This window comes from Mauremys reevesii, linkage group 15 (assembly GCF_016161935.1).
Source record: "Mauremys reevesii isolate NIE-2019 linkage group 15, ASM1616193v1, whole genome shotgun sequence".
NCBI classification, from domain to species: domain Eukaryota; kingdom Metazoa; phylum Chordata; order Testudines; family Geoemydidae; genus Mauremys; species Mauremys reevesii.
In genome coordinates, this window is record NC_052637.1 from 16,100,685 (window position 1) to 16,171,069 (window position 70,385).

The 70,385-nt window shown below is 48.9% G+C and overlaps 3 protein-coding genes across 12 annotated transcripts in view; 1 reads left to right on the forward strand and 2 right to left on the reverse strand.

Annotated features, from left to right (window-relative positions):
• The first annotated feature begins 9,160 nt into the window (after positions 1 to 9,160).
• LOC120383023 (zinc finger and SCAN domain-containing protein 2-like) lies at positions 9,161 to 24,538 on the forward strand. Of its 9 annotated transcripts, none has more exons than XM_039500638.1 (5): positions 9,161 to 9,239; positions 9,803 to 9,925; positions 11,716 to 11,755; positions 21,784 to 21,902; positions 22,367 to 24,538. In XM_039500638.1, exons 4-5 carry the CDS (start codon positions 21,824 to 21,826, stop codon positions 23,515 to 23,517), a joined length of 1,230 nt encoding a protein of 409 aa, XP_039356572.1. In that variant the 5' UTR covers positions 9,161 to 9,239; positions 9,803 to 9,925; positions 11,716 to 11,755; positions 21,784 to 21,823; the 3' UTR covers positions 23,518 to 24,538. The 9 variants fall into 9 exon arrangements, with proteins under 9 accessions (XP_039356572.1, XP_039356571.1, XP_039356570.1 ...); XM_039500637.1 differs by lacking the exon at positions 9,161 to 9,239 and adding an exon at positions 9,343 to 9,381; XM_039500636.1 differs by lacking the exon at positions 9,161 to 9,239 and having other exon boundaries at positions 9,441 to 9,925.
• Positions 24,539 to 26,282: 1,744 nt separating this feature from the next.
• Positions 26,283 to 57,207, reverse strand: LOC120383113 (zinc finger protein 436-like). The gene is made up of 8 exons (XM_039500738.1): positions 56,777 to 57,207; positions 54,748 to 54,950; positions 52,226 to 52,352; positions 47,202 to 47,315; positions 45,368 to 46,010; positions 32,678 to 32,943; positions 29,766 to 29,879; positions 26,283 to 29,397 (listed from the first exon to the last, which is right to left on the reverse strand). The coding sequence occupies exons 2-8, from the start codon at positions 54,790 to 54,792 to the stop codon at positions 28,751 to 28,753; spliced, it is 1,956 nt and encodes a 651-aa protein (XP_039356672.1). The 5' UTR covers positions 54,793 to 54,950; positions 56,777 to 57,207; the 3' UTR covers positions 26,283 to 28,750.
• A 3,506-nt stretch (positions 57,208 to 60,713) lies between these two features.
• LOC120383017 (E3 ubiquitin-protein ligase TRIM39-like) overlaps positions 60,714 to 70,385 on the reverse strand; it is a 15,666-nt gene continuing 5,994 nt past the window's right edge. For both annotated transcript variants that reach the window (XM_039500620.1, XM_039500618.1), the window contains exons 3-7: positions 69,902 to 69,997; positions 66,786 to 67,016; positions 64,170 to 64,192; positions 63,976 to 64,082; positions 60,714 to 63,041 (exon numbers count right to left, since the gene is read on the reverse strand). In XM_039500620.1, coding sequence (XP_039356554.1) covers positions 62,518 to 63,041; positions 63,976 to 64,082; positions 64,170 to 64,192; positions 66,786 to 67,016; positions 69,902 to 69,997 — 981 coding nt within the window. In that variant the 3' untranslated portion in view covers positions 60,714 to 62,517. The remainder of the gene's footprint in view (positions 63,042 to 63,975; positions 64,083 to 64,169; positions 64,193 to 66,785; positions 67,017 to 69,901; positions 69,998 to 70,385) is intronic.

Here is a 70,385-nt window from a genome sequence, read left to right on the forward strand (position 1 = left end):
CCCTGCTCAACACCTGGGGGAGCCTGGGAACCAGGGCTGAGCATGTCACTGGGTGGTGGGGCACCCAGGGGTTAGGCATTGCAACACCTAAGTACCTTTGCAGAGCTGGCCTGCTATCACCTGCTTGAGCTCAGCTTGTAGATGGAAGAGCTTGAAGAAACCAAGATGCTGGAGAAGGAGGGGCTTCTCCATCAGGGATCCCAGCATTTGCTGTCACCCACGAGTCCTTCATTTTCCTGACAGGACTCCCAACTGGATTGGGTGAGTATTGAGAAAACACCATTCAGAAAGGCTGAGCTCAGTTGTGCCATACATGGGAAACCTAGAGAAACCTTTGTGGGCAGTGGGAATCCCACCTGACGCCCAGCAGCATTAGCTTCTGAATGTCATTGAACGCTGTTCCCCAGCTTGGTTAGTCTCTTAGCATCTCATTTATATTGGTCCCCCACTTAGAGTTGCTAAATAACCTGTCTCATTCCAAGTTATTTTCACAGTGCTCTGCGTTGTTCTTAAGAACTTTTGTTGTGGTTTGGTTTTGGTTTTTTGTACCTTCTCATTTAAAATGTGCCAGTCACCAAAGAGACACATATAAAAGCTAATACCCACCCAGTGCAATGCTGGGCAAAAGAGAGAATGTGATCTCTGGAGGTGTAAACAAGGGAATCTCAAGGAGGAGTAGGAAGGTTTTATTACCTTTCTATTTGGCACTAATGCAACTGCTGCTGGAATACCGCGTCCAGTTCTGATAGCCACAATTCAAGAAGAATGTTGATAAAATGAAGGGGGTTCAGCGAAAAGCCACAAGATTAAGTAAAGGGTTATTTATTATCAAAGGTGTAACAAGATCCAGTGGCTGGAAGTTGAAGCTAGACAAATTCAGACTGGAAATGAGACACACATTTTTAACAGTGAGGGTGATCAACTTTTGGAACAATTTACCAAGGTTTGTGATGGATTCTCCATCACTTGAAATGTTTAAATCAAGATTGGTTGTTTTTCTAAAAGATCTGTTTTAGTTCAAACAGGAATTAATTCAGGAAAGGTTTCTGGCCTGTGTTAGGCAGGTCAGTCTAGATGATCACAGTGGTCCCTTCTGGCCTTGGAAACTATTAATCAAGGTTTTTCTATTTCCTGAAGGTTGTTTGGTCAGATACTCTGATTTTTATTTTTATTTTTTTTGCTTTGTCTGGATATAGCACCAGCAAATTTGGATTTTAGTCTTACAAATTGTCATTTGTCCCATAATAATTTCTTTTCATAAATTTTTTCCCTCTCATTTAGTCCTTATAATTTTTCAGTTCAAAATGCAATGTTCTGAACTGGCTTCTGGACAATACTTTATTTGTGTTTTTCTTGCCTTGAATAAGGAGGAATAAAATGAACTGAGTTCCTCAGAGTTCAGAGCTCTTTATCTAGGGAGAACCTGAGTAAACATATTTCTTTAATGGGGAAGATGAGGCCACCAGCAAAGTCTCTTTATAAGGGTTTATAGGTTACACTTTACAAAGCCACTGAGTGTGTATAATAATTCCCATTTTTGCCCCTTCTCTAAAATAAATAAAAATAGTCAGATTGGCCTGAAATTTGGTAAATCAAGTGGGTCTTCCCCACAATGCCCCATGTTGTTCCACTTGCTCAGGGCTTTCCCGCTGAGGATTTTCCTCTGTGTTCTCACTCATTGTCTCATCTAGCCTTCTGGGTTTGAGAGAGAATCCAGACAGGAGTCGTTTCCTCTGCCGGGGGAAAGGGAACCTCAGAAAGGTGGGGGGAGGGAGGAAGAAAACACAATAACTAATGGGAGATTAAAAAAATCCGGAATTGAATCAACATCTTTGTCTCAACTCTTTCCCCAGAGGAGAGAGAGAAGGGGACCAATTTCTGCCACCAGATCCCACCTGAACTCCCCGATATCTATCAGGGTGGGTGGGAAGCCATGAGTGATATCTGCCAAGAGGATATGACACCTGCTGGCCACAGTCCTGACCTTGGTAAATGAGGCAAACCTAGAGGAGCTCATGGGTTTTCTTGGGAGGAGGATCCCAGCTATTTCCTTCATACGTTGATGGTTTCTAACTCATTTTAGATTCCTCATGTGTCTGTGTGGTGATTATGTTGGGTTTAAGAATTTGAAAACCTATTCCTAGGGAAAGTTAACAGGTGAGATGAGAGTGAATTACATATCTGAGGAATATTCCAAGCATCGACTTCCATGATTTTGACCCAACCCCCTTCCATTGGGGTGTGTGTGTGTGAAATTCCAACAGATGCAAACATGGTTATGGAGAGTCAAATGTCTGTGTTGAACCCCCACTCTCCCATAGGGAATTGGTGGACACAGCCTTGGTGTTAAGACTTTGGCCTGTTTCTACATCTCCAAGCCAAGAGATCCAAGTTATCTTCTCAGAGATCCTTCCAGTCCCATAAGCAAGAGAGGGCAGTAAAAACTATTGGCTGTGTGACTGATATAAAGTTGTAAGTTTGGTTGTGTGGAATATTGGGCTGCATTCCAGTGAGAGAAGGGGCTGTAAGAACAGGACAGCCTACATTTCACATGCAGGGGGGTGGGTGTCAATATTCTCAGTTCGAAACTAGCTGGAGGAGTCAGGAGGGCATTAAACTCACAACACACAAGGAGGGTGCTAAGGAGGCAAATGCAGGACAAACTCAAACTCAGTGTGTCACAACAAATTGAATCGATGTGGCAAGAATATGAAGGGAAGAACTCTTGCAGTTGCTTATATATTGATGGTACGAGTCTGGATAACCAGCAAGAATTGAAAATTCTCACTGATGAGAATAAATTTGATATAATTGGCATTACAAAGATCTGGTGGGAGGATTCACAAGACCAGAATGTTAAAATCCAATGGCAGCTCAATAACAGAGGGATAATCACACAAACTCCCAGGCAAGATCCCTGTGGTGCGTGAAGAGAAGTTAATTTAGGTTTTGTTAACGCACAGAAGTTGTACCGCCTTATCTCTTCCAGCATAGTTAAAGAGACAGAATGCCCTATGTGTGGATACAGCTATAGGCAGCTATAAATACGCTGTACTAGTATAGCTTATTTCCCTTCCTTTATGGGACTAGCTATACCAGCATAAGCAACTTTATACTGGCATAACTGCAGCCTTGTCTACACACAGAAGCTCTGCCTATATATATATATATATATATATATATATTTTTAACCAAAAACCCCACAAACTTTTAGTGTGTGTTCTCACTGAGTAGCTGGCACCGGTTCATGATGCCTACTCAAGGAATTGTGGGTCAAATGTGTGGGAAGGGGAATAAACTATACTGGTATAAACACCTGTATATTGGTATGACTGTGTCCATACTGGGGTGGCTGTAGTGGTATAACTGTTCTGGTTGACATCACACACATCCCTAACCCACATACTTATACTGATGCAAAATCTGTGTGGACCAGCCCTTAGACAAGGAAGGACAGTGGGCTTAGAGCAGAGGTGATCAGCAACATCCGGCCCATTGGCAACAGAAAGGACTTTTCTCCCCAAAACCTCATCAACTTGTGCTGATCCAAACTCTCCAGTCAACCAGGCCACATTTCCGCTCCTCTCGCCCCATCTCCCCTCTGCATGCTACAGTGTGACTCCGGTCATTGTAATATCAGAACAGCTCTTGGGCAGGGGTCTCTCGAGGCCAATATGAGGGCAGGAACTCATCTGCACAGCAGCCTCTCGCACCCCAAGGGGCTTCACATTACACAGCACATGTCTGGCCCTGCCCTCTCTGGATTCCAATGCAGACGGTTTCCTGGCTCAGGCCTGCCAAGCAGCATAGGCCCTGTGGTTGCTATGCACTCAGGCAAACCCTCCTCCTAGGCAATTCTCAAAGGGGTGGATTCTGGGCACCCACCAGCAGCTTCTCTCTTTGGGTCTGCTCATTGGCTTCTTCTCTCTCTCTTTATAGCTAGGCTCTCGCAGTGCCACCTGAAATAAGCAGGGGTGTGCGGTTTTTACAAGCCGTTACTAGCAGCCTCACAGCTGCCAGATTTCACAGCCCAATCCTGCTTCATTGACACCCAAGGCAGAATTTTTTGTCTTTTAAAGCTACACTGAGGCAGACTGGAGAGCGGGCAGGGGTAGATTGTACACAGGAAAACAGGGACTACTCGAAGGAGTGGAGATGCAGCCCACAACTCCAGTTCCAAACATACCCAGCCCTCCCCAACCAACATTCCTTCTAACAGTTAACACCTAGAATCAGAAAATTTGGCACTAGCCATGGGGTGCCCAGTAACACAGGCGCTGACTTTTGGTTTTGCCAGTGGGTGCTCCTCTCCGCCCCCTCCATCCCGTGTGGGGCCTCAGGGTAAAGAGGCCAATTGGGGCGGGATTTCAGGGGGAAGAGGCTGAGCAGGGGCGGGGCCACAGTCCAGACACCGGGGCCCATAAAAGACTAATCTGGCCCTGCGGGTGCTGAACACCCCCTATTTTTTTTCAGTGGGTGCTTGAGCCCCAGATCACCCACATAGTCGGCACCTATACACAATAGTCTCTGAAGTCCAGGACCTCCATGGTAGCATTCTCTGAAATGCTTCCAGTTCCACGCACAGGGCCAGACACGCAGAACTGCAGGGTCTCAATGCATGGATGAGACAATGGTGTAGGGAGGAGCAGGCCCGGCTTTAAGCCGATTCCCCGGAATCGGACCCTGCGCCTAAGAGGGCCCCACACCTAAGAGGGCCCTGCTCCAGGGTTCTTCGGTGGCATTTTGGCAGCGGGGGTCCTTCAGTGCTGCGGAAGACCCAGAGTGGACCCCACACCACCGAAGTGCCATTGAAGCCCCAGACCGCCACCGGGTATTAGAATTGGGCCCCATGGGTCATAAAGCCAGCCCTGGGGAGGAGTGGTTTAGATTTATTAGAAACTGGGAAAACTTTTGGGAAAGGGGGACCCTATACAGGAAGGATGGGCTCCACCTAAACCAAAATGGAGCCAGATTGTTGGTGCTTAAAATTAAAAAGGTCATAGAGCAGTTTTTAAACTAAGGGCTGGGGGAAAGCCGACAGGTGCAGAGGAGCACATGGTTTGGACATTCCTTAGGGGAGTATCTATAAGTGGAGATTCCCTATGTCCTAATAAGGAGAAGAGGATGGAAGATAATAAAATACAGGTAGGATCTGATGAGAAACAGTCAACAGAAAAAAAGTCCCATTCTATTACATCATGTAATGGCAGGCAGCTAAAAAGTAACAAGTTTTTAAAGTGCTTATATACCAATGCTAGAAGTCTAAATAATAAGATGGGTGAACTAGAATGAGGATATTGATATAAGAGGCATCACAGAAACTTGGTGGAATGAAGATAATCAATGGGACACAGTAATATCAGGGTACAAAATATATCGGAAGGACAGAACAGGTTGTGCTGGTGGGGGAGTAGAAGAAAGCGTAGCATCAAATGAAGTAAAAATCTTAAATTAATCAAACTGTACCATAGAGTCTCTATGGATAGTAATTCCATGCTTGAATAATAAGAATATAGCAGTAGGAATATATTACAGACCACCTGACCAGAATGGTGATAGTGACTATGAAATGCTCAAGGAGATTAGAGAGGCTATAAAATAAAAAAACTCAGTAATAATGTGGGATTTCAACTATCCCCATATTGACTGGATACATGTCACCTCAGGATGGGATGCAAAGATAAAGTTTATTGACACCTTAAATGACTGCTTCTTGGAGCAGCTAGTCCTGGAACCCACCAGAGGAGAGGCAAAACTTGATTTAGTCCTAAGTGGAGCACAGGATCAGGTCCAAGAGATGAATATAGCTGGACTGCTTGGTAATAGTGACCATAATATAATTAAATTTAACACCCCTGTGGCGGAGAAAACACCACAGTGGCCCAACATTGTAGCATTTAATGTCAGAAAGGGGGACTACACAAAAATGAGGAGGTTAATTAAACAGAAATTAAAAGGTACAGCACCAAAAGTAAAATCCCTGCAAGCTGCATGGAAACTTTTTAAAGACACCATAACAGAGGCTCAACTTAAATGTATACCCCAAATTAAAAAAAACATAGTAAAAGAACCAAAAAAGAGCCACCGTGGCTAAACAACAAAGTAAAAGAACCAGTGAGAGGCAAAAGGCATCCTTTAAGAAGTGGAAGTTAAATACTAATAAGGAAAATAGAAAGGAGCATAAACTCTGGCAAATGAAGTGTAAAAATATAATTAGGAAGGCCAAAAAAGAATTTGAAGAACAGCTAGCCAAAGACTTAAAAAGTGATTGCAAATTTTTTTTGAAGTACATCTAAGGTGACCAGACAGCAAATGTGAAAAATCGGGACAGGGGGTGGAGGGTAATAGGAGCCTATATAAGAAAAAGACCCAAAAATCGTGACTGTCCCTATAAAATCGGGACATCGGGTCACCCTAAGTACATCAGAAGCAGGAAGCCGGCTAAACAACCAGTGGGGCCACTGCATGATCGAGATGCTAAAGGAGCACTCAAGGACGATAAGGCCATTGCAGAGAAACTAAATGAATTATTTGCATCAGTCTTCAGAGCTGAGGATGTGAGGGAGATTCCCAAACCTGAGCCATTATTTTTAGGTAACAAACCTGAGGAACTGTCACAGATTGAGGTGTCATTAGAGGAGGTTCTGGAACAAACTGATAAACTAAACAGTAAGTCACCAGGACCAGATGGTATTCACCAAAGAATTCTGAAGGAACTCAAATGTGAAATTGCAGGACTACTAACTGTTGTCTGTAACCTATCATTTAAATCAGCTTCTGGAGGATAGCTAATGTGACATCAATTTTTTAAAAGGGCTCCAGAGGTGACCCCAGCAATTACAGGCCAGTAAGCCTGACTTCAGTACCAGGCAAACTGGCTGAAAATATAGTAAAGAACAAAATTGTCAGACATGTAGATGAACATAATTTTTTGAGGAATAGTCAACGTGGTTTTTGTAAAGGGAAATCATGCCTCACCAATCTACTAGAATTCTTTGAGGATGTCAACAAGCATGTGGACAAGGGGGATCCAGTGGATATAGTATATTTAGATTTTCACCAAAGGCTCTTAAGCAAACTAAGCTGGCATGGGATAACAGGGAAGGTTCTCGCATGAACTGGTAACTGGTTAGAAGACAGGAAACAAAGGGTAGGAAAAAATGGCCAGTTTTCAGAATGGAGAGAAGTAAATAGTGGAGTCCCCCAGGGGTCTGTACTGGGCCCAGTTCTATTTAACATATTCATAAATGATCTGGGAAAAGGGGTAAACAATGAGGTGGCAAAATATGCAGATGATACAAAATTATTCAATACAATTAAGTCTGGGGCAGACTGCGAAGAGCTACAAAAAAATCTCTAAAACTGGGTGACTGGGCAACAAAATGGAAGATCAGCAAAGAGTCCTGTTGCACCTTATAGACTAACATTCAGTGCTGATAAATGCAAAGTAATGCACATTGAAAAACATAATCCCAACTATATATGTAAAATGATGGGGTCTAAATTAGGTGTTACCACTGAAGAAAGAGATCTTAGAGTCATTGTGGATAGTTCTCTGAAAACATCCACTCAATGTGCAGTGGCAGTCAAAAAAACAGAATGTTGGGAATCATTAAGAAACGGATAGATAATAAGACAGAAAATATCATATTGTCTCTATATAAAGCCATGGTACGCCCACATCTTGAATACTGCACGCAGATGTAGTCACCCATCCCCAAAAAGATATAGTGGACTTGGAAAAGGTTCAGAAAAGGGCAACAAGAATGATTAGGGATATGGAACGGCTGCCATATGAGGAGAGATTAATAAGACTGGGACTTTTCAGCTTGGAAAAAAGACGACTAAGGGGGGATATGATAGAGATCTATAAAATCATGACTGGTGTAGAGAAAGTAAATAAGAATGTGTTATTTACTCCTTCTCATAACACATGAACTAAGGGCCATCAAATGAAATTAATAGGAAGCAGGTTTAAAACAAACAAAAGGAAGTATTTTTTCACACAATGCACAGTCAATCTGTGGAACTCCTTGCCAGATGATGTTGTGAAGGCCAAGTCTATAACGGGATTCAGAAAAGAACTAGATAAATTCATGGAGGATAGGTCCATCAATGACTATTAGCCAGGATGGGCAGGGATGGTGTCCCTAGCCTCTGTTTGCCAGAAGCTGGGAATGGGCAACGGGGGATGGATCACTTGGTGACTAACTGTTCTGTTCATTCCCTCTGGGGCACCTGGCATTGGCCACTGTTGGAAGACAGGATACTGGGCTACATGGACCTTTGGTCTGACTCAGTCTGGCCATTCTTATGAATTAATCCTAGAACCACAACAGAGGCAAACTTTACAGCTGAGATCACCAAACCTGGAATAATGGGTTAACAAGGGTGATACCCAGGACCGGCTCCAGGCACCAACTAAAGAAGCAGGTGCTTGGGGCAGCCAATACCAAGGGGCAGCACGTCCGGGTCTTTGGCGGCAATTTGGCGGCGGGTCCCTCAGTCCCTCTCGGAGCGAAGGACCTGCTGCCGAATTGCCGCCAAAGAGTGGAGCGGCGCGATCACGCTGCCGCGGCACATACCCCCTTTTTTTTTTTCCACTTGGGGAGGCAGAAAACCTGGAGCCGTCCCTGGTGATGATTGCCTGTTCTGTTCATTCCCTTTGGGGCCACTGCAGGAAGTCCACACCCTATTTTGACAATCACTGACATGGTTCACCCCACCCTCCCTCTCCCAGGATTTCCCTGTCTGGCAGTGCATCCCCCCCCCCTTTCTAAATCCCACCCCTGCACTCTGTGCCCAATTTTCTTTCTCTCCTTTCCCCTCCCTTCACCTGTTTGACCCTGCTCCTGGCTGTTTGGGCGCAGATTAGCTCCGGTTTACAGCAGAGAGCACATCTGGGGATGGCAAGTGAGGGCAGCGGTTTCAGTAGATGTAACTGAGCTCAGCTCAGCTCCCTCCAGCCTGCTCAGTGACAGCAAAGGAGCAATTTCGGATTCTGACCCTTGCACCTGCCCCACAGCCCAGGCCCCTGCAATGCCCCAGGGCGGATGTGCACGTCCCGCATGCTCCAGGCTGGGTTCCCAGCCGCTGGGCCATGACTCCTGCCAATACAAAGGACTCCTTGGCCTGGGGGTGGGGGATGCTGCGGTGGGACATGGAGGGGGCGGCTCCACTCCTGGCGGGGATTGGCTGGTGCCCCCTGCACCCCCTGGCAGGGGAGTTTGTGACACCCGGTGAATGGAGCTCTCTGATCCCAGGCTGGAGAGCAGGAGTGGGATAGGGACGGGGAGGGGGCTGGGATCTGGGACGCCTGGGTTCTGTTGCCAGGTTGCAGAGTGAGGAAATCCCCGCTCCCGGGGAGTTGTTGCAGCGCGGGTTGGTATCCAGGGGCACAGGAAGGGGCTGGAGCAGCAGAGAGTTTGCAGCTCAAGGAGGGGAGGGGGGAATAAAGAACAAAGGGATCATATAAACTATGCAGGTCCAATCTGCCCCTGCGAGCCCGGATTGTGCCGCTGCTGCGCCCTAGCGCGGTCTGTGCCCGGGAGAGACTTGCACTAAACCCCGGTCCCCAGCCCCTGGCTCCAACCCCTGAGCTGGAGACTGCAGGTAATTGAGAGAGACCTGGGAGAAAGTGCTGGCTGGGGCTGGGCAGGAAAGTGACTCTGCACAAAGGGTCCCGGGAGTCTCAGCTCTTGCAGCCCCTGGGAAATAATCTGTTCCCTTTGTTATCAATGCACCCGTGGGACGGGGTCTGAGCTGCACTGGCAACAATGAAGCGGCTGCTCTTTCGCTCCAGGATGCAGACTGGAGGTTCAGGTGAGAAGAGAAGCTGCAGGGGGCCAAGAACAGTTCCCAGAGGTGTTGCGAGGAAGGAAGAGAGGAAAAACGAGACAGAGGTGGAGGCGTTGAGGTGTGAAAGGTGATAGATTGAACAGTCTTTGTGCACTTAGGGAACTAACAGAAAGAGGGGAGCGGTGGGGTTCATTCATCATTTAAAAGTCTAGCCCCCTTGCAAACCTGGAGACAAGTCGTGGGGTTCCCTCAGACTCTGCAGTGATGGGGTGAACATCCCCAGTATTAAAGTGTTTGCTCCAGGAGTTTGACAGGTGTAAAAGGAGTAGGGCTGTGTGTGCTTCTATGAACATTTCCAAAGAAACTCTTCTCCCTGTGATAATGTGACAGGCACCTCCTGAAATGATCCATGCGTATTCCTTAGGGGTCCTCAATATTTTTGCTAATCTGAGCAAACTGATTTTAATAGGCAGCAGGTTTAAAATAAACAAAAAGGAAGTATTTCTTCACACAATGCACAGTCAACCTGTGGAACTCCTTGCCAGAGGATGTTGTGAAGGCCAAGACTATATAACAGGGTTCAAAAAAGAACTAGATACGTTCATGGAGGTTAGGTCCATCAACGGCTATTAGTCAGGATGGGCAGGGATGCAAAATCATGCTTTCAAGTGTCATGCTTTCTGTTTGCCAGAAGCTGGGAATGGGTAACAGGGGATGGATTTGATAATCACAGGTAATCAATGTGGCACTTGGCATTAGCCACTGTTGGAAGGCTCAGGAAATCAGGCTGCCTGCCCCAGGCGGCGCGCGCGCGCGCCGCCGCGCGTCCGGTCTCTTCCCCCTCCTCTCCTCGCTCGCTGCTGTCTCCTGCCGCGGCGCCTGCGGCAGGTCACGAGCCGGGACCAGCCGACGGCGCGCGGCCGCCCGCGCTGGGAGGAGGAGCGGGGAGAGGAGCGGGGGACCGCGCCAGTCGCGCCCATGCGGCGTCGGTCGTCGCTCCCCCCGGCTGACCGACCCGCGCAGCGGCGCCGGCGAGCTCAACCGAGCCAAATGCCGCCCGGGCGAAACGGCCAGCGCGCGCTGCGGCGCACTGGTGTCTAGAGCCGCCCCTGGTTGGAAGACAGGATACTGGGATAGATGAACCATTGGTTTGACCCAGTATGGCCATGATTATTCCATATGAAGGGTTCTAGCCACATGCAGGGTCAGGCCATGCTGAACATCAAGCTATTTTTAGAATATTTGTGCTTCAAAAAAGTCCATTAAAACAGTTGTTTATATTTTTATACAATCACATAACTTTATAATGGCATTAATAAAAAAATTTCAGAGTAGAAAAGGCCTTTCAAATTTAATACAAAAATGGATACATATTAAGCTGTTATGTTAGCGCTTTTCCCTTCCTCAACAGCAATTTATTTATTAGTCTGATTGGGTCAAATTAGTGCTTCAGTGATTTAAGATCTTAAATCCCATTGAAAGTCAATAGGACTTGACTCCTGAGTAATTTACGTGCTTTAAAATTTTGTATTCCTTAATTTAGAGGTTTATCAGAGATCAAATTCTTTGACCCAGACAGGTGCAACAGGGGATGGATCACTTGAGGATTTAACTGTTCTGTTCATTCCCTCTGGGGCACTTGGCATTGGCCACTGTCAGAAAACAGACTATAGGGCTAGATGGACCTTTGGTCTGACGCAGTATGGCCGTTCTTGTGTTATGTTCTTATAACCAAATCCTACTTCCTAATCTGGACAGCTGCTGAACTGTAGTTTAGATAAACCTGTGAGTCTATGCACTGTGAATTTTTAAATGTGACCTGCAACAAGGGAAAAATATGTTTTTTAGCTAACTATTTATGTATGAATAAGAAAAAAACTGGAAAGATTTTAATTTTATTTATTTTCTTTTGTACAGAAGAAATTCCCATCTGATGTTCTCCAAGATGCTTTCAAAGGTGATGTTCAGAGAGGAAAATATGCATTTGCACACATTTTCAGAAGTGGCCACTGACTTTAAATGCCTGAGTTTTGGGGTGTCTGACTTGTGACACCACAGGCCTGATTCTCAGGGAGTGTTGAATTGCCACGGATTTCATTAGGAGTTGTAGCAGCTCAGTATTTCTGAAATGAGGCTGGGTACCCATAAATTAAGGAAAGCAGAGTCAGTAGCCTCTAGGAAAACTTGGCCCACTGTTCTCCCCAAGTGCACAGAATTCAATATTTCAACACAATCCCCTTGGCTATCTCCCTAACAAACTTAATGGACCCGCAAGTGAATGCAAGTCTTTTATCAGAAAATAAACCGGACTCAAAATGCTTTATGAAAAAGCAAATAAATCATTTACACATGAACAGCACCTCTGGATCAGCCTGAAAAGCAAATCCACCTACATTCAAAAATAAAACAGCTATATTATAATGAGGTTTACTTTGTTAACCTATATGCAACCCACAGGCAAATGTGAAACAGAGAAAAGCAAACACCACCCATGCAGAAATCTAAATCCTTAGCATGCTCCTCAAAGTTCATATTCCCATTACTACAAATATGAGTCTTGATCTTGCAGACACTTCACTTCAAGCACCTGAGTAATCCTATTGATTTCAGCTGGAATAACATGTGCAGAAAGTTAAACAGGTGCATGTTTGCAAGAATAAAATTATAGCTCTGCGGGGCAACAACCAGCAGATATTGCAGCCTCAGCTCTGACCAGCATCCATGAGCATCCCATTAAAACTGCACACACTAGCCTACATTTGTAAATAAATCAGCACCATACAACTGCAAACCTACCTCCATTACAATTCATGATTGCCTGTTCTGTTCATTCCCTCTGGGGCACCTGGCATTGGCCACTGCTGGAAGACAGGATACTGGGCTTATCTTCTCATGTAACTCCTTTACAGCTTTTGTAGACTGAGCTCATTGCATAAACCGGGCTCCCTGAAACTCTCCATATTCCCCCCACACACCCACCAGCTCATTGCCTGCCACCCTCCCATCCGCCTCTATTTCAGGAGCTCCCTGCAACACCCTCCATCCCCTCCCTCATGGCTGGGGCTCTTCCCCATCCCCTTCATCCCAGGGTCTCCCAATCTCCCCCCTCACAGGGGTTCTGTCTGCACCCCCTCCCCATTCCCTTCTCCCATACCCGGGTTCCCAATTCTCCCCCTTCAGGCCACCAGCTGCACGTGCACCCCTTTCCACATACCCTGCTTTCCTCCCATACCTGGGTCTCCCATGTCCCCCCGCTAATGGTTCTGTGTGCCCCATTCCCCACTCCTGCCATACCAGGGAGCCCCATTACCTGCCCTCATCCCACCACCTGGGCTGTTTGCATGCCCCTAATCCCCCCTAATTCCCTCCTTCCTCCCCACCCTTGTTTGTCATTCAGGGTGTTGACATGTTTACACTATGGCTGGAGGGGCAGAGATGAGATGGTGTATTGTTATGCTGGAGGGTGATAATGCCCACCATCAGCCAGACAGTTACAGAGGTGCATGAATCTCTGTGGTTGTGCTAACCGGGGAAAAGGGGCTCCCCAGGTCCTCAGCTTTTCCCCTTCCAGTTTTTACCAAAATTAATAGGGTTCTTCTGCCCACGGATGACTAGAACATTACCTGGACATTTGGAATTGATCAGCAGGGGAGTTCGAGTAGAGCCTGACACATTGGCCCAGTTAAAATATAAAAAATGACACCTATGTGAAATATAATATGTTACCATTAGTAGCTCAATCAAATATAAAAATCTAAATGGATTGAAATGAAAAATCTGGAACAAAATGTTTCAATATTATTGAAATGAAACAAAAACATTGAAATTGACACATTCCCAGAAAACATTTTGATTTTGACAAATCTGCATTTTTGATAGAAAACTGCTCCATTTAATTTTTTTAGGCTTGATTCTCAAGTACTAATTATCAAATACTAATATAAATTCTGCTTTGCTTTAGCATTTTTCCCCCACTAATTATCAAATATTTATATAAAAGCCTCTCAGATTTTGCCCCTTTTTGACCTAATTATCAAATAGGATATACATTTTCCCTTTGATTTTGCTCCTTTCTCTGTCATGATAAATATATTGTGATAAAATTCCGTCATAGTTTTCAATTTTGTCTCTAATCATCCAATATTGATATAAAACCCTTTCCGATTTGTATTTTTCTAATCACCCTTTTGGAGTGAAGCGACTTCTCCTGATTTTGGAGGAAACCAAGTCATCACCGCAGATGGGGAATACGAGGGGGGTGTGATTAAATTCCCTCATTGGGCACAGACGTGGGGAACCAGGCCAGGGTTGAACTCCCCAGTGATCAACTTTCCCCCTCACATCTGAGAATCAAATTTTCCTCCCCTTTGCAGACTGCTGTGTAGATAGAACAGACTGAGGGGTTATTACAGGTAACCCTTTCACAGGGGGCTGTTCAGTGCCCGTCTGGGTCCCTGAACCCCGTTCCTAGAGTTGCCACAAATTCCCATCACTTATAATAATCCTGCTGGATTAACTCCCTCACATTCCCATCGCTGCTTTCACCCCAAAGAGTCTCAAACACTTGTGACAGATGAATGGTACGGGCAGGGGCGGCTCTAGCTTTTTGGCCGCCCCAAGCAGTCATGAGCGGGAGGCGCCCCGGAGCCGCGGGCATGACTGCAGAGGTACCGCTGGTCCCGCATGGCTCGGCTGGACCTCCCGCGGCTGCGGACGGCTCGCGGGTCCGGCGGCTCCGCTTGAGCTGCCGCAGTCATGCCTGCGGGAGGTCCAGCCGAGCCGCGGGACAAGCGCCCCCTCCGCAGTCATGCCTGCGGCAGGTCCAGTCGTCCCGGGGCTCCGGTGGACCTCCCGCAGGCATGACTGCGGCAGGTCCGCCGGCCCAGCCTGCCGCGCCCCCCCGGCGGCAGGAAACGCCCCCTACATTTTGCCGCCCTAGGCACCAGCTTGTTTTGCTGGTGCCTAGAGCCGCCCCTGGGTACGGGACTCGTTCCCCTTCGTATTGACATGCAGACAGCTCTGGAGTGGGAATGGGGTGATTGGCTGTTCTTTGTCAATGCCAGGGCATGGCTAGCCAAAAGAGAGGCCATGAAGAGCGAATGTCTGTGGCTGATGGGGACACTTTCTCATTTTCTGTTACTAATATTCTATCTCCTCCGATTTTGTGTCAGGTATCAAACACTTTTACCAAGCATTTTGATACCTGTATCAAACACTGATAGTATCGGAGGGGTGGTCGTGTTAGTCTGGATCTGTAAAAGCAGCAAAGAGTCCTGTGGCACCTTATAGACTAACAGACATATTGGAGCATGAGCTTTCGTGGGTGAATACCCACTTCGTCGGTTGCATGACGAAAGCTCATGCTCCAATACGTCTGTTAGTCTATAACAGGGGTAGGCACGTGTGCCGAAGGCGGCATGCGAGCTGATTTTCAGTGGCACTCACACTGCCTGGGTCCTGGCCACCAATCCGAGGGGCTCTGCATTTTAATTTCACTTTAAATGAAGCTTCTTAAACGTTTTAAAAAGCTTGTTTACTTTACATACGACAATAGTTTAATTATATATTATAGACTTATAGAAAGAGACCTTCTAAAAATGTTAAAATGTATTACTGGCACCCAAAACCTTAAATCAGAGTGAATAAATGAAGACTTGGCACAGCACTTCTGAAAGGTTGCCGACCCCTGGTTTTTAAGGTGCCACAGGACTCTTTGCTGCTTTTACAAACACTGATAGAAAATGACACCGTATGAGGAGATTTTCTATCTAATCCAATCCTCTAATATGGATTTCAAATTCTCTCTGATTTCACTCATTTTCCTCTCTAGCTATTGAACATTGATATAAAACCCCTGTGGATTTTTCCCCTTCTTTCTGCTGGTTATTAATTATAAAATCTTCATTGATTTTCTATTTTCTATCTAATCTACAAGTAGTGCTATAAAACATCCTCAGATTTTAGTAGTTTTCCACCTTTTTAACAGAAGCAATTTCTTGTTTTGGAGGGAAACTCTTGTCCTGTGGCACCACCTTGTTGGGGTATAGAGGGGCGGGTGGGGGAGAGTTAAGCTCCCCATTGATCAACTTTCCCCGCTCACATTTGAGAATCAAATTGTTTCCCCTTTTACGTCCTAAAATCGACATGTTTCCTGATGAAAGCAACTGGCTCAATATTTAACAAACATCAAAGCCAGGTACTTCCCCACTAGGGGGTATGATGCCTCCCAGCTGTTAACAAGACAGCTGGCCAGACCCTGATGGATTGTTTTATTGTGGCTGAAAACCTCCATCATTTATAACAATTCTATATTCCTGTATATTAACCCCTCACGTTCTCATGACCACTCTCACCCTGAGAGGTCCTAAAAGTTCAGGACAAATGGTCTCTGTGGGGGTTTTCATCCCCCCAGTTCTGAGCCATGGCTGCTTCTGGGAACATATTAGCTATTCTTTGCCAGCAACAGGGGATGGACATTTCTGGAATATTCTGGCTCTTCTATCTCCTCCTTATTCCTGTTAAAGTAGCATCATGTGGGGCTCCCTGTGTGACTGGCAACAGGTGGGAAATACTTTGTATTTATCTAATTGATAGAAAATCCCCTGATTGTTTTTGTTTCTCATCCCTCTTTAAAACTTCAGGAACTTTTGGTTTGCTCTAAATCCTTATCTCAGTTTCCTCTCAGATTGAGAATCATTTGCCCATTTATGTCAATAACAATGGACGAGGTTGCTGACTGAGAGTTACTAAGAGAGCCCTGTGAGACTTAGGAGAGATGCCAGGGTTTAAAAGGATCCCCACTGGAATATAACAGGGCTCAAAGAGATGGTCTAAATATGGTGGAATATTTTCTAAAAAATAAATGAGTTCTTACAACTTTTAGAGCTGAATAGCGGATACCAAATTCTCTCTTTGTTCGGGAGGGGAAGGGCTTTCTGGTGAGGCAAAGACACTAGCCAAAAATGAGACACCATCTTTCCGCACCATGGTGGAAAGCAGGTGGGAGATGCAGTTTCTGAAATCTTTCATTCTTCAGAATTTGCATCCCTCAGACCAGGGCCGAGGAAAGGTGCAGACTGCGCTATGTGAAGGGTGTCACAAATACCTTAGAAATTGCATCCCCCACCCTTGCCCTTGCCTTGACCCATGGCAAACAATTTCTGATGGATGAGGGTGAAAGGAGCAGAAATTATTCCATGCACTTGCAACCAGAGTTACCCTTTCCGGAGGGCTGTAGTGTTTGAATGGAGTGGTGTTCTGTGCAGGTGCAGATGCCTGCCCAGACAGTGACAGGATTGGAGATCTTGGCTAGGGCAGAGAAATCTTTGAGTGGAACAGACTAGTTCCAGTTGTTCCTGTTCTGATCCCTGTTGTAAAACACGTAGCTGTGTGTTCTCCTCCCCTGGCAATTCCTGGTTTCAGGCACAGCCCTTTCCATCTTTTGTGTAACCCTTTTTAATTTAGATGGGTTGGTATTATCCATAGCAGGGCCGCCCAGAGGGGGGGCAAGAGGGGCAATTTGCCCCAGGCCCCGAGCCCCACGGGGGCCCCCACCAGAGTTTTTCGGGGCCCCTGGAGCGGGGTCCCTCACTCGCTCCGGGGTGCCCGGCAAACTCTTGTGCGGCCGGGCGCAGGAGCTTCTGCCACTCCCGGTCTTCGCCGGCGGGGGGTCCTTCCGCTTCGGGGCAGAAGGACCCCCCGCTGGCGAATTACCGCCGAAGACGGAGCGGGACCCACCGCCGAAGTTCAGCTCGGTCTTCGGCGGTAATTCGGGCGGGGGGCCCTTCCGTTCTGGGACCCGCCGCCGAAGTGCCCCGAAGACCCGCGGCGGGGCCCCCCTCTGCCGAATTACCGCCGAAGACCGGGCTGCGCTTCGGCGGCGGGTCCCGCTTCGGCGGTAATTCGGCGGCAGGAGGGGGCCCCCGCCGCGGGTCTTCGGGGCACTTCAGCGGCGGGTCCAGGAACGGAAGGGCCCCCCGCCGCCGAAGTCCCCGGGCCCCGGAATCCTCTGGGCGGCCCTGATCCATAGTATTGTAAAGTATGACCTGTGCTCATGGTTTACACTCCCTAAGGCCTACAGCAGTGCCTCCCAACCTTTCCAGATCACTGTACCCCCTTCAGGAGTCTGATTTGTCTTGCCTACCCCCAAGTTTTACCTCGTTTAGAAAGGACTTGCTGACACAATCAGACATAATAGTACAGAAGTGCCACAGCCACTATTACTGAAAAATTGCCGCAGTTAACTCAAGCGATTAACTTGAAACAAATTAACTTGATTAAAAAATTAGTCGTGATTAATTGCAGTTTTAATTGTACTGTTAAATAATAGAACACTATATTATAAATATTTTTGGAGGTTTTTCTACATTTTCAAATATATTGATTTCAATTGCAACACAGAATATAAAGAGTACAGCACTTACTGCACTGTTAAGAAAACAAACAAAAGAAATAGTACAGGAGTACTTGTGGCACCTTAGAGACTAACAAATTTATTTGAGCATAAGCTTTCATGAGCTACAGCCCACTTCTTCAGATGCATGCAGTGCAAAATACAGTAGGAAGATATATATATACACAGAGAACATAAAACAATGGGTGTTACCATACACACTCTAACGAGAGTGATCAGTTAAGGTGAGCTATTACCAGCAGGAGAGAAAAAGAACAGTTTGTAGTGGTAATGAAAAGGGCCCATTTCCAGCAATTGACGAGGAGATGTGAGGAACTGTAAGGGGGGGGAAGAACTTAATTCCAATTCAGCAGTCTCTTCTTGGAGTCTGTTTTTGAAGTTTTTTTGTTGTAATATTGCAACCTTGAGGTCTGTTATTGAGTGGCCAGGGAGATTGAAGTGTTCTTTAACTGGTTTTTGAATGTTATAATTCTTGATGTCTGATTTGTGTCCATTTATTCTTTTACATAGAGACTGTCCGGTCTGGCCAATGTACATGGCAGAGGGGCATTGCTGGCACATGATGACATAGATCACGTTGGTAGATATGCAGGTGAATGAGCCCCTGATGGTGTGGCTGATGTGATTAGGTGCTCTGATGGCATCGCTAGAGTAGATATGGGGACAGAGTTGGCAACGGGCTTTGTTGCAAGGATAGATTCCTGGGTTAGTGTTTTTGTTGTGTGGTGTGTGGTTGCTGGTGAGTATTTGCTTCATTGTGGATGGTTCTCTGAAAACATCCACTGAGTGATTCCAAGATCTCTCTCTTGAGTGGTAACAGTTAACTTAAACCCCCTTATTTTATATGTATAGTTGGGATTATGTTTCCAATGTGCACTACTTTGCATATATCAACATTGACTTTCATCTTCCATTTTGGTGCCCAGTCACCCAGTTTTGAGAGATCCTTTTGTAGCTCTTCGCAGTCTGCCTGGGACTTACTTATCTTGAGTAATTTTGTATCATCTGCAAATTTTGCCACCTCACTGTTTACCCCTTTTCCCAGATCATTTATGAATATGTTAAATAGGAGTGGGCCTAGTACAGACCCCTGGGGAACACCACTATTTACTGCTCTCCATTTTGAAAACTGACCATTTATTCCTACCCTTTGTTTCCTGTCTCCTAACCAGTTACCAATCCATTAGAGAACCTTCCCTCTTATCCCATGACAGCTTAGTTTGCTTAAGAGCATTTGGTGAGGGACCTTGAAAATCTAAGTACACTATATCTCAGCCTCCTGCTGGCTGAAGGATAGGGGCACCCAGGCCCTCCATCCCCACCAGGTCCCAGCCCAGGGCCCTGTATGTCAAACCCTGAACAGTGGGGTTGGTGTCCCTCCTGGCAGGGAGAAGCTACTGTCGTGGGCTACTTACTACCAGTCGATTCCATTTGGGGCATGGTCCCTCTAGTCCAGGGGTGGGCAAACTACGGCCCGCGGGCCACATCTGGCCCGCGGGACTGTCCTGCCCGGCCCCCGAGCTCCTGACCCAGGAGGCTCACCCTTGGCCCCTCCCTTGCTATCCCCCATGCCCTGCAGCCTCAGCTCGCTCGCTCCGCTGCTGGCGCAATGCTCTGGGCGGCGGGGCTGCGAGCTCCTGGGGCAGCGAGCTGCGGAGCCCGGCCTGACCCAGTCTCTGTGCTGCACGGTGGCGGCGGCTGCGTGGCTGTAGCGCCGCCAGCCAGCGGTGCTCCAGGCAGTGTGGTAAGGGGGCAGGGGACAGGGGGGGTTGGATAGAGGGCAGAGGAGTTCGGGGTGGTGGTCAGAGGGCGGGGGTGTGGATAGGGCAGAGGTGGGCAAATTATGGACCGCGAGCCACATCTGGCCTGCGGGGCCATCCTGCCCAGCCCCTGAGCTCCCAGCTGGCCCCGGCCCCTCCCCGGCTGTCCTTCCTCCCCCGCAGCCTCAGCTTGCTGTGCTGGCAGCGCGGCATCCTGGCTGGCTCCGGGGCTGGGCGGCGCGGTGCAGGGGCAGATTTACAAGTGAACACAGGGTGCCCTGGCAAAGGCCCCCCAACAACAGGGGGACCCAGGGCCGGGCACTCGGGCAACTCAACACTGGCTGCACTGAAATCATATGCAGGCGGGCGGTGCAGATGGCGGGAGCGCAGGGAACGCAGGCGGAGGACTCAGGGGGAGCACTGGGAGGCCACGCAGCCGGCCAGAGAGAAGCGGCCCTTTGAAGGGGAAACCGCCGCTTCTCTCTGGCTGTGCGGCTGCCCCTGCTCCTGTTGAGTCCTCCGCCCATGTTTGCGGGGCCACATTCCGAAAGGGGCTGGGGGGGGGAGATGGATAAGGGGTAGGGTCCTGGAAGGGGGCGGTCAGGGGCAGGGGGTCCTGGAAGGGGGTGGTCAGGGGGTGGGGGGGGTGGATGGAGGGGGGTTGGTTGGGGACAAGGAGCAGAGGGGTTGGATGGGTTTGGAGGTTCTTAGGGGGGCAGTCAGGGCAGGAAGTGGGAGGGGGTGGATAAGGGGTGGGGGGCAGGCTGTTTGGGAGGGGGCACAGTCTTCCCTACCTGGCCCTCCATACTGTTTTGCAACCCCAATGTGGCCCTTGGGCCAAAAAGTTTGCCCACCCCTGCTCTAGTCCAATCTACCTGGCAGCTTGCTTCCCACAGGATTCCCTCCGGGGTGCAGACAGAGCCTTGCTGTGGTCCCAGACTCCTTCAGGCAGGACAGCCACAAGCTGGTGAGGTTGAGCCACACAATGTCTCTGGGGTTTACTCAGCCAGGTACTTTCCCATGCTGGGGGTTCTTCCACAGCCTCCCTTGGTGGAGGAGCCAGTGCTTCATCTCTTCAGGCAGGGAGACAACTAGCTCCTGTCTCTTCCCCAGTCAGGCCTGAACTGAGCCAAGCTCCCTTCTTTTATCCCCCCTCCAGGCCTGGCATTGGTTGCGGGTATAGCGGGGTGGGGCTAGCTGGGCCCAAAGGTTTTCTTTAACCCTTGCTGTGCTGGCTGGAAGTTTCTTTGCTTTATCACACTGAATAGCACAAAAGATATGAAGAATGGATAGATTCTCTTACCACTCCTAAGAAATAAATGACTATTCATAGAATCAAAGAAATATAGGGCTGGAAGGGATCTTGAGAGGTCATCTACTCCAGCCCCCTGTGTTGATGCAGGCCCAAGTATACATTTACCATTCCTGACAAGTGCTTATCCAACCTGTTCTTAAAAACCTCTGGTGATGGGGATTCCACAAACTCACCAGGTAACCTCATTCAGAATTTAACTATCCTTATAGTTTAGCAAGGTTTTCTTAATATCTAATCTCAATCTCCCTTGCTGCAGATTAAGCCCATTACTTCTTGTCCTACCTTCAGTAAACATGGAGAACAACTGATCATTGTCCTTTTTATAACAATGCTTAACAGATTTGAAGACTGTTACCAGGTCCCCTCAGTCTTCTTTTCTCATGTCTAAACATGCCCAGGTTATTTAACCTTTCCTCATAGGTCCGAGTTTTCTAAACCTTTTATCATTTGTGTTGGTCTCCTCTGGTCTCTTTTCAATTTGTCCATGTCTTTTTTAGAGCGTGACACAAAAACTGGACACAATACTCCAGCTGCCACATGGACCAAGAGGAAGAGCCCTGTGTCCTGGACTCTGATGATTCTTCAGAAAAGGAGACCCCGAGAGGCCCTCAGGCAGGTAAGAGATAAAGTTAAACCCACTCCCAAACCTTCCAGTGCCCCTGTGGGCTCCCCCTTTTCGTGGTTCAGTCAGGATTGTCCCCAGCAGGTGTCGTACCCTCATTGCAGATGGCACTCCTGGCCTCCCACCCATCCCAACCAACACCCAGCAGTACCTCCTTCCCCACTGAGTGTCCAGATGGGATGTGGAGGCAGAATGGGTCCCCTCATCTCTCTTTTCTGGGGAAGGGTTTGAGGAATTCACTTGCCAGTTACTGATCTTATCATCCAGTTTTAGTTTGTTTGTTTTATGGAATCTTACAATCATAGAATTGCAGAACTGGAAGGGGACTCAATCAGTCATCAAGTCCAGTCCCCTGCACTCAAGACAGGACTAAATGCACTTCCCTTTTCCATTTCTCTTTCTGAGGTTCTCTGTCCCCCGGCACAGGGGAGGACTCATATCTGGATTCTCTGTCCCAGCAGGTGATGAGACAGTGACTGAGAACGAGGAGCAGAATCCTCAGCAGGAAGATCCTGAGCGAGTGGAACCACAGCGAACAGTATCGGGAAGAGATGAAGGTGGTGTTTCCATGAGTCCTGAGCTGGGAGAAGCCCGGGAGAATCACCCTTATAAATGCCCTGACTGTGGGAAAAGCTTCCGATGGAGCTGCCGCTTCACTGAACATCAGAGAATCCATACAGGGGAGAAAACCTCTATCTGTGCTGACTGCGGGGAGAGCTTCAGTCGTTACTCAAACTTCACGAGGCACCGCAGGATCCATACTGGAGAGAAACCCTACATCTGTCCCGACTGTGGGAAAAACTTCGGTCGCACTTCTGACCTCATTATACACCAGAGATTGCATACGGGAGAGAGACCCTTCAAATGCCCTCAGTGTGGGAAAAGCTTCAGCCGCAGCTCGTACCTCATTCCTCACCAGAGGACACACACAGGAGAGAGGCCCTATAAATGCCCCGTCTGTGGGAAGAGCTTCAACCTGAGCTCAAACCTTATCAGGCATCAGAGGATCCACACAGGAGAAAAACCCTATAGATGCCCTGACTGTGGGAAAAGCTTCTATCTGAGCTTACACCTCATTAGGCACCAAAGAGTCCATATTGAAAGAAAATCCTATGACTGCCCCGACTGCGGGAAAAAGTTCATTCGGAGCTCAGCCCTGATTACACACCACAGACTCCACACGGGAGAGAGACCCTATAAATGCGCCAACTGTGGGAAAAGCTTTGGCATGAGCTCAGACCTGATCAGACACCAGAGATCCCACACGGGCGAGAGACCCTACAGATGTGGTGAATGTGGGAAAAGCTTCAGTGTGAGCTCCAAGCTCATCAGACATCAGGGAACACATGTGACAGAGAAACCTTTCCGTTGTCCCAAATGTGGGGAAGGCTTCGCCACCAGCTCCAAACTCGTTAAACATCAGAAACACCACCTGGAACAGAAACCCTACAAATGTGGGGACTGCTGGAAAAGCTATAGCCACAGTTCTGAACTCCTCAGGCATCAGCGAGCCCACACTGGAGAGAGACCCTATAAGTGCCCCGACTGTGGGAAAGGGTTTAGTCGGAGTTCGCACCTTATCAGGCATCAGAAAATCCACAGGAGATAGGCATGGGTCCTGGTCCTTCCTCTAGGGCTTTTCAAACAAATTTAGTTATAAATAATTGGTGGTGTGGAGATTCATGTGTGGGAGAGGCACAGACAAGGGTGAAGGGGAAATGCGGAGGAAGAAAAATAAGTTTGGGGGCTGGTGAGTCAGTTGTTTGGGGTTTGTGGGGAGGGAACTGGGATTTTTTTTTTGTCTCAAAATTTCTTAAATTTCCCATGCTCATTCCACACCCTTTTTCTCTGGCCTGGCAGGATGTGGAACATCAGGTGAGATGGGACTTGAATTATGTAATTCACTAGGGCCAGAGACTAGATTTTCTTGACTAGGGAAACTGAGGAGCTGCACTGACGCTACACCTAAAGGAAGTGCCGGTCTGATGCTATATGGAGAGGATGTGAGATGTGATACCATTCCTACTGTCACCTGTGTTTCCAGCACCAGAGTATGAGAGACAGCAAATCTGTAATCGGAGAGGGGGAAATACCACAGACTGGCATATGATTTACCCGTGGCTCTCACTGCTGCAAGAGCAGGCAGATCTGTAGTGTATCCTTACAGCACCATAGCACAGACTGGAAATCTGCATTGTAACATCCAGTGGAGCTGGACAATTCATGTCCAGGCTCTGGATTTAACCTGGTATGTATATAAAAATGTGTACACATGTATGTATATTATTTCCCAGGTGAAACTTGCATCAGTGCAAGCTAATAGCTTCTCAGTGAGTGGCATCTGTATCACACAGAGTACATCCCTAGTTTAAACATTAGAGTCCCCTTTTGATGCCAGATGACTTGTCTTGGGGTACCGAGTTTCACCCAAGGTACCTAGAACCCAATGACATAGAATCAATGAATGATAGTGAGAGCACTGAGACTGGAGAACTCGCTGCACTAGCGTGGCGGGAGGCTCCGTGCACCCGCCCACTCCACCCCAGTGGACAGCCCAAGCAAAAGGCTGTCATTATTTTGAACTTTTTTAGTGGCCTTTTCCTTCCCTCCTATCCTCCTCCCAAACCGCACCCGGGCTACCTTGTCAGTTCTCTCCCTCTTTTTATAATCAATTAATAAAGAATACATGATTTTTAAACAATAGTGACTTTATTTCCTTAGAAAGCAAGCTGTGATCGAAGGGGGAGGGTGGGTTGCTTACAGGGAATGAGTCAATCAAGGGGGGATGGAGGGAGTTCATCAAGGAGAAACAAACACAACAGTCACACCGTACCCTGGCCCATGATTAAACTAGTTTTCAAAGCTTCTCTGATGTGCACCGCTTCCTGGTGTGCTCTTCTAATCACCTTGGTGTCTGGCTGCGCGTAATCAGTGGCCAGGTGATTTGCCTCAGCCTCCCACCCCACCATTAAGTCTCCCCCTTACTCTCACAGAGACTGTGGAGCACACAGCAAGCAGTAATAACAATGGGGACATTGGTTTGGCTGAGGTCTGAGCGAGTCAGTAATGTGCGCCAGCGTCCCTTTAAATGTCCAAATGCACATTCTACCATAATTCTGCACTTGCTCAGCCTATAGTTGAACAGCTCCTGACTACTGTCCAGGCTGCCTGCGTATGGCTTCATGAGCCATGGCATCAAGGGGTAGGCTGGGTCCCCCAGGATAACGACAGGCATTTCAACTGTTATTTTCTGGTCTGGGAAGTAATTCCCTTGCTACAGCTGTTTAAACAGATTAGTGTTCCTGAAGACGCGAGCGTCATGAACCCTTCCCGGCCATCCCACTTGGATGTTGGTGAAACATCCCTTGTGATCCACCAGTGGTTGCAGCACCATTGAAAAGTACCCCTTGCAGTTTATGTACTGGCTGCCTTGGTGCTCCGGGGCCAAGATAAGGATATAGGTTCCATCTATCGCCCCACCACAGTTAGGGAATCCCATTGCAGCAAAGCCATCCACTATGACCTGCACATTTCCCAGAGTCACTACCTTTCGTAGCAGCAGCTTAATGATTGCTTTGGCTACTTGCATCACAGCAGCCCCCACAGTAGACTTGCCCACTCCAAATTGATTCCTGACTGACCGGTAGCTGTCTGGCATTGCAAGCTTCCAGAGGGCTATCACCACTCGCTTCTCAACTGTGAGGGCTGCTCTCATCTTGGTATTCTGGCGTTTCAGGGCAGGGGAAAGCAAGTCACAAAGTTCAATGAAAGTGCCCTTACGCATGCGAAAGTTTTGCAGCCACTGGGAATCATCCCACATCTGCAACACTATGCGGTCCCACCAGTCTGTGCTTGTTTCCCAGGCCCAAAATCGGCGTTCAATGGCTAGAACCTGCCCCATTACCAGCATGATCTCCAAAGCACAGGGGCCCACGGTCTGAGAGAATTCTGTGTCCATGTCCTCATCACTCTCGTCGCTGCGCTGCAGTAGCCACCATCTCCTCACCTGTTTTTTTCAGGTCCTGGTTCAGCATAGACTGCACGAGAATGCACGAGGTGTTTACAACATCCATGACTGCTGTCTTGAGCTGAGCAGACTCCATGCTTGCCGTGCTATGGCATCTGCACAGTTCACCCAGGAAAAAAGGCACAAAACGGTTGTCTGCCATTGCTTTCACTGAGGGAGAGGTGAGGCTGTACCCAGAACCACCAACAACAATGTTTTTTGCCCCATCAGGCACTGGGATCTCAACCCAGAATTCCAATGGGCGGGGGAGACTGCAGGAACTATGGGATAGCTACCCACAGTGCAACGCTCCGGAAATTGACGCTAGCCTCGGTACATGGACGCACACCACCGAATTCATGTGCTTAGTGTGGCTGCGTGCACTCGACTTTATACAATCTGTTTCCAAATACCGGTTTCTGTAAAATTGGAATAATCCCATAGTGTAGACATACCCAGAGAAACAATCACTTGATTCAGTGAGGTCAGATGTAGAGTCTTGAAGAGCTGCTTGTGGTTCCTGATGTTTGTTCAAAACTACACAGGAGCACAGTGAACTAAAAGGTGAATTAATACATTGCCCGTGGTTCTGCCTAGCTGGGTAATTTAAAAAGCAGTTCGAGAGCAGCTTTAAAACCATTCCCTTTTTAAATGTGGGGTTTGCCACAAGTGGTGTTTAGGTGAATCTAAGCGTGAGAAACGTGACTATAGGAAAATATGGACACGTGGAGTCTAGGTGAGTCTGTATGTATACAAAAAACATTTCCCTGGGGAAACAATTTGGAAAGGTAATTAATATATGTAATCATTACAGTTCTTTAGCATGAATGTTGACATTTTGCTCGGCTAATGCACAAACTCTTTACCTAGTTAGGTCTGTGAACTTCTGCACTGGAATGGTGGAGCCAAGCTCCCGTCTGGTCACAGCAGGCTGCTGCTTCAGTGCAACAGGTGATACAGCCCATGAGCTGGAGTGTGGTTGGTTCCTTGCAGGGCTGTGGATGGAGATGGCATCTATACCGGGCTGTGTGGGTGCTTTACTCCCCTGAGTTTGTGCTGTCTGATGGACAGTAATAAAAAGCTGATCCTAAATGTCTGTTTGTCCAGCATAGCTACACTGGTCAAGGGTGTGTTAGTCAGCCCACCTCCGACTACTCCACAGCTCAGTGATTGCAGCACTCGCCTGAGCTGTAGCAGATCCCTGTTCAAATCCCTTCTCACCAGACAGGAGGGTTTCCCACATCCCAGAGGAGTGAACCAACCACCAGGCTGAAAGTTACAAGGGAGCTTCTTTCTCCACAAGCGGGTTTACAAGCTGAGAAGCCCTAGCACAGACAGCTGGCTCTCTCCAGTCTGCATGTGGGTGCTGAACTCCCTGAGAGGGGTGGGTTTAGGACTCGCCCATCTCCTGGACATCTCCCGTTACATAGCTAAGGCAGGGAGCCAACTAGCAGGCCAGTTTTTGGGAATCCCATCCTGTGGGGAGCCCTTAGCACCTAACTCAGGCTTTGTGCATCCCGATGATTTTCTAGGCGGCTAGAAGTTCAGTGCAGTGATGCCCAGTGTCACAGTACAAGACCCTGTGGGTATCTAGCCCCCAGTGACTGCATCCCAGACTGACATGCCTGTCAGCACAGGTCTCTCAGAGGAAAGCCAGGCTCAACCACGCAGGCTCTTAAAGGGGAGACTGACTCTCTGGGTTTCTGTAAGAATGGATCCATCCTGTCAGCACAGCTGCATGGGTTCCACTTAAAAGCACGAACTGTTCACCTTCTGCAAGTGCTGCGTGACCTCCCATTAGAGCTGATCAGCGCCCCATCAACGCCCTCGCTGCCAATGGGCATCAAAGGGTCAATCCCATTCCTCAGTGAGCAGAGTGGCATCACAGCGGGACCCCTCACTGAGCCCCACTCCGCTCATTTGGGAAGGACACATGGAAGGACACAGATCCGGACTGTCAGTGACCTATACTAGTCACTCTAATTTTAGACATTCCAAAGAATCAGCATAATTACTGTTAAATACCCCAGAGATAAATATAAGCCACACATTCCTTTCCCAACACCCACTCATCCACTGCTTGTTGCAAACCCCAAATGCACATAGGAAATGACTAGTCTCTAATTTCTCTCAAAGATTCCCAGTGAGGAACCCCTCCCGCGCTGTAATAATTGAGTTACCCTTTTAGCCCAGGGTGCTCTGAGGTCATTTTAACCCAACATCAGAAATCGACTCTTTGGAGCTGCGATTCTGCACTGACCAACTGAAATGCCTAAGTGCTTGTCTCAGAGCTGCTGGAGGCTCACAGGGTGGGAAGATTATTGCAGACAGTCACCACGATCCTGGCACACAAAACCTTGTTCCTTTCCTTCGAGCTGGTGTTCTTCTTTGCAGCAATGAGCTCTGGCCAACCAGTGCAGAGTTATCCAGTCTCAGCACTTGATCACTTGCTAATTCAATCACCCGATTCAAACTCCCAGCAACCCGTTCCCTGCCCATTCTTCCTCTCCTAGTCCCCCGAACATTTGATCTCTCTGGTTTCCTCCAAAAGTCTGCAAGGGAAGGGCCTCTGGGGCACCCACCCCACATGAACACCGGTACATGGGGGAGGCCCAGCCCAAGTCCCAGAGGATGGTGCAGAGACAGGTCTCTGCCCTGAGAAAGGTGGCTTAGCTCAAGGAATTGGTTTGTGGAAAGGGATTTGAGTCCATGGAAATAAGTGTCATGGGGAGTTGGGTTCTTCTTTCCCCTGACCACCACATGGCTGGCAAGTGGCCTGGCAGCCCAGCAATGAGGAAAAACTGATCGGGGCTTCTCCTCCTCTGCCTGCGGTTTGCTACAGGAGGCAGAGCCAGAGATTCACCGAGCAGCCTGGAGGCACCTGCAACTGCCCCCTGATCCCAGCGATAGGCAGCTGGATACTCCAGGAACTGGGAAATGCAGTATTCACCCCACCCCAGGCAGGTAATTTACAGCGTCTCTCCATCAGGTGGAGTTTCTGGTGTCTAATAAGGTGTGGGCTCTGATTGAAGCTTTTCTCGCATTCATCACACTTGTATGGTCTCTCTCCCGTGTGGATCCGCTCGTGTACAACCAGGTGCGAGCTCCGACCGAAGCCTTTCCCACAGTTGGGGCATTTAAAAGGTCTCTCACCCGTGTGGGTTCTCTGGTGTCTCATGAGGTGCGAGATGCAACTGAAGATTTTCCCGCAGTCTATGCATATTTTCTGCGTCTCTCCGGTCTGCTGGACTGTGGTTTTGTTGCTATCTCTGGAACCACCCTCATGGGAAGTGGATTTACTTTGTCCCTTCCCTGAGTCCTTTTCCTTCTGCCTCTTTGATCCATTGTGACTCCCACCAGCTTCTCCCTGTGCAGGAACATTTCCTCTGGATCCTTCCGATACCGTCCCACACGGTTCCACTTGCACAGGCCCTTCCTGCTGAGGAGTCTCCTCCTTGTTCTTACACAACATCTCGTCACCTGCTGGGACAGGGTGAGAATCCAGACCAGAGTCAGTCCCCGTACTGGGGGAAAACAAACTCAGAAACAAACCAAAATAGCTGATGGGGAAATTGAAATATTAGGTTCCAAATCCCCCTAAACCCTTCTCCTGATAAAGGAAGAGTGAACCGACTCCACTTCCATATCCCATGTGAATGCTCCGGGGGAAGGAGCTACTGCAAGGTGCCAGTTAGAATGGGTGGGAATGATAGCTGAGGACTTGCTGGCTACCCTCTTGATCTGGTTGATAATGAGGCAAAACTGGGGGAGTTCAGGAGGGCATACGTGGGAATCTCAGCTGTTTCCTTCAAAGATGGACGATTTACCCGCCAGTTGAACCAAATCCTCACCTGTACAGGCACCTCTCCAGATCCCCCTTTCCTCTGAGCCCTGGAGATCTGGGACCCACGTCTCTTCCCCTTGTTCCAGCTGACAGATCAAGTCAGGTCTGGACATCAGAAATCCTGCTCCAGGGAAAAATTAACCTTGTTAAGAGGAGGGTGAATTACATATTTGGGTAACAAAGCTTGAAACGTAACGTTCTAGCCCAGTCAAAACCGTATTAGTCCAGAGCCATCTTTTCAAAGCCGCAGGACGCTACTAATGAACATAGTCAGATAGTCAGAGGGGGTTCTTCTTTAATACCCCACCAACCTGAAATCCCCTCTAGGGTCTCCCTCTGCTGCTACCCAGCCTTCTCTATATGGGCTGGGGAAGCGTAGAACAGACTTTTGGGCTGTTGCAAACCATGATTGGTGACTGCAACTATTCTGAGCCATGAACAATTAATGGGGGACCCAAATTGAAAGGGTGCAGAGCTCTACTGGAGCATGCCCAGCCGCCAGCCCCATCTCTTGTACCAAAGGTTCCCTCACGGCCTGCAATCGTGGCTCTATGGCACGGGGAGGGTGCTCTTTGATAGGCTGGTCCCAAGACTAACTATTTGCTGTGAACAAAGCCAGCGACAGACTCCTCAAAGAGCTTCCTAAAAGACAAGAGAGGGCAGCTGTGTGACCCAGAGAACAGAGACTCCACCCACGATCCCCTTCTCCTGGACAACAAGGGCCCCGGGAGAGTCAGGGTAGCTGGGACCAGTGCACACAAGCAAGCAGGATTCAGTGCGGTAAGGGATGGGAGGGAGCAGCGGCAGGGCCAGATTAGCTTTTTGTGGGCCCAGCACCAAACATATTGTGGGCCCCCATTGGGGAAATAGGGCATGTGATGGGGGCGATCCGCAGAGCGAGGGGCCGGTTGGGGGCAATGAGGTGCAGCACAGCGGGAGTGGCCCCACTCAGCCCAGCACAAGGGCACTGTTTACAAACCCACAACTGCTAGGGCTGCCCAGTCCTGCCCTGCCAGTGTGCCCCTTCCACAATGCCCCCCTGTCCTTATGTCCAGCACCCCCTCACCCAGAGACTTCCCCCACAGAGCCCTGTGCCTGGCGCCCCCTCGCCCAGAGACCTCCCCTACAGAGCCCTATGCCCAGCACCCCCTGCCCAGAGATCCCTCGCGCCGACCTCCCACCACAACTGGACAGCACCCTGCACACCATACCCCCTGCCCAGCTCTCCCACCCACAGATCCCTACTGTCCAGCGCCCCCTTCACAGTCCCACCATCACAGCTGTACAGGCCCCATATTCCTGAGGGAATTCTGCATCAAATTCTGAGCATAATATTTTAAAATTCTGCAATTTTTTTTTTTTTTTACAATAAATAAATGTGGAAGCTCCACCATGGCAGTGGGGAGCACAGGCCACTGACTGCACAGAGGTGGGAGAATACCCTGCAGCCTCCCCTGCCCCCCAGGACAGGGAGTTGGCAGTGAGGCTGAACCTGACCCTGACACAGCACAAGGGCCAAGCCTGCCACAGAAACACCCTGGGGCCCTGCCCCTTTTGCACCAGGCACACCAGATGTGGGCAGGGAGGCTCAGCCTGGCAGCAGGATCCAAGTGCAGAGGGACTTAGTGTGGGGGGATCCAGATGGGGGTAAGAGGGTTCAGTGTGGGGCAGTCTGGGTGCAGGCAGCTCAGTGGGGGATCTGGATGCACAGGGAGGTTCCAGGTGCAGGGGCAATGGGAGTCTGCAGGGGGGACCAAGTGAAAGTGGTTGGAGCTCAGCAGAGGGGTGTCTGGGTGCAGGGGAGGTGGGGTTCATTTGGGTGGGGGTGTAGGTGGTTGGGGCTCAGTGGGGACGGTGTCTGGGGGGCTCATCAGGGTGGTACAGATGCAGGGGAGGTGGGGCTTGTCAGGGTGAGGGTTTGATGGGCCTGCTTAACAGGGGAGCCCCAGCTGCTGCCAAGGGGATCCGCATGCTGGGCCCCCGCTTCCCCTGTCCCCTTCTCTTCCCCATCCCATGCCCCTTTCCTACCACTCCATCTCCTTCCCATCCCACCCCTTCCTTCCCCCCTGCCCCCGCTTCCCCCATCCCCTTCTCTCCCCATCCCATGCCCCTTCCCCACTGCTCCACCTCCTTCCCAGGCCAGGGAGGCAGGGGGGAAACCACTCCCCACCACAAGACAGCAGAACAGGTTGGGGCCGAGTCGCTCAACTTCCTGCCACCCAACCCAGCACTCATGGGATGGCAGGAAGTGAATCCACCCGGCCCCAGCCTGCTGTGCTCCCCTGGCTCCCAGCCTTGGGACTGGGGGGTAAGAGGGAACCACCCCCCAGCACTCACCAGCAGCATGGCTGGGAGCTGGTGGAGCAGAGCAGGCTGGGTCCAGTTGCTCCGCTTCCCGCCACCCAGTGAGTGCAGGGCGGGCCCAACCCCTGCTGCAGTCAGGGGGTCAGAAGAGGTGGGGCAGGGGCGGAACCAGCTTTCCTGGCCCAGGCTGGCCGGGGCCCCATCTAACTCTGGGCCCGGTGCCATAGCGCCACTGGCGCCATGGTAAACCCAGGACTGAGCAGTGGTGTCACTGAATGCAGCAGTTCCAGGGTAAGCACGCTGGAGTAAGTAGGGGACCTGGTGAGTCAGAGGGAGTTAGTGTGCACCGTAATTATAGCCGCTAAATCCTCTGGTATTAATGACTTGGATTGCTGTAGTTCCTAGAGACCTCACGCAAGGTCCAGGGCCCCTTTGTGCTAGGCACTGCACAGACAAACACAGTCCTGCCCTAGAGAATGTAAAGTCCAGGTAGAAAGGGAGCTATGGGGCTGATCCCACTGAAATCTAAGGGACCGGGAAGAACTGTGAGCGAAGGTCAATTCAGGTGATGCAAAAGTTCAAATTTCAACATGCCTAGGAGACAGGAATCCTTACCCAGCGAGGTCACGTTCTCATAGTTCTCCTGCATGACGTCCCTGTAGAGGGCTCGCTGACCCAGGTCCAACAGCGCCCATTCCTCCTTGGTGAAATACACAGCCACGTCCTCAAAGGTCATGGGCATCTGCATCAACAACAAGAGTCCCCTGCTCACACCCTGCTGCCCCACCCAGAGTCCCATCAGCTCAGTCACAGGTACAGCTGGAAAAATCCCCCTCAGCCCCAGAGAGCAGAGCCCTTTCCCTGCCAAGCAAGAGTTGCTGCTGCAGAATTAAAGCTCTCATTTCAGAGGGAAGCGAAGCGAGGATTTTGAAGGGGGGTCGGATGCTGCCGTGTTTCCGCCCACGAGACAGCCGGCTTTGACCCCTCTGCACTGCTCAGAGCTTCCCTGGTAGCAGCAGAAAGCTAAAGAGAACTTTGTTCATTTCAGAGCTGTTCTGCAGAGCCTGAGAAACTCACTAGCATCATTTGAATTTCTGTCTGGGCCAATACATTAGATACACCCCTCTGGCAGCTAGCCCTCAAAAATGCAATAGACTACTGCCCTCACAAGCTAATGGAGTTACTTTAGCTCAAGCAGCAGAGATCTGCATGTGGTATGGGAGTTTACCAGGCCCACCACACAGACACACATGGTCGCAAGAGATTGATATGAAAGTGGAATTAAAACCTTGCTCAAAGACCCACACAAGCCACCCATGACATACAAGGGAATGTCTGGCACTGCTCTCACCAGTGCAACAGGGCTTCAGAGAGCCAAGATAGCATGAAAACAAATGCTCTTCCCAACCAGTGTGGAAGATAAGAAATGATTCAGCCTGGGCCCCCACATGCTGCTGCGCTGCTTTTCCCAGTCTGCCGACAGGCAGCTCCAGAGTAATCTCTGCTGGCCAATTCCAGCTGCCCTTCAGAGCTCTGTGGGCATTTGAGAAATGCATCAGAAACTCTCTGCTGTTGCTGCTTCCCCCTGTGAAACTCCGAGCAGTAGCAGAAGCTGCACGGGAGTTATTCATTGCGGGGGTAGGGGAAACGCCCCAGAACTGGAAGTTCAGAAAGGAGATCCCCATGCAGACTGCTTCAGACCTCATCGTGCGGCTACTAGATAAGAGACAGATCCTGGAAATGGAGCCCATGAGTACGATCTGTGGACAGCTTCCCAGGAGGAATTCAGCAGCTGATCATGGGAAGAAGGGTTGGTTGCCCCCTTTCCTCTTTGTATTAACCTCTGGCTAGGAAGCTTAGGGCTGTGGCTAGCAGGAGTCCGATATGTTTTTCAGTGCCTGGACCCGTGGCTTGATTCTTGGTCCACAGATGGGGGAATTCCCCCTGTTCTCTAGAGTCCCAGCAGGTTTGTCACAATCTATCCCCACCTCCCACTCCCTCCTCCTGTGTATGCCCTGCTCCCTCCCTGTCCAGCGCAAACCCTCAGCAGCTCCCTGGAAATCCCCTACCTGAAAACGCTGTGCTAAAGCCATTTCGCTTCTGGGATGACGTGGCTGGACTGGACTGGACGGATGTTATTCTGCAGCCTGCCAGGGAGAGAGGTGATTGGGGAGGCATCAGAGGGGGTTTCAGTCCACTTCACACCTTGACTCCCCCTCATTTGTCTCCTGCACACAGAGGTTCTGACTCTGCAATGCTGGGAAAGTCCGTAGTCACTTTATTACAGCACAGACCTGCCCCCTCCTCCCAGGACTGAGACATCTTTAAACCTCCCAGTATCTGAGTCTGTGAACCAAATGCTAGAAATGAACCAAATCAAAGGAGTTGCTTGTTTTGGAGGATTCCCCTGAGGGCACCACGTTCCCTCAGCAGGCAGGGGGCACAGGCAGAGGCAGGAACTGCTTTTTCCTCTCTCCTTGTCCCCAGGAAAGTCAGTCTGCTCAGGGGTGCTGCAGTGAATGGAGCTGCCGTTATGCCCATGGTTTTTGCTTCTCTTTCAAAACACCACACTAAGGAAGGCATGAATTCCGGCCTGTGAGTGCTTGCTGCAATTTCTGCTTTTTTAGTCTTGAGAAACTGCCAGCCTTGGACAAAGGCAAGGGACAGATGGGGAGGCAGCTTTTGAAGGGTGAAAGGGAAATCTTACAGATATTGCATCCTCCGGTTGACCCCATTCATCCAGTAGCAATTTTGTGGCACGTATTTCTCACATCAGATCAGTCTCTTCTCTTTCGAGCAAAGAGGGAAACCTGTCTAAATTAGCTTCACAATTTATGAGGCCTTAATTTGTTATGTTTCAATGAACAGTCCCTCTTATCAGAGTCATAAATTCCAAGGCCAGAAGGGATTATCTAGTCTGACCTCCTGTGTAACACAGGCCAGAGAACTTCCTCCAAAATAACTCCTAGAGCAGAGCTTTTAGATAAAACACCCAGTCTGGATGTAAAAACGGTCAGTGACGGAGAATCCACCATCACCGATGGTTGTTCCAATGATTAATTACTCTTACTGTTAAAAATATACACCTCCTTTCCAGTCTAAATTTGTCTAGCTTCAATTTTCAGCCATTGGATCATCTTATATCTTTCTCTGCTAGACGGAAGAGTCCATTAAATATTTGATCCCCACGTCGATAAGAACTGCCCGCCCTATTGTGCTTCTATAGGGTTCACAGGCAAGGCCTGATGGGATCTCTCTTCCTTACGCGCACGCGCACACACACACACACACACACACACACACACACACACACACACACACACACACACACACACACACACACACACACACACACACACACACACACACACACACACACACACACACACCTACCTACCTACCTACCTACCTACCTACCTACCTCTCTCCTGTTTTTGCTGGGCAGCTGGCTGAACGATGCCCAGGTATACTGGGGCTGGCTAGGTGATGTCCAGGTATATCAGGAACTTCCCCAGCTTCTTATTGTAGAGACGAGTGTTGTTGAATCAGGGAGGAAAATAGGTCTGTCTGTTTGAGTGCTTGCGGTTAAACTGATCTGAAAACTGTTTCAACTTTCCTAAATAAATAAAATAAAAATCGCTTCCGCTTTCAGTCAAGTCACTAAGATTTCATGAGGATGGGGTGCTAAGAATACTCAATCAGATTTCATTTACTATCTCGCTTGCATGTTACAAGACTACTGGTTCTACAGTTGTCTGTACAATCTTTTAGGCAATTTAAAGTACGTAAGACTGACATGTATATGCATCCCCCCCACTCCCGTGCCCCCAAAACATTCCAGATCTCCTCTAGTGATTGTTAAAGTTCCAAAACACAACACTTTCCTCAGCTTTTATAAGTCACAACTCAAAACAAAATGGCTCGTCTAAGCTATAGCTCTGCAGCTGACGGCAGCAAAATTTGGCCAAGCGGCATGTTTGAGAACAGGACAATAAGGCTTGATTAGAACTATTTATTTACACTAATAAAATGCTGTTGGGAAGGGTGACGGGCTCACATTATGGCCCATTTGGATGACATCTGAAAGCCCTCTCTCTTCCCAGAATTTTTTTTTTAAAAGGTTGCATGTCATGAGAGCATCAGATAGAGATCTAGTTAAAGAAACAGTGGTGTTGTAACCCTGTCAGTCCCAGGATATTAGAGAGACAAGGTGGGGGAGGGAATATCTTTTATTGGACCAATTTCTGTTGGGAAGAGAGAGAAGCTTTTGGGACTCACCCACAGCTCTGCTCCAGGTCTGGGAAACTTACTCAGAGTGTCACAGCTAAATACAAGATGGAGCTAGGGTGACCAGATAGCAAGGGTGACAAATCGGGATGGGGGTTTGAGGTAATAGGTGCCTATATCAGACAAAGCTCCAAATATTGGGACTGTCCCTATAAAATTAGGAGGTCTGGTCACCCTAGATAGAGCAGCAGCTGAATGCCCAGGAGCCTCTTGTCCCACTTTGCACAGATGACAAATGCATTGGGGAGGTGGGGGGAGGCTCAGCCTTCCCAGGGATCGATCCCATTAGTTACAGGGAAGGGGGCTGCTGTGGAAATGTTTATACAAACACGCCCAGGCCAAGTCACTTTGGAGCTGACACGTTTGACACAGCAAACCCACCCCTATCCGCACTGCAATACTGGGGAGATTTACCCAGCGCTGCAGAGCGCAAGGGGCCCCTCCTGGCTTGTCTAGGGGGCTAGATCTTTAAAACACAGAACCCCCAAGACTCCCCTTCCCTGGTATTTCTCTCATCGAGCAGCTTCCCAGAGGCCGGTGGTGCAGAGTCACTTTCCTGCCCGGCCCCAGCCCTTCCCCCGGGTCTCTCCCCTCACCTGCAGGCTCCGGCTCAGGGGCTGGTGGCGGCAGAGCCCGGGGCTGGTTCCAGCCCCCGCAGAGAGTCCCCCCGGCTGCGCACAGAGGGGGGGTCAGTGCAGGTCCCTCCTTTGCAGCAGCGGCTCAGTCCGAGCTCCCGGCTCCCGGTCACAACAAGGGAAGGAAGCAGCAGCAGCAACTTGAGCCAGGAAGTTCAGCAGCGCCGGAGCAAGACAACGCGTCCAGCTCCCCCTCTTTTCACAGCGGCGTCTGGTGGCAGCAACTGACAAAACGCACCAGAGCCGGGGGTGTCGCCCCCGCTTCCCCTGGAGTCTCCAGGACCTGACCACTCATGGTTCAGTACAGAGTATGTCACGTGATTAAACCTCCTGGACTAGTCCGGCCAACACGGCAGCGCTAAACAAGCCAGAGACAGGCCCAGAACTGGGCTACACACAGACATGGCATTGAATTGACTCGCAGGGCTTGTCTGGAGGGGACATTCAATCCAGTTAGCTACAGGTGTGAAGGTAAAGCACATTAAACCCCTTTATGACTATGGTCATTCACAGAGAAGGATGCTTCATTTACATCCTGTGCGGACAAGTTCTACATTGAATTCCAAATAGGTTTAGGCCAGGGCTTGTCTCTATGGGGAAGCTTTGCATTGATTCATCCATTACATGGCCAGGAGGGACAATTGTGATTGCCTAGTCCCACGTCCACTATAACACAAGCCATAGAACTTCCTTGAATTAATTCCTGCTTGAACTAGAACTTGTTTATAGAATCATAGAAGATTAGGGTTGGAAGAGACCTCAGGAGGTCACCTAGTCCAATTCCCTGCTCAAAGCAGGACCAACACCAACTAAATCATCCCAGCCAGGGCTTTGTCAAGCCGGGCCTTAAAATCTCTAAAAATGGAGATTCCACCACTTCCCTAGATAACCCATTCCAGTGCTTCACCACCTCCTAGTGAAACAGTGCTTCCAAATATCCAACTTAGACCTCCCTCACTGCAACTTGAGACCATTGCTTCCTGTTCTGTCATCTGCCACCACTGAGAATAGCCGAGCTCTATCCTCTTTGGAACCCCCCCTTCAGGTAGTTGAAGGCTGCTATCAAATCCCCACTCACTCTTCTCTTCTGCAGACTAAATAACCCCAGTTCCCTCAGCCTCTTCTCGTAAGTCATGTGCCGCAGCCAGGGCCGGCTCTAACTTTTTTGTCGCCCAACCACAAAAAAAAAAAAAAAAGCGCCGCCCAACGAACCAAAAGCAACCCCCCTCCCCCCAGCGCTGCCCCGCTGAACCAAAAAGAAAATCACCCCCCACTACCCTGCTGAACCAAAGCCAAAACAAACAAAAAAAAGCCAGCACCGCCCTGCCAAACCAAAAACACCCCCGAGCGCCACCCCGCCAAACCAAAAAGAAAATAAACCCCATTCCCCCCTCCCCACAGAGCGCTGCCCCACCAACCCTCCCAAAAAAACAAAAAACAAAAAACCCTGAGCGTCACACCGCCGAACCAAGATTGGCCACCCCTTATAAGGTGCCGCACCAATCACGTGCTTGGTTGGATGGTGCCTGGAGCCGGCCCTGACCGCAGCCCCCAAATCATTTTTGTTGCCCTCTGCTGGACTCTCTCCAATTTGTCCACATCCCTTCTGTAGCCGGGGGACCAAAACTGGACACAATACTCCAGTTGTGGCCTCACCAGTGCCGAATAGAGGGGAACAATCACTTCCCTCAATCTGCAGGCAATGCTCCTACTAATACAGCCCAATATGCTGTTGGCCTTCTTGGCAACAAGGGCACACTGCTTAGTGTCATCGGCAAACTTGCTGAGGATGCAATTAATCCCATCCTCTAGATCATTAATAAAGATGTTGAACAAAACCGGCCCCAGGACCAACCCTTGGGGCACTCCACTTGATACTGGCTGCCAACTAGACATCAAGCCATTGATCACTGTCCATTGAGCCTGACAATCTAGCCAGCTTTCTATCCAATTTATAGTCCATTCATCCTGCCCATACTTCTTTAACTTGCTGGCAAGACCATGGTAGACCATATCAAAAGCTCTGGTAAAGTCAAGATATATCACATACATTGCTTTCCCCACATCCACAGAACCAGTTATCTCATCACAGAAGGCAATCAGGTTGGTCAGGCAAGACTTGCCCTTGGTGAATCCACGTTGACTGTTCCTGATCACCTTCCTCTCCTCCAAGTGCTTCAAAATGGATTTTTTGAGGACCTGCTCCATGATTTTGCTGGAGACTGAAGTGAGGCTGACTGGTCTGTAGTTCCCCAGGTTCTCTTTCTTCCCTTTTTAAAATATGGGCACTATATTTGCTTTTTTCCAATCGTCCAGGATCTCCCCTGATTACCATGAATTTTCAAAGATAATGGCCAATGGCTGTGCAATCACATCAGCTAACTCCCTTGGCACCCTTGGATGCATTAGATCTGGACCCATGGTGCAGATCTTGTGCATGTCCAACTTTTCTAAATAGTTCTTAATCTGTTCTTTCACCACTGAGGGCTGCTCACCTCCTCTCCATACTGTGTTGCTCAGTGCAGCAGTCTGGGAGCTGATCTTGTCTATGAAGACAGAGGCAAAAAAAAGCATTGAGTACTTCAGCTTTTTCCACATCATGTGTCACTAGGTTCCCTCCCTCATTCAGTAAGGGTCCCACACTTTCCCTGACCTTCTTCTTGTTGCTAACATACCTGTAGAAACCCTTCTTGTTATCCTTCACATCCCTTGCTAGCTGCAACTCCAGTTGTGCCTTGGCCTTCCTGATTGCACCCCTGCATGCTATAGCAATATTTTTATACTCCTCCCTAGTCATCTGTCCAAATTTCCACTTCTTGTAAGCTTCCTTTTTGAGTTTAAGCTCACCAAAGATTTCACTGTTAAGCCAAGCTGGTCGCCTGCCATATTTGCTGTTCTTTCTGCACATTGGGATGGTTTGTTCCTGCACCCTCAAAAAGGCTTCTTTAAAATACAGCCAGGACTTCTGGACTCCTTTCCCACTCATAACAGCATCCCAGGGGATCCTGCCCATCTGTTCCCTGAGGGAGTCAAAGTTTGGTTTTCTGAAGTCCAGGGTCCGTATTTTGCTACTCTCCTTTCTTCCTTTTGTCAGGAACCTGAACTCAACCATCTCACGGTCACTGCTGCCTAGGTTGCCACCCACTTCTACTTCCCCTACCAATTCTTCCCTGTTTGTAAGCAGCAGGTCAAGAGGAGCACAGCCCCTAGTCGGTTCCTCCAGCACTTGTACCAGAAAGTTGCCCCCAACACTCTTTAAAAACTTCCTGGATTGTCTGTGCATTGCATTTATGCCTTCATTCACCACAATGAAGAGCCCTCCTGTATCACATTTCTGTTCTCCACATAGGTACCTATAGACTAGAGCAGGGGTAGGCAACCTATGGCACAGGTGCTGAAGGCAGCACACAAGCTGATTTTTAGTGGCACTCACACTGCCCAAGTCCTGGCCACCAGTCCAGGGGGGCTCTGCATTTTAATTTAATTTTAAATGAAGCTTCTTAATCATTTTAAAAGCCTTATTTACTTTACATACAACAATAGTTTAGTTATATATTATAGACTTATAGAAAGAGACCTTCTAAAACATTAAAATGTATTACTGGCACGTGAAACCTTAAATTAGAGTGAATAAATGAAGACTCGGCATACCACTGCTGAAAGGTTGCCTACCCCCGGACTAGAGCAAGACACCCCTTCCCTTTGCAAAGCAAAATCGACCCCAGGAGCTCACTCTGTCACTGTACAGCTTGTTTTCCAGTCCTTTAATTGTTCTCTGAACACAATAGTGTCCAGCAGTGGTCATGCCACAGCCAAATACAGAGGTAACATCACCTCCCTATTCTTCCTGGATATTCCTGTTTATACATCCAAGGATGCATTAGCCCTTTTGGCCACAGCATTGCCCTGGGAGCTCAGGTTCAGCTGATTATCCACCATGTCCCACAAGTCTTTTTTCAGCGAGTCCCTGCTTCCCACAAGACAGTGCCCCGTCCTGCAAGTGTGGCCTACATTCTTTGTTTCTAGATTCATAACTCTGCATTTGACCATATTAAACCATAAATTGTTTGCTTGTGCCCAGCTCACCGAGCAATTCAGACTGCTCTGTCAGCAACCTGTCCCCTTTGTGATTTAACCCCCCCCCCACACACACACACACACTCTGTGCAATCTGCAAACTTTATGGGTGATACTTTTTGCTTTTCTTCCAGCTTGCTGATAGAAATGTGAAATAGTGTAAGGTCAAGAACTGATCCCTGCAGGGTCCCACTATACACATACCCACTCAGGGAAGGTTCCTCATTTACAATTCTGAGACCTGTCCGTTAGCCAGTTTTTAATTTAATTTGTTTTGTGCCATACTGTTTTGTTTTAATCATTCCAGTTTCTCTTGCAAAGAAAGCCTGGGTGTGAATTTAAAGGACAAGCAGGATTTCACATTAACTCCCCATGTGGTTAACAATGAAATTGTCAACACAGAGAGCTATTATAGAGTAATTATTTCCACCTATTTCACCCATGAACAAGCCCTTAGTTTATATTAGTGCAGCCCCTTTGTAATCTGTAGCAATTTAGCTATGTGTAAACTAAGCCAGAGAAATGTGATGCAGGGCTCCCAGCAGCCTCTCTTTGGCTAGGTTCCCATGTCCTTTTTATTGTCAGGATTCTCCAGACAACCCCAGTCCCACTGGACTCCCACCTCCAGGAAGCTCCATTTCTTCCACCACAATCCCAGGACAGCTGGGTTCTCAAGGCTCCCCTTAAGGAGCCTTCAGCCTGGCTGGAAGAAAGGGCCTGCATGGCAAGGTTTTTTCATCACACTAGTGTAGATCCAGAACTGGAGAGGTGTGGGATGAGAGATGTGACTGGGTGAGAGAAAGGGTAGAGCTCTTTCCTCTTGAAATGAAAAGTTAGAGGGACAGTAGTACAGGTGGGAATAGAACCTAGGAGTCCTGCCTTCCAGTCACCCCTGGCTGCCTGAGAATGAAGTTACTTGTCTCCCATCCATGCTGAAGCATGGTTGCCTCAGCTAGAGCCTGACTGAATGTCACATACACCCTGCAAAGCTCCTCAAGGAGATGCTCCTTTGTCCCCCTGCAAAACCCCTGATCAGTCCCTTCACACACACAGTAAGGAGACAGCTGCCTTTGCAGTTCCCACGTGTAGACCCATGTACAACCTGAGTGGATCCAGCAGGAGGCACTCAAGGGCTGGAGGCCTGTACTGAGTGCCTAGGGGTCTCCGCCCTCCTTGGTCCTGCCACAACACTGTCACAAGGGAACAAAGAGCAGTAGGATGTGAAAACTGGGGTGCAAGCAGGACCAAGAACTGGAATTTGAGGGTGCGGGGGACAACACAACAGGGAAGAGGAAGGCAATGAGAAGAGGCTGCAGCAGCCACCTCCTACCTTGGCTAAGATGTAGAGTGTGTGTGTGTGTGTGAGAGTGTGTGTGTGTGTGTGTGTGTGTAGGCACAATGAAAGAAAAGCCAGCATATGAGGGGAGAAAAGGAGCTGGGTACCACAGTAATGAAAGCACCAGAGTATACAAGTGAAGAGGAGGACTGGTGGGTAGTAGTAGTGGGAGGGGAAAGAGGAAAAATCAGCCTGCAACCAGTTTCTAAATATGCAAATTTTATTAATCACAAGAGGCATGATGAAAAGTGACCTCAGGACGGATCTGGAAGAGGGAACAAAGGGTTCCCCTGAAAGAGGCTCTGTACAGCAAAGAAACAATAACCTCGTTCATCACATTCCATGACCAGCATGTTCTCACAGCCACAGCCTCTCTGCAGCCTAGTCAGCAAAAGCTGTAGTCCTCCCCGAGGGCACTGAGAAGTTCTGAGGGGCAGTGACTGTGACCAACAGCGATTCTGAAAGTAGATATTCAGAGGAATCAGAATAATTGCTCTTATTGAAATAACTTAGGTATTTCCTCATATAAATATGAGCCAAAGTCCTCCCCTCCCACCCTCTGCAGATTTCATTTGTTGCAAATTCCATAGTACACACAGAGAAGGACTTATTCCCAGTTAGGTAGAGCCCCAGGTTATTCATTAGTTACCCCTTTAGTTCGCTGTGCTCTGATGTGGTCTCAACTGAACATCAGAAACAGCAAACTGGCTAAGGCTGCGACTGAATTTGGAGAGAAGTTTATTTGACAGCTTCAGGGATTGTCCGATCACTGCAGACTAACTGCAGTCCCTGCGCTGCCTGGCCCAAGGTACCTTCCCTTGTTCTCTTCATGCCACCCACAGCTCCTCTGTGCAGTAATGAGCTATAACCAACTAGCGTAGAGTGTTCAAGTTTCAGCCCTATATCACTGGCTGATTCAAATCCCTCTGCCCACCCACCATCTTCCTTTTGCTCAAAAACATTGTTTCCTCTACACTTCATCCATACACCACTTGGAAGTGACAGGAGAACGACCTGGGTGTATCAGTTGGTCACAGCATGACTATGGACGTGGAAAAGGCTAATGCAGTCCTAGGATGCCTCAGGTGAGATTTCCAGTAGAGACAGGGAAGTGTTTGTATCCTTACACAAGACACTGGTGAGACCTCATCAGGAACACTGTGTGCTATTCTGGTCTCCCATGTTTAAGAAAGATGAATTCAAACTGCAGCAGGTGCAGATAAGGGCAGCTAGGATGATCTGAGGAATGGAACACCTACCTTATGAGAAAAGATCCAGAGAGCTTGGCTTGTTTAGCCTAACCCACTGAAGGCTGAGGGGAGATATAGAATCATGGAATGTTAGGGACCTCAGGAGGTCATGTAGTCCAACCCCCTGCTCAAAGTAGGGCCAATCTTAAGATTTTTACCCCACTTCCCCAAATGGCCCCCTCAAGGATTGAGCTCACAACCCTGGGTTTAGCAGGCCAATGCTCAAACCACTGAGCTATCCCTCCCCTTGCTATAAGTACATCAGAGGACTAAACACCAGGGAGGGAGAGAAATTATTTAAGTTAAGTGACAATGTGGACAGAAGAACAAATAGATAAAAACTGGCCCTCAACAAATTTAGGCTTGAAATTAGATGAAGGCTTCTAACCACCAGAGGAGTGAAGTTCTCAAACAGGTTTTTTTTACCTCCACTTGGAAGGCTAACTGGCTTCAAGACTGAGCTTGATAAGTTTATGGAGGGGATGGTATGATAAGCCTGCCTACAATGGTATGTCACTGATCTGTGATTGCTAGCAGCAAGTAGCTCCAACAGCCCATGATAGGATACTAGATGGGGAAGAATTCTCTATAATAAGTCCATCCTCCCTAGGTGTCTGGGTCTTACCCACATGCTCAGGGTCAAACTGATTGCCCTATTTAGAGTCAGAAAGGAATTTTCTCCCTGGGCCAGATTGGCAGAGACCCTGAAAAGGTTTTGCCTTGCTCTGAAGCATGGGGCACAGGTCACTTGCAGATTTAACTAGTGTAAATGGTGGTCTCTGTAACTTGAAAGTCTTTAAAGCATGATTTGAGGACTGCAGTAACTCTGCCAGAGGTTAGGGGACTGTTAGAAGGGTGGTTCTGTAGCCTGCAATATGCAGGTGGTCAGACTAGGTGATCATGATGGTCCCTTCTGACCTTAAAGTCTAGGACCTCCATGACTTTAAGATTAAGCTGGATAAGTTTATGGAGGGGATGGTATGATAGGATAACGGGTTTAGTCAATAGGTCAATAACGTGACACACTGGTAATTAGTACAAAGGGTCAATGTTGGGATATTGTTAGCCTTTTCCAGAGGGTCTGGCTGGAGAGTCTTGCCCGCATGCTCGGGGTTCAGCTGATCGCCATATTTGGGATCGGGAAGGAATTTTCCTCCAGGGTAGATTGACAGTGGCCCTGGAGGTTTTTCGCCTTCCTCCGAAGCATGGGGCAGGGGTCGCTTGCTGGTGGATTATCTGCTACTTGAAGTCTTTAAATCATGATTTGGAGCATTCAACAGCAGAGTCAAGGGAGAGAATTAGTTCAGGAGTGGGTGGATCGGCTTATGTGGCCTACATCTTGCAGGAGGTCAGACTAGATGATCATAATGGTCCCTTCTGATCTTGAATTCTATGATTCTATGAGTCTTAGTCCCCAGCATTTGAACTCCCTGGTTTCCTCCCAAAGTCTACAAGGGAAGGGCCTCTGGGACACCCACCCCACCAGAAATAGCTCCAATAAGGGGGAAGGGGGCAGCTCAAGACCCAGCAGAGAGGTCTCTGGTGTGAGAAAGGTGGCTTAGTTCAAGGAATTGGTTAGTGGAAAGGGATCCGAGTCCAGGGAGGGGAGTTGCTAAGGGAGCTAGGTTCTTCTTTCCTCTACCCCACCCTGGCTGGCACCTGGCAGTGCAGCAATGCAGAAAAACTGATCAGGGCTTCTCCTCCTCTGCTTGGGGTTTGCTACTGGAGGCAGAGCCAAAGATTCACTGAGCAGACCAGAGGCACCTGCAGCTGCCCCCTGACCCCAGAGAGAGGTAGCTGGATACTCAAGGAATTAGGAAATGCAGTATTTGCACTAGCCAACAGAGGGAATTTAGAGAATTTATTCCTATGGCGTCTCTGATGTCCAACAAGGCGCGTGCTGCTATTGAAGCTTTTCTCGCATTCGTCGCACTTGAAGGGTCGCTGTCCTGTGTGGATCCTCTCGTGTACAATCAGGTGCGAGCTCTGACCAAAGCTTTTCCTGCAGACGGGGCATTTATAGGGTCTCTCCCCTGTGTGGGTTCTCTGGTGTCTAGTGAGGTGTGAGTTGCAGCTGAAGATTTTCCCACAGTACTGGCATATTTTCTGCGTCTCTCCGGTCTGCTGGACCGTGGTTTTGTGGATGTCTCTGGAAACACCCTCATGGGGACTGGATTTGCTCTGTCCCTTCCCTGCGTACTTTTTCTTCTGCTCCTTTGTTCCAAGCTGACTCCCACCAGCTTCTCCCTGTGCAGGAGCATCCCCTGTGGATCTTCCCAATAGCATCCCATGCAACTCCACTTGTTTAGGAGCTTTCTGTGAGGGATTCTCCTCCTCGTTCTCACTCACTATCCAGTCACCTGCTGGGACAGGGAGAGAATCCAGACATGAGTCATTTCCTATGCTGGGGTGCAAGGTTCCTTCCCCATTCTAGACTTTAGGGTACAGATATGAGGACCTGCATGTGAACCCCTAAACTGAATTACAAGCTTAGATCTGGTTTTGCTGCCACCACTCCCAAATACTAGCTCCCTTCCCTGGATAGTCTTGAGAGACTTCTTCACCAAGTTCCTGGTGAACACCAATCCAACCCCTTGGATCTCAACACAAGGAGAATTTAACCATCCCCCCTCCTTTCCCTGGTGAGTCCAGATCCAATCCCCTTGGATCTTAAAACAAGGGGAAAAAATCAATCAGGTTCTTAAAAAGAAGGCTTTTTAATTAAAGAATGAAAGGTAAAAATCATCTCTGTAAAATCAGGAGGGAAAATAACTTTACAGGGTAATCAGATTCATAGAGCCCAGAGGAACCCCCTCTAGCCCTAGGTTCAAAGTTACAGCAAACAGAGGTAAATCCTCTTAGCAAAAAAGGGACATTTACAAGTTGAGAAAACAAAAAGTTAAACCTAACACGCCTTGCCTGGCTGTTTCTCATATTTCAAACTTGTAAGTGACTTGTTCAGAAAGATTTGGAGAGCATGGATTGATATCCTGTCCCTCTTAGTGCCAAGAGTGAACAACCCCAAAAACAAAGAGCAAAAAAAAACCTCCCCCCCCCAAGATTTGAAAGTATCTTGTCCCCTTATTGGTCCTTTGGATCAGGTGTCAGCCAGGTTTCCTGAACTTCTTAACCCTTTACAGGTAAAAGGATTTTGGGGTCTCTGGCCAGGAGGGATTTTATAGTATTGTACACAGGAGGGCTGTTCCCTTCCCTTCCCTTTATAGTTATGACATGGGGAAAGGGTGAAATAAGTCTAAATAACTGTTGGGAGATTTGCATCCTAATATTTCAATCTCACTAAACCCATCCCCCAATGAGATGGAAAAATGGGACCAATTCTGCATCTGCATCCCATGAGAACATTCAGCTGGAAGTGAGCAACTGCCAGGTGTCAAGATGGGGGGAAGCCATGTGATATGTCTGCCATGAGGATACAGCACCTGCTGGGCATAGTCTTGACCTGGGTGAGATAAGGGGAAAACTAGGGGCACGCCCGGGGCCTCTGTTGGAATCCCAGATGGATGCTTCATAAGTCAGTTTAACCAGATCCTCACCTGTGCGGGCACCTTTTAAGATCCCGCTTTCCTCAGAGTCCTGGAGATCTGGGACCCATGGCTCTTCCCCTTGTTCCAGCTGTGAGATCACGGCAGGTTTGGAAATTAGAAATCCTGCTCCAGGGAAGACAGGGTGAATTATCAATGTGGGTAACAAAGATTCAGATGTACATTCTAGCCTATTCAAAACAGTAAAATCCTTCTGACGTCCCTCCAAGCCACTGGATGCCCAGTTAAATCCTCCTCCATTAGCAATCCCTGCTTTGAGCAAGTACAGCCAAGTCTCTGGAAGAGGGGGTTCCTATTTAACAGTCTACCAACCAGGACAGAATCCCTTCCAGAGTTTCCCTCCACTATAACCTGGCCTGACCCATGACGTGTTGAGGTACAACCCCTCTACGTAGCAAGGTACAACCCCTCTACGTAGCAAGGTACAACCCCTCACCTTGTACATGTTGGTTCGAACAAAACAAGTATCTCAGGGCCTCCTCTTACTACATTTCTCTTGTACAAATGGGGCTCTAGTTTAGGCACCCCACTGCCTGCAATCCTGGCTCTATTGCCCCGGGAAAGCTTCTCTCTTAGGGAGGCAGATCCCAGCCCATCTCAAAATACTGATAAGGCAGCTTTATGTCCCAGAAAGAGGAGACTCCAGCCACGGGGAAGGCAGCCTGTAGCCACTTCTGACTGACAGAGATGGGCTCAGACATGGTGAGAAAGTCCTAGGGAAGTCAGGACCAACGAGCATGAGGTAGTGGGACTCAGCACAGTAAGGAAGAGAAGGCAGCAGAATGCAACTGTTCAGGGGGATTAGATGTCAGAAAAAGCACATTTGTGGAATTCAGATGTCCAGTGAGTGCAGAGGCAGTGGGAGGCAGTTCTGGAGAAAGCTGGGGTATTAGTCTTGCTCCCCAATGACAGCCTCTAAATATTAAGGTCTTGCAGCAGCAAGACTGTAGTTAAGGCTGCGTCAAAATTTTCTGTTTGACAGGGTCTGTACCTCAGTGTTGCATTTTTTTTGCAATTATGCCATAGGGAATTTGAACAATTCATGTATGGGACCATCTCCACTGTGTATTTTGTATCTGCATGTTGGAGGTGGGGTGGGATGAAATGAACGAAATTCGGGAAAGCTGGAACACCAGAAAATCCCGTTTTCCCCAGTGCACATTTGCTACCCAAGTCACTAGGACCCTAGTTGTCATGACAACAGCTGCCATGGCAAACTGTTACCTCTGATGACCATAACTTCATTAAAAAGAAGGGTCCCAGGAGAAGCTGTAATGAAAGCACACTGGCTCTGGATGAGTTCCTGCCATGTCACCTGGGGTAAGTTACACTGTTTTTCCAAAGGGTAATTGTTGGTTACTCTGCTCAACAAAAGAGTTCCATGAAAGTAAGATACAAAAATTACTGCTCTTTTTCATGTTTACATTGTTCACATCAATGGTTCTCAACCTATTTACCACTGTGGGCCACATGTGTGACTCCCTAGGTGTTACATAGGCCACATCCACACAAATATACACCCGCACCCCCGCCATGGCCCTGAGGATGTCACATGGTCTGCAGCTGTGTGCTGATTGGGCCACAGGTTGAGAAGCACCGGTTTACATGTTTTTACCAACTGGGGCCGGGGGGAGGATGTGGCTTTCTGAACAGAATCATAGAATATCAGGGCTGAATAGTTACCTCCTAACTTTCTACTCTCTTACAGATAGGGGTTCCTACTCAGTTTTCTGTTTTTGTTTTGAGGCAAGTCATTTAGACGTTGCAGTAAAATATTATATTTTATATATAATCTATGGAGCTCCACAAAGATAATGGTAATGAATGTACACATTTATTGGCATTTAAATTGTACATAAGTAGACTTGGCCAAATTTGATTTTTTTTAAAATATAACTTAAGGATAATATCGCTGTTTATTTTTAAGCATATATTTTTCAATTTATCCACTTAAATTTTCACAGTTGCCAGAAATTGTGTGGGCAACAGACAAATGACAATAAATATGGAGATTCAAAAAGTTAAAGCTTTATAACTGTTAACACACACAGGGTCATGTGTCAAAATATACAAACACTAAAATTCTCAAGCAGCACTCTTACTTTGCCGATCTCCCATTGATTTTTTTTTTTTTTTTGTCAGTTTTTGTGTACAGTGAAAACATTTGCCAGCTTTTACTGGTAAAAATCTCATCCTTCCAAGCCTACTCTTTAAAAAAAAGAAAACAAAAACCTAAGTATTTTTTAATTTTCTTAAGTTTAAGATTAGTGAAGGCTGCTCACATCAATAAATTAAAGCATAAAAATTTAGGAAATACAGAAATGAAGGATTCAGAGAATCAAAAAGTTGCAAAGTCAAGCACTCTCAAGTCAGGAAGTGCCAAGAATGAGCAATGCCCATGCAACCTTAATTTGCTCCCCTTGTGCATTATGATAATATAGGATCATGTACCTAAAGAGACTAATTTATTTACCCGGGTCCATTTGGTGCACAAGCCACTTCTGCTCTGGGAACGAATCTCAGTTTTGTAGGGAAGGAGTGTTGTCTGCCTCATTTACTGCAGAATGCTAGAAGATTTGATGTGAATGAAGCAGAGGATTGCAGAAGACGATGGATGGTTTTGTGATTAGGGTGGTCAAATGCCACCTGGAGATGTGGAGTTCTATTCCTGCTTCTGCTACAAAGTGTGTGTGTTGCTGGGCAAGTCACTTCCAGATCTTTTCACTTTTGCATGTTAAAGGCTGTACCATAGCGCACATGCAGAAGGGGCCTGCATTAAGTGAGCCGAATGAACATCGCCCAGGCATTTCCTAACATCAGAGCATTTGACTTTGCAACTTTTTGATCCCTAACTTTGTATTTCCTAAATCGTTTAGTTAACGATGGAAGCAACCTTAACTAATGTTGTGCCAAGTTATTTGCGATGTATTGTAGTAGTGTTCCGGAGCCCCAAGTCAGAGAGGAAGGCCCCTTTGCCACAAGCACTGCACAGGTTAACACGACCTGTGTTGGGGGAGGTGCTCCTGGCATGTGCAGCATGGGAGCAGGTGTTGGGTCCCTGCATGGAGCCACTGGCTGAACCCTCTCACTCACCAGGGCTGGGGCAGCTTGGTAGTGGGAGTGGCCTCTGGGGAGAGAAAACTGGGAGGCAGAGGGTCCTGGAGAGAAGCACTGGGAATGCCCAAGCTGTGGGGGAAGCTCAGGCTAAGGTTTCTGTGTTAGAAATAAAGCCAAACCCAGGAGAGATGAGCGATCTTAGATGCTGGACTCAGACTTCGCTGAGGACAGTTTGGGACTCACCCTGGCTACACAGCCAAAAGGATTAAAGGAACCTAGGAGGGATTTTATATCAAGTTACTGGGGGAAAAGATGCCCTAGCGGAGGAGGACAAGTCAGAAGGGGAGGAAATTGATACCACAGATTGCCGAGAGGCTGAACTGCTTTAAAGAAATTTGTTTCCAACCAGAGAAATCAAGACTGGGAGCATGAAGAATTGGTGAGAAAGGAAGAACCTGGAGCAATCCTGTGGCATGACGATGCACCAGGAGGGGGAAAAACAGTCTCAGCAGGCAGGAAATTAGCAGCGCAGTGGCGGCGCCGCCCTTGCGCCGGTCCCGGGTGGTCCTCTTCCCCGCTGCCCGGTTGAGCCGGGCAGGGGCCGCGGAGGGCGGACGACCCCGGCGGACCGGCCGCGCGGCAGGAGCGGCACGGGGGCAGGAGAGCGCGGGAACAGCGGGCGCCTCCCGGCGGGGCGCCGGGGCTGCGCGGTCATGCCTGCGGGCGCCTGCGGAGGGAGCAGCGGGGCGGGCCCCCCCCCCCCCTCGTCTGCTGCGCGGCAGGTCCGCGTCGTCGGCTTCGTGGACCTCCCTCCCGCGGCAGGCATGCTGCGGCCATCCCCCGCCCAGCCTGCGCCCCTAGATTTGGCCCTAGGCAGGCAAGCTGGTTTTTTGGTGCCTAGAGCCGCCCCTGTCAGCAGGGGCAGAAGCCCCAACCCTCCATACATTTAGAACTTAGGCCTGGATGCTGAAATCGACACAACCCTGCCTTCCTCCAAGGTGGAGGGACAGGATGAGATCCAAGGAGGCTTTTCAATCCTCAATCCCCATTAATCCACAGAAGGGTGTGTAGGGGACACCCCCCCTCCATATGGGTTCTGGGGCTGATCACACTGACACCTAAGGAACTAGAGAAGACCCCCACCCCAAGCAGTAGCCGGCCTGAGTGCTTCAGAGAGACCTATGAGGAGGGCTGAGGGAACTGGGATTGTTCAGTCTGCCAGGGCTGCCAAGAGGATTCAGGGGGCCTGGGGTCTTCGGCAGCGGGGGCCCCTCCGCCACCGAATTGCCGCCAAAGACCGGGCACTTCGGCAGCAGGTCCCAGGGTGGAAGGATCCCCTGTCGCAGGTCTTTGGGGCATTTCAGCGGCGGGTCCCGGAGCGGAAGGACCCCCCGCCGCTGAATTGCTGCCGAAGACCCAGAACAAGTGAAGGACCCCGCTCCAGGGGCCCCAAAAAAACTCTTGTGGGGGTCCCTGCGGGGCCCAGGGCAAATTGCCCCACTTCCCCCCCCCCCTCTGGGCGGCCCTGCAGTCTGCAGAAGAGAAGAAGGGGGGGGGAAAGGAGATTTGATAGCTGCTTTCAACTACCTGAAAGGAGGTTCCAAAGAGGATGGATCTAGACTGTTCTCAGTGGTACCAGAAGAAAGAACAAGGAGTAATGGTCTCAAGTTGCAGTGGGGGAGGTTTAGGTTGGATAGTAGGAAAAACTTTCACTAGGAGGATGGTGAAGCACTGGAATGGGTTACCTAGGGAGGTGGTGAAATCTCCTTCCTTAGAGGTTTTTAAGTTCAGGCTTGACAAAGCCCTGGCTGGGATAATTTAGTTGGGAATTGGTCCTGCTTTGAGCAGGGGGTTGGACTAGATGACCTCCTGAGGTCCCTTCCAACCCTGATATCCTATGATTCTATGACCCCTTCAGCCCCCAAGCTTCTGACACCCAAGGGGACGGGAACCCTTACCCAGCGAGGTCACATTCTCATAGTTCTCCTGCATGACATCCCTGTAGAAGGCTCGCTGAGTGGGATCCAGCAGAGCCCATTCCTCCTCAGTGAAATACACAGCCACATCCTCGAAGGTCACCGGCATCTATATCAACAACAACAATCCCCCGCTTAAAACCTGCTGTCTCAGCAACAACCTCAACTCAGTCACAGGCAGGGCTGGAAAAAAAAATCCCCCTTGGCCCCAAAGAACAGGACACTTTCCCTGGCAAGCAAGGGGAACTTATGCAAAATTAAAGCTCTTATCATAAAGGACAAGAAGTTCCTGGCCTGTCTGGCTCAGAGGATGAATTCAAACGGGGCACAGATGCTGCCCCGTTTCCTCCTGATAGGCAGTTTTGGCCCCTTTGTGCTGCTCAGCACTTCCCCCATAGCAGCAGAACAAAACCTCATCCATTTCAGAGTCATTCTACAGAGCCTGGGAGCAGCTAAGAAACTCACCAGCATCACATGAATTTCTGTCTGCTCCTGCTATTCTGTTCAATGCATTAGATACACCCTTCTAGTGGCTGGTCCGCACAAGAAGGTAATAATCTACTACTGCCACTAGTTAGTGGCAGACCCATGAGAAGTTAGCAGACTATTACTGCCCCAGCAAACGGTATTACTTCTTTAGCATGAGTGGTAGAAGTCTATGCTGTGGTTTCCAGACCCACATGCATACTAGCGAAAGGTGGATCTGAAAGTAGCACAAGAACATAAGAAGGGCCGTACTGGGTCAGACCAAAAGTCCATCTAGCCCAGTATCGTGTCTACCGACAGTGGCCAATGCCAGGTGCCTCAGAGGGAATGAAGAGAACAGGTAAGCATCCAGTGATCCATTCACTGTTGCCTATTCCCAGCTTCTGGCAAACTGAGGCTAGGGACACTTGAAAGCATGGTTCTGCATCCCTGCCCATTCTGGCTAATAGCCTTTGATGGACCTATCCTCCATGGACTTATCTAGTTATTTTTTAACCCTGTTATAGTCTTCACAAAATCCTCTGGCAAAGAGTTCCAGAGACTGACTGCGTTGTGTGAAAAAAATACGTCCTTTTGTTTGTTTTAAACCTGTTGCCTATTAATTTAATTTTGTGACCCTTAGTTCTTGTGTTATGAAGAGTAAACAACATTTCCTAATTTACTTTCTCTGCACCAGTCATGATTTTATAGGCCTCTATCATATCCCCACTTAGTTGTCTTTTCCAAGCTGAAAAGTCCCAGTCTTATTAATCTCTCCTCATATGGCAGCTGTTCCATACCCCTAATCATTTGTTGCCCTTTCCTGAACCTTTTCCAATTCCAATATATCTTTTTTGAGATGGGGCGACCACATCTGCATGCAGTATTCAAGATGTGGCTGTACCATGGATTTATATAGAGGGAATATGATATTTTTGGTCTTATTATCTACCCCTTTCTTAATTATTCCCAACATTCTGTTCACCTTTTTTACTGCCACTGTACATTGAATGGATGTTTTCAGAGAATCATAGAATTCTCAGGAGATCATCTAGTCCAACCCCCTGCTCAAATCAGAACCAATCCCCAGACAGATTTTTACCCAGGTTCCCTAAACGGTCCCCTCAAGGATTGAACTCACAACCCTGGGTTTAGCAGGCCAACACTCAAACCACTGAGCTATTCCCCCCACCGATGACTAGCCACGCTGACTCCAAGATCTCTTTCTTGAGTGGTTTAGCATCTAATTTAGACCCCATCATTTTATATGAATAGTTGGGATTATGTTTTCCAATGTGCATTACCAACATATTTAGTGTAATTAAAAATCTTGTTAAAGCCCCTTCAAGCCCACAGAGTGTGGAGCTGGAGCTGCCAATATTGCTATCCCAGTGCAGCTGATCTTCCCTAGCACAGAGAAAAAGTTTCAGAGAACCAGGAATTTTCCCCTGGGCAGCAGCACAAATTTTTGCAGCACTCCAAAAGCTTTAAAAAAAGGAATGCTCTTCCAACCAGTCTGGGGGATAAAAAATGATTCAGCCTTCTCCTTAAGGCTGCCGCGCTGCCTTCCCCAGTTTGCCAAGAGACAGCCATCTCTGCTGGTCAATTCCAGGCTGCTCTTCAGAGCTCTGTGGGTGTTTGTGAAACTGATCAGAAACTCATTCTCTCCTGCTGCACCCCCACCCCCTGTGAAACTCAGCAGTAGCAGAGGCTGCATGGGAGTTATTCACTGAGGGCGGGGGCAACAGGAAGCTCCTGGGGAGCAGCGTAACAGAGATCCCCAAACAGACTGCTTCAGACCTTATCGCAATGCAACTAGATAGAGACAGATAAGAGATGGAGCCCCTAAGCACAGTCCATGGACAGCATCCCAGTAAGAATTCCAGCAACCTCAGTGGGCAGAGTCGATGTTCCCCCTCAGTTTTAAGAAGTGCCAGCAGATTTTTCACCCCCTGTCCACACCTCCTACTCCCTCCCTCTGTGTATTTCCTGCCCCTCTCCAGGACAAGCCCTTCAGCAGCTCCCTGGAAATCCCCTACCTCAATGAGCTGTGCTGCATCCTGCACCAGCTGTGTGGAAGCCATTACCCTGCCCCGTCTCCTGATCTGGAACGAAATGTGGATGCAATTCTGCAGCCGGTCAGGGTGAGAAGGACGATGGGGCAGGATCCATAAGGGGTGTTAGTCCATTTCACACCCTAATTCCCCCCAGGCTCTTTCCCTGCAGGCAGATGCTCTGGACTCTGCAATGTTGGGAAAAAGGTCACTTCATTACAGCACAGACCTGGCCCTTCCCACAGGACTAAACCCACCAGGACATTTTCAAACCCTCCCAGTAACAAAAAAAAAAAATCTCTAAAGCAAACTCTAGGAAAGAGCAGAATCAAAGGAGACATTTTGGGGGATCCCCCAACACTGTCCCCAGGGCAGGACATTTCCCCCAGCAGCACGGGGACCAGGCAGAGGCAGGAACTGGCTTTTCCTCTCTCTGCTGCTCAATGGAAGTTAAGTTTCCTCCAAACCCAGAAGTTCCTGCAGTTTCAAGAAGCAAACAGATGTGAAACAAATCCTGAGAGGATTTTATAACAACATTTGAGGAGCTGTGATTAAAGCAAAGGAGTGCTAGGTGGATGGAAGACCTAGAGGATTCCTGAAATTTCTACACCCCCAGAATAGAAAGCCATCACCTTCCTACTTCAGAGACATCCTTTGGGAGGGTTACTTCCCACTAGGACTGTTTACCCAGAGCTTTTGGGACTCCACAGGGTGAAAGCCTCCATGGGAACCAGAGAGGTGTTGTGATAATTGAGCCTACACATTTACCCTAATTGTGAGCTCACCTGTAAAAAGGGAGTGAAAGTTAATGAACCATGACAGTGAGCAACAACAAATATTAATGGGAAAAGGTGCAAAAGGGAGCCAGACAGAGACCGCATTAGTCCAAAGAACAAAAAAGGCCTCCTGATATTAATCAAGGACTGTATTAAGATCATGCTTGGTAAACAAGAAAAGTGAGAGACCAGAAATAAATTAACCAAAATTGGTGTGTTGAAAAGTAGGCCCACCCGGCAGATAAAATAGCGCGCGGATGGGCTAGTCTAGCCGTCATTCCCTTTGGGGGTCCATAAAAGAAAAGGCTCTGGAGAGAAGTGCAAGCACAACCATGGCTGACTGAAAGAAGAGGAAGGAGCAAGGGACACCATCGTGTCTCCTGGGATCCACCATTACATCCCTGGGCCATCCCCATGAGTCTAAGATGTCCTGACCAGGGCAAGAGAGAGACCTAGATGACATTGGTTCTGCCTAAATCCCAAACCTTTCCCCCTCCCCCCAGCATAATATTTTTTTAAGCTAAGAAAATATGAGTGTGTTGGAGAAACACTGATATTTTGAAGCACAAATATCCCCCCAAAACCTGAATGTTCAGAAGCCACTTGCTAGAGCCACCAAATCAGATTACAAAAACGCCCAGGGCCCCAATCCTTCCCACAGATCCGCATGGGTCTTTTCAGGGGGTGTCACGATATTCACGAGAAAGGGGGGAGGATCACGTGGAAACACTCACACAACGACCCCAAGTGGCTTAAGACCCGGCCCGTCTGATGGATCAAACACATCCCAGTCAGAATTTTAATACAGGAGAGACTTTCCCATCATCGTGCAGTTTGAAGGGACCCCTCAGCAAGGAATAAATCCCAGTGCTCCTCCCTCTGTTTTCCCCCTCCCTGCGCACAAATGATGCAATCAGATGTCACACACTTTCCACCCCTATTTTTTACCCCTCTTCCTGACAACTCCACCCCAATAGAGAAAAAAGGGGGAGACATTTGGGGTCCTGTTCATGGCCCCCCCCAATCCCTTTCCTCTCCCCTCTAGTGCCTCCTTGGCCTGCCTCCCCGGAGCGGCAAACAGGCAGCAGCTGAATTGCTGTTAACTCAGCTCCCAGCCCCCCGTGCAGTGACAAGGGGGCAGAGTCCCAGGGGCTCCGAGATCTGAGCCTCCCTCGGCCGGTGGTGCAGAGTCACTTTCCTGCCCGGCCCCAGCCCTTCCCCCGGGTCTCGCCCCTCACCTGCAGGCTCCGGCTCAGGAGCTGGTGGCGGCAGAGCCCGGGGCTGGCTCCAGCCCCCGCAGAAAGTCCCCCCGGCTGGGGCGGGGGATCAGCAGCGGCTCAGCCCGGGCTCCCCCCGGCTCACAATGGAGGCAGAGCAGCAGCGTCTGACCCAGGAAGTTCACCAGCCAGCAAACAAGCCAGGGACGGTTCCCTGCCTGCCCCCACATGTAGCACAATAAGCGGGGCCCTCTTGCGGTGACAACCAGTGAAATGAACAAGCTAGCGGCAGCCCCTCCCAGCGTTAGTCCGCCCGGCCATTGCACTGGTTTTAATTGATGGGTTGTCTGCATGAGAAATCAGGTCAGATTAGCTAACGGTGTGAACGTAAGCGCGTTAAACCCCTGTCTCTGGGTGAACGCCGATTCCCTCCTTCACTTCCCATACAGCCCTCTCCCTAATCTGTTTAGATCAGTGCGATCCCCTTTGGTGGACACTCCTACATTGGGCTGGTGACAAACGGGATTCGACCTCCCTGGGGCCACGTCCCTTTTCTTTTCAGGATTCCTCAGCCAACCCCTGGTCCGTCCTCCCAGAATCCTGCCTCCCGGAGTCTCCTTATAGCCACCCGCTCCTAGGGCAAGATGGGGGAGGCCAATGTTAGTACTGCCAGGCTCTCCTGTCTCTTTAAGGCTCCTACTCAGACAGGAACCCAGCTGGCAGGAAGACCCTCCAAGGGGAGATACTTTCATCACATTTGTGGAAGTCTCCAAGACTTACACCAGTGTAAATGCAGAGCTGGAGGGGTTTGGGGTTTGCAGGGGTTGATCTGGGGTGAAAGACATGTCTGGCTGAGGGGAGACTACTGGTGGGGGGAGAAGAGGGGGCAGTAGAGCTTTTCCTGCTTGAGACAGAGAAATAATGTATAGGTTTTTCTGTTTTTTCCCCCCTCTCTCCTTTTCTACAAGTTTTAAACCAAAAATACACAGAAACAACCATCCCCTTAGGAAGGGGTATGATGTGAAATGTTTAGAGAGGAAAACTGTCCCAGAGTGAGCAAGGGACCCAGGTTACAGAGGTGCCATTGGTGCAGGTGGAAAGAGAACCCGGAAGTTCTGATTCCCAGATCTGCCCCAACCCACTAGAGTCCATTGCTCCTCCCAGAGCTGGATATAGAACCCAGGAGTTCTGATTCCCAGCCAGCCATCGCCTCCCTTTTAATTACCACCCAGTCCTGCTCCACCCCTCACTGCCTGGGAGCATAGAGCCTGAACCACCAGATATCACAAACTCCCTGCCAGAGGCCCTGGAACAAGATCCAATTCCCAGTGAGGCGATGCCCCCCTCCATGTCTCACTGTAACTCCCTTCCCTGTGTCACCCTCAGCTCAGGGAACCCTTTGTGTATCACAGAGGAGCCAGCAAGATGTGCTCACCTGCCCCAGGGGCCTGGAGTATTTCAGAGGCAGGGGTGTGGGCACAGTTGCCTCTGCTTGGTTTGCCCCCAGCTTCCTCTCCCATCTCCCCTTGTGACCAGGGAGACTCTGGATGGGGATGAGACCCTGGCTCCCGTGCCCCAGCTTTGTGGGGACAGTCAGTCAGTACAGTTGTTCATTCATTTTGCTGGTAGGTAGAGAGATTCAATCAGATGCAACTGTAGGAAGACCCTCCATCACAAGTAGGACTGATTCCAACTCCAGTAGCTAGGGAGCTCATCTGTGTCCTGTTTCTTTGTAAGAGTCCTGTCTCTCTGCCACACAGACTATTCACTATCCTTTTCCCCATCTCGCAATCATAGAATATCAGGGTTGGAAGGGAGCTCAGGAGGTCATCTAGTCCAACCACCTGCTCAAAGCAGGACCAATCCCCAACTAAATCATCCCACCCAGGGCTTGTCAAGCCTGACCTTAAAAACTTCCAAGGAAGGAGATTCCACCACCTCCCTAGGTAACCCATTCCAGTGCTTCACCACCCTCCAGGGGAAAGGTTTTTCCTACTATCCAACCTAAACCTCCCCCACTGCAACTTGAGGCTATTACTCCTTGTTCTGTCATCTGGTACCACTGAGAACAGTCTAGCTCCTTCCTCTTTGGAACCCCCTTTCAGGTAGTTGAAAGCAGCTATCAAATCCCCCTCATTCTTCTCTTCTGCAGACTAAACAATCCCAGTTCCCTCATCCGCTCCTCATAAGTCATGTGCTCCAGACCCCTAATCATTTTTGTTGCTCTCCGCTGGACTCTTTCCAACTTTTCCACATCCTTCTTGTAGTGTGGGGCCCAAAACTAGACACACTACTCCAGATCAGGCCTCACCAATGCTGAATAGAGGGAAATGATCACGTCCCTCGATCTGCTGGCAATGCCCCTACTTATACAGCTCAAAATGCCGTTAGCCTTCTTGGCAACAAAGGCACACTGTCGACTCATATCCAGCTTCTCGTTCACTGTAACCCCTACATCCTTTTCTGCAGAACTGCTGCCTAGCCATTCGGTCCCTAGTCTATAACAGTGAATGGGATTCTTCCATCCTAAGTGCAGGACTTTGCACTTGTCCTTGTTGAACCTCATCAGATTTCTTTTGGCCCAATCCTCTAATTTGTCTAGGTCCCTCTGTATCCTATCCCTACCCTCCAGCGTATCAACCACTCCTCCCAGTTTAGTGTCATCTGCAAACTTGCTGAGGGTGCAGTTCACACCATCCTCCAGATCATTAATGAAGATATTGAACAAAACCGGCCCCAGGACCGACCCTTGGGGCACTCTGCTTGATACCAACTGCCAACTAGACATGGAGACGTTGATCACTACCCGTTGAGCCTGACGATCTAGCCAGATTTCTATCCACCTTATAGTCCATTCATCCACCCCATACTTCTTTAACTTGCTGGCAAGAATACCGTGGGAGACTGTATCAAAAGCTTTGTCGAAGAATAACACGTCCACTGCTTTCCCCTCATCCACAGAGCCAGTTATCTCCTCATAGAAGGCAATTAGGTTAGTCAGGCATGACTTGCCCTTGGTGAATCCATGCTGACTGTTCCTGATCACTTTCCTCTCCTCTAAGGCTTCTGAATTGATTCCCTGAGGACCTGCTCCATGATTTTTCCATGGAGTTGTTTGGGAGCTTGTTTTTTGGAGATGCTAAAAGAAGGGCCGGAGAGAGGCCAGATCCCAATCTTCTGTTTACCATTGGTCAATTCAGCCTCAGTCCTCCATTTTGGATTTCTAGCTAAACCTACTTTAAATTATCATTAAGTGCTACTTATAAAAAGCCTTAAATCTTTAACTACACTTGTATGCATGCCTAAGTATTATGATACTGTCACCACCTTTGTTATGCTAATTTGTGTAAGTCAAATTCCATGATGTTTCTCCCTCTCTGCTTGTTTTCAGCTCTGTGTAACTGCATGCCTCTATCCTGGGTGCTGCATTTCTTACACATGATCAGAGCAGCTAAAAAGCCTCTTGTATCACCATGACCCTGGATAAATTGTTCCAGTGGTTAATTACCCTCATTGTCTAAAGCAGGGGTACCCAATTTATGGCCCACGGGCCATACACAGACCACCAGAGCATTACATAAGGCCCGCAGCCTGCTTCAACACAATATACTAACGGCCAATTCATTAGTGTTTTGTCATTAAACAGACAAAACTGTACATAGAAGAAAACTATCTAAATACATATGAAACAAACTGAACTTAAAATATAAATCAATATGGAGAACTTTAAATCTTATTAAAATATGCACAATCTGTTTGGTCTACACAAGGTTGTACTTGGATTTATATGGCCCTCCTGTGTAATAAGATTGAGCACCACTCGTCTAAAGACATTCTGACTTATAAAATATGATCTTAATTCTTTGCCCCCCAAGATATCGACGTAAAAATGTTTTGATAATGGCAGATACAAAGTGTTAAAAAATTATGCATTTTATTTTTCATTGATTTCACAGAATTCAGCACTGAACCACAATTTAACTACAATCTTAACTGTGGTTTATTTTGCCTATTGCCAGCCCATTGTTTTAAATATTTTTACAGTATAGACACACAAAAATTATTGCTCAAGTCTCTGGTAGATTAGTTTTGAGCTCTGTTCCAGACCCGATGGACAATAGCAGGCTTGCTGTTGATTCAAAAAAAGAACAGGAGTACTTGCGGATACAGACGAACACAGCTGCTGTCTGAAATCTGTTGGTTCAGAGGATCAGACTGGCATGCTGTTACAGGCAAGTCGCATCTTAGGCGTATTTAACATGCACAAATTCAGCTTTGTGCGGTCGGTAAAAACGGGAAAAAAAGAAAAATAACAATATAAAAACTGCATCTGTAATGCAGGCAATTCCGCCCGCCATTCAACTCAATGAGTGTTTCACTATATGAGGTTTTCGCTTTACGCGCTAACTGCGGAACGGAATCCCTGTGTAAGATGAGACTTGCCTGTACTCCAGAAACCTGAATACTGCAAGTTTTAAATGGTGGGATATTTAAGTGATGAAACTTCAGTTTCAGTGCTGAACAAACTTGTACCTCTAGAAAACAATATTTGAAAATTTTTAAAGCACAGTTGGGATTTAGCCACACAAATTTAATGGGAATCCATTCTAAAAACTGTTTAAATAGCTCTTATTTTTGATCAGCTGTAGTTTTAGGCTTTGAAGTTAGACACATCTGCAGATCTCTTGCAAAATCTTGTGGAATGTGCCAGCTCCTTAGCAAAGGTAGCTTCATACACATATGCAAAATCTAATGTTATGCCATTAAAGGCAGCTTTTGGATTTTTTTTTCTCTTCAGCAGCAGAATCAAGAAAAACAATCATTTTAGGGTTCATAGTGTGACATTTCCCCAGTGTTCCTAGCATCATTCGCTGTCATTATCTTATCATTCAATTTTAGTGGCCTAAAGTCCCTGTCCCTACAACGGCATGATTTTTAACTCTGCACATGTAAGCAGTCCCATTGAAGTTACCTGCAGGACACACTAATGTCATTACCTACTTGCACAAAGTTAAGCAAGTGCTTAGGTGTTTGCAGGACCAGTGCCTAAAATTTCAGTACCTTCGATTTTGAGTGCCCCAATTCAGCCACCAGGAAAGAGACTGCTCAGCTAACTCCCTCTGAAAACAGTGTGGCTGCTTTAAGGCATCTCTGGTTGGGCGTTAACAAAACCGAGACACCTCAGAAATCATTGATCACAAGAGCTGCTTTTGAAAGAGCAATGAAAAAGTCAAATGTTTGATTTAAAAAAAAAGGGGGGGGGAATTTGACAACATTTTTTCTGAATTCCCCACAGCCTGTGTTTTTCAGCCATGTATGGAGCTGGTCAAAACTACTTCAAATGTCAACATTTTGGTGAAAAACACTTAATAAAACTTGTGATTTAAAAAAAGAGTAAAATTGTCACCAACTTTTCTTGGGCTTTTTTTCCCCCCATTAGTCACTTTTTCTAAAAGTTAGCCAAATGAGTGATCATTTTGCTACATATTTTTTCACGGCTACTTTCCTGCCCCAGAAATCCCTTGGGCAATCAACATAGTCTGTATCCCACTTCACCATCTCCTGCCACATGGGTTGGGACCAAATCTACTCCTGCATTCCTCACCACCGCAGTGGCCCCTTCGCCATGGAGCCAGATCAGAGCCCCAGCAGGAGGAGAGTGTGAGAGTGGGGGGAGGTATTGGTGGAGGGGGGAGTTTTTTTACTTGGTGCTCCTTCCATGTGTGTGTCTTTGATTCCTACTGGAGCTAGCCCAGAGACTTCTAGATTGTCAGCGGAGCAGTGTTCCCACCTCCCCGATTGAGGCCAGGGCTGAAGAAAGGCCGCAGAACCCCATAGAAGGCTCCGCTGTATGAATACAGATGGGTCCTGTCTGTCACATTGTAAAATGAGATCTCGCCTGCCTTGTAGTCTAGGAAAATCCCTACCCGGCTGGGCCGCACACTGACAGTGAGTGGGGTTGGGTGGGAGATCAGGGCCTTGTACTTATCTCCATTCCTCAACCAGACTCTCCAGAATCCATTGCTAGGAGACAATATAACCTGCCCCTTCCTGCCCACAGATTCCCTGCACACCCCCACATCCCACTCCACCTTGTCTCCCACCTCCACCTCCCAGTAACACCTCCCTGACGTGAACCTCCTGGAGCCCAGCACCATGATATAAGGATCGAATCGCTCAGGATTGCCGGGCAGCTCCTGTCGCGTGCCTCCGTGTGTCACGCTTCTCCTGTCCTCAGACAGGATGAGGTTGGGGTGAGCCGTGTCTGGGTCGAGAGTCACATCCACTGGAGAAAAAAGAGAGAAAATGTCACAGTCACTGCTGGGGACAAGGATTGGTCATGGTGATTAAAGGGAAATTAAACTGCAGCTCCATTAATATTTCAGCTACATGAGTCATGAAAGTTAAACTGGGCTGTGGTGGGTGGCAAGGAGCAAAGGAAAGTTGGGTTTGTGGATACAGAGCCAACGGATCCAGGTTCAATTTACAGATCTACCACAGACTGCTTGTGTGACATGGGTGAATCACTTAAACTCTGCATCTCAGGTTCCCTTCTGTAAAAAGGAGGATATGACTCCTTTTCTCTTGCCCTGTATTACCTTACTTAGACCAGGTCTGCTTGGGGCCTCATTCAATGCCAGAGGGCAGAGTCCCATATACTTCAGTGGGCTTTGGACTATATGAGAATTGTCTTAACATACCAAGATCAGCACTTTTCAGTTCACAGTGTGCTGTAGATCTCTGCTCCAACGCTGGCATCATAGGTGGTGTTCAGAAGAGGGAGCTGAAAGCTTTGGAACTTGGGGCTTTAAGCACCAGGAGGCAGTTTGGCATTGTGGGATAAGCAAGCCAACATTAGCCGGATGTTTCTGTGCAAAATGCTTGGCAGTGAAATAGGTAATGTCACCTCCTATATCACTACCATTAGGTTACAGAGTCGACACTCCATTGAGATGAATAAGAGCAATTCCCTACTCTTAGAGCTATTGAGTCAAGCTATCTGCAGACTCAGGCAAAAATCACTGCTTCAGTTTACCCTCAGATTGCATTTATAATATTTTCTTGCTAATCATGTGAGCTGTTTTTAATTTTTTTTTTAAATGGAAACTGATTGTCTGGAGAACAGTTCTGAGGTTAAGGTTTGAATTTCATGGCAAATTCCATGGTGCAAGGATCATGAAACATCTGGGGACCTGAATATAGGAAGAGTCTTCACTTACCTTTGAATTTCCTTAGAATGTCAATAATATCAATGCTAGGAATGTTGTATATGTTCTTCAGTTCAGTAAACACAGCTTCAGGTTCCTGCACTTGAATATTTTCACTCCTAAGAAGAACACAGCCCAATTTATCACTCCTGGGCTCAGGACAAACATTTATGCAAAGTTTCTAACCAGAGTCAATGCAAAAGTACCTGGTCAATGTGTCTTTCGCATCCTAAAAGGAGAAAATGGAAAGAGGAATTCACATTCTGCAGTGACAGGAGGAAACCAATATTCACTGATTTTTATTTCCACACTATTTGCATCATAAACTAGATCCTTCCTTTAACTGTAAAACTCAACAATAACTTTGCATTCTATAGCTCTTCTGAGCTCCCATACATATGAGAGTATGGAAAAGCATTGTTAAAGACTCCCGAATAACCTTAACTCTGCCCCTGCAGGGACACCAACCTCTCAGTTTCCCTTCTCTGTTCCTACGCTGAAAATGTGTTACTGCTGGGTAAGTGGTTAAGTCCCATTGGGAGTTAGGTACCTAAATGCCTTTGAGGAGCTGGTCCTAAGAGCTTTTAGACACGCTGTATACAGTGCATAGGTGGAGTATAGAAAGCGTGCATCAGGTTGTATGCACGGGTGATGCATGAACTCCCTCTTCGGCGAGGCTAGTCCTCTGGCCCCACCCCTTCTGCCTGAGGCCCTGCCCCCATCACCCACCAGAGCCCCAAACTCCTTCCCTGCCCTGGGCCACTGGCCTGACCTAGGCCACTAGCTGTCCCAAGCCACCCCAGCCCCTGGCCGCCCTGACCCTGGGCTACCAGCCTGAGCCCCAAGCTCCAGGCCGCTGGCTGGACCTGAGCCCCGGTCGGCTTCAAGGGAGTGGGGGAGGGAGACGGGTCCTTGGAGCAGAGCATGGGCAGGGCCACAGCCTGGGTTAGGGGAGGCTTAGCCTCCCATTGCCTGTGATTCCCACTGCCCCTGTTTTCATAGAATGACTCCCATCACCCTAGTGTCTGGTCACCTCATAAATATTAATAGACCAGCTCCTCAGCTGGTGAAAATCAGTGGAGTTCCACCAACATCAGTGAAACACAGATCCTCACCAGCTGAGGATCACACCCAGTGAATTTACTCTTGCAAACACCGGTTGGGTTATACTGGTATTAACCCCATTCTACAAAGAGAGGCATTAAGTAACTTGCCCCGGGGCACACAGGAGATCTGTGGCAGAGCAGGGAATCGGGCCCAGGTCTTGTGAGTCCTGTGCCAGTGCTTTAATCTCAAAAATATCCTTCTTCATTCACCTATACCACTGCCCTGGAAGACCTTGGTCTTGGTCCATGTTACAGAGTTAGATCGATGTACATCACCTTGTGTCAAACCTATTTGCGCACGTGTCTCCAGCCAATGTAAGTGGCCCTTTATGGTGACACTGAAACCACCTCCCTGAACAGCGGTGAGCCAGCAGCATGTGCAAGCATGGGTGGGGGGTATCACAGGCCAGTGGTGGCTCAGCCTCCCCAAACAGCCAGGTGTGGCCCACCTCCCCGAGGCCCCCTCCTATTTCCCACTCTTTCCCCTTGTGGCCTAGACTGGGGCGGGGCGGGGGGGCTGGCCTGTGGCCTGAGACTCAGGGTGGCTGGGGTTGGTGCTCGGGCCACCCAGCCTTGGGGCTGAGGGAACTGGGGCTGCACTGCCTGGCACTCCAGGGCTGGGGGCGCTGGGGGCGCTGGGCCGTGCCATCTGGTGCTCTGGGGCTGGGGCCATGCCACCTGGCACTCCGGGGCTGGGAGCGCTCGGGCAGCCCAGGGCTGGGCAGGGCTGATGCTCGGGGGCAGGGGCGCTTGGGCGGGGGAGGGGGCCTCAGGCAGAAGGGGTGGGCTGGGGGCTAGCCTCCCCAAATGGGTGAGGTGAGTCAGGGGCTGGAGGCAAAGACAACATGTGGGACTCCAGCAACAGGGAAGGAGAAGCAGCGGCTATAGGGCTGTGGGGAGGAGGAGCTCAGCCAGCAGCCAGCCACCCTGCTGCTTCCTCCCTTCCCAGGCTGCAGGGACATACAGATTTTTTTGGGGCCCATGCCTCTGCTTGCCCTCCCCTGTGCATGCCCCTGTGGTGAGCCATGATCAATGCAGAGCGAGTGTAGACACTGCGTGACCTATGTTGACCCTAACAGTCCTCCAGCAGCTATCCTACAATGCCCGACAGTGACCACTCTGGTCAAAACTGCGAACTCCACTGCTCAGGGGTCACAGAGACCCGAAGCCACCCCACCTCCTTTGCAATTCCTGCATATTTTTGAAGGGCCTTTTTCCTGATTGCCCAGCTGGGCAACCACATCTAGCACCTCTGCCTTGTTGTCCGCAGCTGCCCAGCCGAACATATCGGCTACATGCTCCAGATGTGCTTCTGCCTGGAGCAGACAGGAGATATTGGGTCTCGTGGGCCTGTGGGCAGAGGAGGCTGTGCAAGCTCAACTATGGAGCAGCTGCAGACACATGGATGTCTACAAAGATTGCACATGGGACACGGGAGAAAGGGTAGAAGAGCAACAATTCTCTAGCAATCTTTCATCAGCAGCACTGATCCTATGGAGGATGGTGACATGGCAGCTCTCGCAAAGCACATGGGAACTTTCCTCTAACAAAGCAAGAGAAATTCTGGAGCAGATGGACCCTCCAGCCTGGGGTTTTATTATTTAGGTAACAATAAAACTGAAATAGCTATTTCTTCCTTGGTCATTAGATCCAATGCCAATGGTGTGTGATACCTGTTAATTCTGCATGGATTGACAGGGCGGGGGAGTTTCTCACCTTCAGCAATGCGGCAGCCGGTTGCTGACACTTCTCCTCTATCACCGTGATCAGCTTCTGCAGAGAGGAGCACTGTTCTGAGAGCTTTATTATATTCCCATGCAGCTTCTTCAGGGTCTCTTTCTCCTCCTTCCTCAGTTTCCGCAGCAGCTGCTCCTCTTCCTCGTTCAGGAACTCGTGCAGCTTCTCAAATTCGATCTCGATGCACATTCTCTGATAGTGCGTCTTCGCCTTCGTTAAAGGTAAAAAGAATCGAAAACAACCACAGAAAAATATCAGCCAGTTTGTGGTGGGGATAAATGTAGAGAGGGTAGAGATGCAACATGGCCCAGTGAATAGCCCTGGAAGGTTCTACTTGTTCTGCCACTGAGCCGCTATGCGACTTCAACCAAATCATTTCACCTCTACCTCTGTTTCCTCCCCCACCTTTGTGTGTCTTGACTCTTTAGATTGTTAGTTCTTTGGGCACGGGCTGTTGCTTACACAGTGTGTGGATGGTGTCCAGCATAGTAATACACAGTTCTTAGCTTTGAGCTCTATGGATGAAAAGTGCTATGTAAGAGCTAGGTGTCATTGTTTAGCAATTTGCATCAGTAGAGTTCTAAGTGTACTAAGAGGAGTACACTTAGAACCCCATTTTACAGATTGGGAAACTGAGGCACAGAGCAGGGATGTGATAGGTCAGGGTCACCCAGCAGGCCAGAGCAAGAAATAGAAACCAGTTTTTCCAGACCCTCAGTTCAGTGCTCAGAGATTCTCAAACTTCATTGCAATTCATTCACCCCCTTCTGACAACAAAAATTACTACATGACCCCAGGAGGGGGTGTGAAGCCTGAGCCCACCTGAGCCCCACCACCCCAGGGCTTCAGCTTCAGCCAGGGGGCCTGTAATCTGAGCCCCACCACCCAGGGCTTCAGCTCCAGCCAGGGGGTCTGTAACCTGAGCCCCGCCGCCCAGGGCGGAAACCCAAGGGTTTTGGCTTCAGCCCTGGGCAATGCAGCTCAGGCTTCAGCTTTGGCCCTGAGCCCCAGCAAGTCTAAACCAGCCTTGGCGACCCCATTAAAACAGGGTCACGACCTGCTTTGGGATCCCAATCCACAGTTTGAGAACCCCTTTCTCTAGACACTAGAGCATACAGGGGTCCCTGAGCCTGGTTGGGTCTCCTGTATTACTAACCAGCAACATAGCTGCCAACTCGGGGGAAAATTAGTGGGTGCTCCGCACCCAACAGCAGCCAAGCTCCCCCCTCCCCACCTCCTTCTCCCCCCTTCCCAGCACGCCACATTCCTGCTCCTCCCCCTCCCTCCCAGCATTTCCCACCCCTCTGCCGCCTAACAGCTGTTTGGCGGCGCTTAGGACTTTCCAGGAGGGAGGGGAAGGAGAAGGGACATGGCGTGCTCAGGGGAGGAGGTGGAGAAGAGGCGGGGCAGGGGTGGGGACTTGGGGGAAGGGGATGGAATGGGGTGGGAAGGGGCGGGGACTTTGGGGAAGGGGTGGAATTGGGGCAGAGGGAGGGCAGGGCAGGGTAGGGGCGGGGAGGGTCAAGCATCCACCATGCAGAGGGGAATTCAACACCTATGACCAGCAATGTTAATTAAAAACCATTACATGGCACAGTAACCAAAGCCATGGTGTGCAGTCCAGTGGTGGGCAGCTGTTGTTCTTGGTTTTTTTGCCATGGGATGAACATCACATATTAAAGCCCCGAAGACTATTATTAATTGGCTTATCACAGTGCATAGGAGCCCTAGCTGTGGAGCAGGCAAATACAGAACTTGGAAATTTTATGGGCTTTTCAGTGTCTTGCTCCTTTCTCCATGCTGTGCAGTTTTAACCTGCTCCAAAGCACACATCAAGCAGGGATTCCATCTCTTTACACAGCACCTGGGATGTTTTCGCCCATCAATCAAGCGTGAGTTACTAGGTTCCCTTGACGCGATTCACTCCAGAAAATAGCCCCTTCTTGTCACACAGCGACACCTGCTCGTCATCGCTTGACACTTCCCGTCTTACAATTGACAAACAGGTTTTAAGCGACCAGTATTTTTAATTAAAAAAAAAAGAACGGAGATGCAGCTGCATCGGCGTTTCTGGTCTATGTGTGCGACGAGAATCACTGGGCCTGGTGGATGGGAAGAAGCTGTTTCTAAACCATCGGAGGAGCAAGGCTCTGGAACAGCTTCCCAGTAAGAGCAGTGGGGGCAAACAACCTGACCGGTTTGCAGATGGCGCTTAGTCAGTTTACGAACAGGATGCGCTGATGGGGTGGCTTGTTATAAGGGCTGGACTCAGTGACCCAGGAGGTTCCTTCTGGTCCTGTGTCCCTATCAGGCACTGAACTGGGACTCGGGACATCTGGATTCTATTCCCTACTCCACCGGCGAGCCACTGGGTGACCCTGGGAAAATCTCTGTGCCTTTGCTGCAACTCCCACCCTATGTCTATTTCGATTTTAAACTCTCTGGGGGCAAGAGCGTTCCCTTATCAGAGCATTGCAGAAATGTAGGGCTGGAAGGGACCTTGAGAGCTCCCCGTCTGGAGTGCACCCTAGTGCTATGGTGCCTTGATCATGGGTGCGGCTTCTTGGTGCTATAAGGATACAAGTAAGTAATATCGGTATCTTGCAGTAGTCGGGGTGGGGGGACATATAGGAAGTGCTAACTGGAAAGCAATTACATCAAATGGCCACACGATGGCAGCAGAACCTGCAGAATGAGAACGTGTTTCACAATTATAGGGTTGCTGCGAATTATGAGCTGCTGCGGGGTGGTAGGGTGACCAGACAGCAAGTGTGAAAAATCGGGACAGGGGATGGGGGATAAATAGGCGCCTATATAAGACAAAGCCCCAAATACCGGGACTGTCCCTATAAAATCGGGACATCTGGTCACCCTAGGAGGTGGGGTGGGGAGGCTGATTCCCAGAAGGGCTGGGGACCCAACCAAGTGGGAGCCAGGGATGCTAAACCCCACCGAAAAAATCAGGCACTACATCTGCCCTCATGCATGGCTAATCCCAAAGGGACATAGCCTCCTCCTTGCAGGCTTTTGCCAGAACCCCCAGAAATCCTGCAGTGGCAGCAGGCTTGTGAATGGTTAAAACCATGGGGCCCTGCCTTCCAATCAGCTGTCTTCTTTCCCTCCTGGTATTTCAGCTCCCAAGCTTCCTCCGTCTGCTTTTTCAGGAGCTCCACTGCTGTCTGCAGCTTCCTCTGTCAAGAAAAGCACAGCTAGTGAGCTCTCCTTAAATCATAGAAAATCACCACACACAGGCCAAATTTGCAAAGGCAAAGTGCAAAAGCATTGCATCAGAAGAACGGGTGTGCAATGGTTGTGCATGTGCACACACATATACACACACACAAAACACCACAACTGACACCCTTACAATAAGCCTTTGCATGGAGAAATTAGTGCGTGAATTAACTAATTTATTTAAATGTATACATAAACTCACTTTTGCAGCCATCACCACCTTCCGCTGCAGTGTGGGGCATGGATCATCTAGATATATCTCACTCAATCAATATCTGGCTACTGCAGGGGCCTTAGCAGTGCTGCACCTTGCTCCTTCCTATTCTCTACCTGTGATACACAATA

Excerpts from the sequence above, each read along its gene's own strand:
- LOC120383023 (XM_039500638.1), top strand. The coding sequence starts at position 21,824 with ATGGACCAAGAGGAAGAGCCCTGTGTCCTGGACTCTGATGATTCTTCA. Across the intron at positions 21,903-22,366 it reads CCCGAGAGGCCCTCAGGCAG|CAGGTGATGAGACAGTGACT; the intron begins GTAAGAGATAAA and ends TCTCTGTCCCAG.
- LOC120383113 (XM_039500738.1), bottom strand. The coding sequence starts at position 54,792 with ATGGCTTCCACACAGCTGGTGCAGGATGCAGCACAGCTCATTGAG. Across the intron at positions 32,944-45,367 it reads CTTTGGCTCTGCCTCCAGTA|CAGCAACTCTTGCTTGGCAG; the intron begins GCAAACCCCAAG and ends TTAATTCTGCAG. Across the intron at positions 29,398-29,765 it reads CTGGAGAGGTGCCTGTACAG|CAGGTGACGAGATGTTGTGT; the intron begins GTGAGGATTTGG and ends ACCCTGTCCCAG.